This window comes from Lactuca sativa, chromosome 6 (assembly GCF_002870075.4).
Source record: "Lactuca sativa cultivar Salinas chromosome 6, Lsat_Salinas_v11, whole genome shotgun sequence".
In the NCBI taxonomy this organism is placed as follows: Eukaryota; Viridiplantae; Streptophyta; class Magnoliopsida; order Asterales; family Asteraceae; genus Lactuca; species Lactuca sativa.
The window spans coordinates 190907562-190979650 of NC_056628.2; the positions used below are offsets into that span (position 1 = coordinate 190907562).

At 37.5% G+C, this 72089-nt stretch overlaps 1 protein-coding gene and 1 non-coding gene across 2 annotated transcripts; one reads left to right on the top strand and one right to left on the bottom strand.

Moving 5' to 3' along the window:
- Window positions 1–23224: 23224 nt before the first annotated feature.
- On the top strand, window positions 23225–27376 carry LOC111879618 (endo-1,4-beta-xylanase 1). Its single transcript, XM_023876078.3, has 7 exons — window positions 23225–23643; window positions 23940–24295; window positions 24374–24524; window positions 24603–24949; window positions 25141–25318; window positions 25409–25945; window positions 26043–27376. Exons 1-7 carry the CDS (start codon window positions 23578–23580, stop codon window positions 27159–27161), a joined length of 2754 nt encoding a protein of 917 aa, XP_023731846.1. The 5' UTR covers window positions 23225–23577; the 3' UTR covers window positions 27162–27376.
- A 7770-nt stretch (window positions 27377–35146) lies between these two features.
- LOC128126973 (small nucleolar RNA R71) lies at window positions 35147–35253 on the bottom strand. Its single transcript, XR_008224940.1, has one exon. It is a non-coding gene; the product is annotated as a small nucleolar RNA R71 (small nucleolar RNA).
- Window positions 35254–72089: the final 36836 nt, after the last annotated feature.

Below are 72089 nucleotides of genomic sequence, written 5' to 3' on the forward strand. Positions count from 1 at the left end.
TTTTCCCTACAACAAAAGCAATATCAGGCCTGGTACTTGTCATTGCATACATCAAACTACCAATAGCCTTAGAATATTCCAATTGTGAAATAGGAGTTCCTGTGTTGTCTATTAATTCCACACTTGGATCTATATAAGTGCTCACAGGAGAACAATCAGTAAAATTAAACCGCTTGAGAAGTTTCTCAATATAATGACTTTAAGTCATTACCAAGCCTTTGTTCATCCTTTTAATTCTTATTCCAAGAATTACATCAGCCTCTCCCAAATCTTTCATGGAAAACTTTGATGATAATAATTTCTTTGTTTCATCCACTTGATTTTGGTCGATACTGAAAATCAGCATGTCATCTACATATAAGCAAATGATCACTCCATCACTAGTAATATCATCAAATCTACTATAAGCACATTTGTCACATTGGCTAATCTTGAAGCTAGAGGAAAAAATAACCTCATCAAACTTTTGATGTCATTGTTTACGTGCTTGTTTCAGCCCATACAAAGATTTGACAAGTTTACAAATCATATGCTATGTCACACCCCCAAACCAGAACGGCGGAAATGTCTGGGGGTGGGTGACTTCATGTATAGTATTATAACAACTGAATAATAATGATCAAAGTCATACAACCATCATATTGATAACTTATAAGTTTAAATTGTATTCAAATCATTGTTTGCTTGATGCCAAAACTACATATGACAAAAATATATGACGTGATGTTGTAGCGCTCCATCCTCAAAAACCGTTTTGATTACTTGTTTACTGATTTCCTAAGAATACAAGCAGTTTTGAAAAAGTATCAACAATTAAGTTGGTGAGTTCACAAGAGTTTTGTATGGGAAAAATCTGCCATTTTTCCTTGTAAGATGATAGAGTGTGATTCCAGAAAATCCAATATTTTCTTGTAAAATGAATTGTTGGTCTTAATCCCAAGACCAAAATGATAAGTAGTGTTGTACTGGAAAATAGTATAATGTAGTTTTATCATTTTATAAAACTGATTGAAGGTAAGTTAGCCCCGTAAACCAAATGTATTGTTAATACCCCATGTGAGTTATTATAACCGTGCTAGCGACTAGTTGGTCTCCTACGACGTTCTTCAGGCGTCAGAATGTTAGACATTTGTCACCCCAGACCTGCCGGTTTAGTTGTAGCTAACATATTAGGTGCGGGATTGTCAGTCCCGTATAGATCTATACACAAGTGTCACACTCTCTTACCGAGATTCTGGTTATATTTAAGGAACTTTAGTATGTACTTAAGTAAGTACGACGAAGGCATGTCTCACAAAATTGTATTAACAGGTTTACGTATAGTGTAATGAAAACCCTTTTGTAAATGGAAAATTTTCCTTTCTATAGGAGTTTCGTAGTGTAAAATAATTATTCATTTAAAAAATTATTTCTTTGTCCCGAAAGGGTAAACTAGTGAAAGTGCCACATAAACTATATTTATTATAATTTATAAAAAATGCTTCGTTGATATGAAAAACCTTTGTATGTAATGTTATCATTCTTCCTTGATAAAAGTAATATGGAATTAGATAATTATATATGTATTTTTATATAATTATGCACCTTGATTAAAATGTTACAAACGTGATAAAGTTTCATAAACTATACTTACATAGTTTATTATAGAAATTTAAATTTGTACCGTCATATATATATATATATATATATATATATATATATATATATATATATATATATATATATATATATATAACATACATTGTTTGTACTCGTTTTTCATAGCTCTATGTTTTTATCAAAATTTTGCATGTAATAGTTCACAAGTTTGGTAGTAAAGCTATTTCATATATTTAGTGCTTTTCGTAAAAAGTAAGAAAACGTATTTAAACATTTGTGTTTTTTTCACACACCCAAATCGGAACGACGGAAATGTCTGGGGGTGGGTGACTTCATGTACAATATCATAACATTTGAATAATAATGATCAAAGCCATACAACCATCATATTGATAATTTATAAGTTTACATTGTATTTATATCATTATTTACTTCACACAAAAATACATATGACATAAATATATGATGTGATGTTCTAGCGCTCCATCCTTAAAAACCTTTTTGATTACCTGTTTACTGATTTCCTGAGAATACAAGCAGTTTTGAAAATGTGTCAACAATTAAGTTGGTGAGTTCATAAGAGTTATATATGAGAAAAATCTGTCGTTTTTCCTTGTATAATAATAGAGTGTAATTCCAGAAAATCCAACATTTTCTTGTAAAATGAACTATAAGTCTTAATCCCAAGAACCAAAATGATAAGTAGTGTTGTACTGGAAAATAATATAATGTAGTTTTATCATTTTATAAAACCGATTGAAGGTAAGTTAGCCCCGTAAACCAAATGTATTGTTAATACCCCATGTGAGTTATTATAACCATGCTAGCGACTAGATGGCATGTTACGACATTTGTCACCCCATACTTGTCGGTCTAACTGTAGCTAACAGTTTAGGTGCAAGACTGTCAGTCCCATATAGATCTATACACAAGTGTCACGCTCTCTTCCCAAGATTCTGGTTATAATACAAGACCTTTGTAGGTACTCTAGAAGTACGTGAAGATAGTGTCTCACAACCTTGTATCAACAGGTTTACGGATAGTGTAATGAAAATCCTTTTTGTATGTGGAAGTAATATCTTTCCATAGTAGTGACAGAGTGTAAAATAATTATGCCTTCAAAATAATTATTTTTGTGTTGTATCCCGAATTGGCAAAATAATGTAAATGATCCATAAACTATACCTATTATAGTTTATAATGTATGTTCGTTGAAATGAAAACTGATATGTGCATACTTAGTCATATATTTTGTCTAATATCTTAATACTTTTAGGCTATTTTGTCTAAATTATTGAACAAAATGTACTTAATTATGTTAAAATTATATTTTTCAGCCTAAAAGATATGCTCAAGTTAAAAAGGAAGCGAGACTAGTAATCGGAAGCTCGGGAATTAAAGTTTAAAGAAATTAAGCTAAAAAGGTGAAGAACTCGACGAGTTGATGAGAAGATTCGCGAACCATCAGGTGCCTTACCGTACAAGCTGTACAAGGGTTTTAAGTGATGGAGTCTTCGAGTCGGTCAAAAGGACTCGACAAGTTGCCCCTGTTTTCAGAAAACTATTTAAAGGACATTATTGCTCGAAACAAAAAGTTTTGGCTGGATTCTTTTGGCAACTTATTGGTGAATAGAAGGATTCTTGGAGCTCTGAATTTTGAAGATCAACCCTAGAGATCAATTGGGAAGAGATCAAAAGGCAACACACATTGTCTTTTCTTAATCTTTTGCATACACTATGTTTTTATCATTATATTTTGTTTTTGAGATGTTAATTACTGCTATAGATATGAGCTAAAAACTCATTACTTCTGTTTGGACTAGATAAACTTAGGAATATGGTTTGATTTTATGGTTTGGATTAATTTGATTTGGTGAATTGTTTTGTTAAGCTTGTTAAAGACCCTTATATGTTGACAATAATTATTTTCTGTTAATTATAAAGTCTATTAAGTTGCATGAACATCTTCTTAACTACTTGTTTCATATGATTTTTGTGAAAACAATATTATATGCCTAGTATTAGTGAATATGAACCTAGGATTAACAAGAAAATAGGTAAATTAATCTATGAGCTTCTGTGGTGAACAACCATACAAGATGTTGATTGAATTGATAAATTTAATTAGCTAATATTACAAGTCTTACTTAACCCGAATTAAATGCTAGGAAACTTGTTAGTTTAATCAATTGGCCACAATTTGAATTAATTAGTTTGATAAGGATTAGTAATAGTGAACATGAATCTAATCACATTATAAATCGGTAGCCAATGATAAATTAATCCATTACACTTGCCATAAAATCAACCATAGGAATAAGCGAGTCGAATCTGAACATAATTCTCTTTTATTATTAAATCTAGTTACCTTTTATTTCCTTTAGTTGTTAATTGTTTTAGTTGAAGTGTTAGTTAATTGCTTAAGTTTCTAGTCTTGCAAAACTAGAGAAAACCCTTCTTTTTATTACTTGTTTTTATTTAGATAATTCTAGTAGTTAGTTTAATTGTTACCGTTTCTTGTGTTCGATACCCTACTTGCTTGAACTATATTGCTAATCGATAGGTACACTGCCTTTCATGTGTTTAATTTGTGTTTAAAATAGTAGGATTAAAACTAGTGCATTTCACACACATCAAAAACCCTTGTATTTTTAGTAAACTTTGCATGTAAAAGCTCGTAAGCTTGGTAGTAATGTCATTTCATGTATTTAGCATTTTTACATAAAATGTAAGACAACATAAGTAACGATTTGTATATTAACACAAGCTCTCTTGTGTTTAACTTGTATTCTCCCCCTAAAAACATGAAAATCTCGAAAAATGTAGGGGTATGAACTCACCTTGAGTGTGCTCGTGTTTGGATACAAAGGTGACAATGATGATCTTCAAGCTTAGAATACTCGAAAATAGTTGTATCCTATGAGTTTTTAACACATAATAATGTGCGTGAACAAGATGAATTATCATGAATGTTTTATAGAAACACTAGATTAAATAAGGAAACTTACAATAATTCTTAAGAATTAACTTGAAGAATAGTTTCTTGGAAATGTGTTGATCTTGTTTATGGAAAGGAACTGTATGAAGTTGAACTCGGTTTCTTAAGAGCAAATGTAATAAGTTTGAAGATGGAAATAAGACTTGGGAAGGAGTTTTCGGTCACACACACACACACACACACACATATATATATATATATATATACACACACACACACACACATATGAATTGGGGGGGGGTGAATTGACATTTGTCTTGAAGTGTGTAATTTATCACATTGGAAAAAGATCCACCAGTCATGATCAAGCACCACCGAATTCACAAGGAGATTTCGGCCTAGCACCACCAAAATCACAAAGTGATTTCAGTCATGGCACCACCGAGATCACCAAGTGATTTTGGTCATGGTGTCAACCGAGGTCACCAAGTGATTTCGGTCCAGGTGTCAATCGAAATCCAATGCTTTGGGTTTTTAATCAGCTTACCTTCTGTAACGACCGAAAAATTCCAACCAATTTAAATTTTTCAAAAACAACCCGATTTCATTAAATTATTACAAAAAAGTTTTCAATACAATTTATTTAGAGTATTCCCAGAATCACATCACAACATAAACATGAGGAGCGGTACGATCACGCCTTCGCCTTGCCACGGTCTCCCGAAGAACCTGAAAAACATTAAACCACAACTGTAAGCCCGAAAGCTTAGTGAGATATCCCCAAAATACCAACCACACATACGCTCTTCCAGGCTACGACCTTCCGGAACAAATCATAATGCCTTCCGGCCCATATCATACATAGCATACATAACATAACAGAACACAGAACAGCCATGCACTTCGGGTCTACTGTGAGACTGGTCCGCCGCACTGGCCAACAGTCCACCTGGTCCACCCTCCGAATCTAGCCATATACATCGAGTCTGCAGTGTGATTGGTCCGCCCGCACCGGGCCTTCAATCCACCTAGTCCACTCTCTGAGTCTATAGTATGACTGGTCCGCCCGCACCGGGCCTTCAGTCGGCCTGGTCCACTCTCCGAGCCTCGGCATGTCTGGTCCGCCCTCTTGGGGCCTACAGCCTATCCTGACCGCTCAACCCAACTCCAGTCCAAACAACCATGTGCACAAAGCAGGACTCGCCTCAACCCAACTCCAGTCCAAACAACCATGTGCACATAAACATACAATCATATAAGCATTCATAGTCAACAAGCCGATCAAACAGATCACATAACATATCATCATCCTAACCAGGATACCAACCTAACTGGTCACTAGCATAGCATCACCCTACATATCAGGGAACCGACCTTAACCAGGTCTCTAACATGTACCTGATGGGTTTTAGCCATAAGAACTTTCCTATGTGCGCATGCAAAACCCTAATGCTTGGATCTAGGCTTTCTAATTAAACATGCTTTGAATCCAAGACTTCTAATGACTATTTAGGAATAAGAACAATGTTAAAACAGATCTAGAATCATACCTTTGAATTCCTTGTTGATCTTGTTGTCTTGGAGCTTCTAGAGTCACAATTGTCACTCCTCTAATGGCTTACAAACACCAAATAGCAAGGAGGATGATTTGGGAGAGAGAGGAGAGGGGAGGAAATCGGCCAGGGTTCTCTTACTTTAGATGAAGTGCCGATTTCCCTTTGCCATAGGGTCTATTTATACTTGTAGACTCCTTAAGGGTTACAACCTAAACCCTAATTAGATAATCTTCTCTTAAGGCTATCCAAATCCATTCCTTAGATAAGCAATGGACGATTTAAGCTATCCTTTAGCTTCTAGAATCCGTCCAATCCATATCTATATGGATTTACAGTCTAAAATTTAACAATCAAACAATTGACAGTTTATACCCTCTTATTTAATTAATCTCTTTAAGTCACCAAATTAATTCCAATTAATTCTATGACTTATATTAATCAAATAACAATATATTATTCTTTATATTATTCTCATAATATACTAATAATATTTACTCTCTCTTAATAAATCATCCTATCAAGTTGCTATGGTGAAGGCAACCCAAAAGGACCATGCACAACCGGGTCAATTACTTGCCTAATATAGTTGCAGCCTTAGACACTATTCCAACAGTACCATCCTAGCTACGAGGATGCAAACATATCAAAGCAATAACATAAAAACAAATACCCAGATCTCAATCCGATAAAGGGCCGGCCTTGGTGCCTTAGACCCTGTCGATATAGTGAGGATAACTCACCTCGCACTACCGAAACTCTGAACTGAGGAAGCAGATTCTCTAATCACCGACTCACCAAAAATCCCGAACTAGCCAACATAGCACAAATAAACATTAGGCCAAGCACAATACTCTTCTAAGGGTAAATTGACCATTTTACCCCTAACTCAATCCAACCCAACACTAGGTAAGCTCCCAAGCCCACCAATGGCCCAAAGTCTAGAAGTCCAAAACAAAACCCATTATTGGCCCAATTTACTAAATTGGACCCACCTCACCAAATGGGCCTAAACTCATGATCCATAACAACCAATGGGCCCAAAAGAATCTATCCATAATGTCCAGTCATGGCCCAAAATCCAGCAACTCAAATAACAGCCCAAACCCTAAGGCCCAAAATGAAAACCCAACAGAGGGAGTACGTTGGGCGTACACGCTGATTCACAACAGGGGATCGGGGCACTGACTCGCTACGCGGGGCGTAACTTTGCTACTCAATAAGTCCTTATAACTTCTTAATGGCTTAAGCTCTTAAGCCCAAACTTCAGATCCCTAGGCCAAACATGCCTAAGATTCATAAAGTCTCAAACTTTATCACTTGGGACGTCCAAAAGCTCTTAATCTAAGGTCTTAATCCATTAAGACCTATACATCTCACACATAGAACAACTACAACCCTTGGGACCTCATTTTTCTTACTCAAGACCTCTCCAAAGGTCTGAAAGGACAGATAATCTCGGCTAACACAAAGCATGAATCAAGATGAGAACTTTGGGACAAGAAAGATGCTAAAACTTCACAATACTTAGATCCATGCAAAATAAATGGCAAGCAAGAAGCTTTATACCTCAAATAAGCTCCAAAGGATGATATCTCTTCAGATCTACAAGCTCCAAACGTTCCTTTCCTTCTTTGACAACTTCTCCTTTCTTATTCTAGCTTTTCTTTTGCCAAAATGAGCTTCCAAGGCCAAACACACCCAACAATGGAGGGAATACAGGTTTCTAGGGTTTCTGAGGTTAAGGGTGAGCTTAAGGAGGCTAAGGTATGCACCAACATGTTCCTTATATAGTGGCTGACCCTAAATTTAGGGTTTTAGAACTCTGAGAGTACGCTGGGCATACTCAACATTGCACCCACGTCCATGCACGCCTTACGCTGGTCGTAATTCCAGCTTACGCTGGGCGTACTCGGCGAGTTCCCAATTTCATACTTGCCCCTCATTTTCCACTTTTCCTACAAGATGACCAAAATATCATTTCTCTTGAATCCCGGGGACTCACAATTAGGTACTCTTAGGAATGGGGCGTTACACCTTCATTGAATTGTTTGACTTTTTTTGACCCAAAACTACCAATTGTCATAGTTCTAACGTAAGTTTTCTTGTCTTTTACTTGTATCCCCCCAAACATGGAAAAGTCTCGAAAATGTTGGGGTATGAACTCACCTTGAGTGTACTTGTGGTTGTATAGCGAGGTGATGGTGAAGATCTTTAAGCCTAGAATACTTGAAGGTGGTTGAAAAATTCTTTGAAGGTGGTATTATCCTATGAGTTTTAACACATAATAATGTGTGTAAATGAGATGAATCTAGCATAAAAGTGTGTAGAAATACTAGATTAATAAGAAATACTTACCAAAAATTCTAGGAACCAACTTGGAAAAATAAATCCTTGGAAGGTTGAACTTGATCTTGAGAAAAAATGTGGAGAAGATGAAGGAAACGTTGAAATGCGAAACAGGGGTGGAAGAGCTCTTGGCTGAAGTTAAATAGGGGGAAAAGGCGGGTGGGTGGGATGAAGTGACCTTTGCATTGATTTGTGTAATATATCACACTGGAAAAAATGCACCAATCACGTCACAAGACCACCAAAATCACATGGTGCTTTCAGACCAAGCACCACTGAGATCCCATGGGGATTTCGGTCCAAGCTCCATCCGAAAACACAATTTGTCCACCGAAATCACTAGGTGCCACCAAGATCCCATGGTGATTTCGTTCCAAGAACCACCAAAATCCCATGGTGAGTTCGGTCAAAGACCCAACTGAAATCTTGGTGATTTAGGTCCTAGGCTGAAAAACTTTAAAAGTAAAATGTAAACCCAAAATTTATGTCTAAATCAGTTGACCTTCGTTGACTTGTTTGACTTTTGCTTACTCGTTGACTTTGATTGACCAAGAACTGCCAATTGGCACATGCTCTTTACTGGGCATAATGAAACCTTATGGTTCTTTCATGTAAACTTCCTCGTCAACTTCACCATTCAAAAAGTTTGTTTTCACATCCATTTGATGAATGACCAGGTTGTGGATGCTTGCCATGACAATCAATAATCTAATAGTAGTAATACATGCAACCCGAGCCTACGTATCAAAATTGTCAACACTGGGTTTTTGTCTAAAACCTTGAATGACTAACCGAGATTTGAACCGGTCAATAGTAACATTAAGATTCATTTTCTTTCTAAAAATCCATTTGCAACCAAGTGGTTTAGAACCTTAAGGCAAATCAGTTAACACCCATGTGTTATTTTCAAGAATTGATGACATTTCATCATCAATTGTTCCCTTCCAAATATTGAAGGGTTTTGAGCATTCTAGCACTCCTATGGTGTACATGCAACCCTAAATACCTTGGATCTATGTTTTCTCTATTATACATGCAAACTTCAACTTTCCAAGGTATTACCCTAACTAGCATACAATCATTGATACTTGGGTAATATAAATAAGTTAAAAGACATACATTTTCATGTAACTTGATTCCATGGAGCTTAAGATCCTAGTGCATCAAGTGTGACACCTCAAATGATTCACAAAACATCACCAACATCTTGGAATAACTTGAGAGAAAAGGTTCATATGCTTAAATCGGCTAGCCCTCATGTGTACACACACTAGTGCCAATTTCTTGAGCCATGGGGTCCTTATATATGGTGGCTATTAGGGTTACACCATGTAACTTATGTCTTTCCATATTCTTCATGCTCCATGGGTTAAAACCTCCATGGAGTATCCATGGGTTACTCCATGGGTTTAGCCCAACTTGAAGAACTATGGATCATAAGCCCACATATATAAGAATGAATGATTTACACAATCAATCCCCATATATTTAATTAGTCTCCTTTTGATCACATAATTAATTCCAAATTAAGTCTATATCAATACTAATTAAATAATACGATTTCATATTAATATATTAAAACTTATAATATACTAACAAATCATAATTATCCTTTTCTCACAAAAGTCTATCCAAATTGTTCCGATGCCATGCAACCCAAATGGACCATGCCAATCAGGTCAAGTACATACCAATTATAGTTATGGACTTAGACACTAATCGAAAAGTCTCCCACTTGGATAAGTCTAAACTTATTATTGCGTATGACTTCAAAACCCGACTAGCAATCGTAGCTCTTAAAAGTTGTTGTCGAACTCTGAACAAATCAATGACGCGTCCATTAGATAAGGGATCATATATTCCTCCATTCTAGATATCATATGGACTGATACATGAATTATAATCATTCTCTTTGTCCATTTGTTGTTTCCCGATTTCCGATTTATAACGACCGACTAATTGAACAAATCAAATTAGTTTAGGCTTGGCCAAGCACTTCGGGGTGTCATCACTAAATCATCGAGGGCCCACATATATCACTTTTATCCCTTTAAGGGTAAAAGGAATGGATAAAATTCGACTCCTATGCTTGTTACACTACTTGTTGAATCATACACAAAGGCACATTTTATAACATTGAGTTACCAATGCGTTTTCATACAATCAATGCATAACCAACTCATAGGCAACAAGTCATATCTCTAGGTTTGAAGAATATAAGATATTATCGTCTCATGATCACTCATGATAAAATCCATGAAGTGATTCAAATGAGCGTGGGTTTAATCCAATACTCAGAACTTATGAGCACTCATGAATGCATCATGAACTCTTGCTATGTCCACTACATTGGACATTTACAAACTAGCTTCATGACAGTCTTGATTCATATCTACTTCCAACATATGACCGACTGTGGATGGTTTGAATAACTTAGTCATTCAGGAAGAATGGCCTAGTTATTCTGGAAGTCAAAACATGCAAAGTGAAACACAAGAATAATTGAATCCCATATGGTCTCAAAACTTATGAATATAAATAAAACACCTTTTATTTATCACCATATTGATTACCTATCATTCATTGCATACTATTTCAAACTATCAACTTTATACTTGAATTAAAACAATAGTTGTCCCATGCTCGGAGCATGTACACTATGTTTTCTAAACACTAGTCATGCCATACACCAAGTATGCACACTATGTTTGTCTAAACATTAGTTATGCCATACACCAAGTATGCACACTAAGTTCGTCTATGATCTTTACTCTGTGAAATAGATCGATTGAACATAATTCCAATGATTCTCATTTCACAATCCCAAATCCTTACTACAAATGCAAGAATTCCAAATTCTTACCATTTACCTAAATTTGTTAGATTCTAAACTTATATGCACTAATCCTCTGTAATGATTATGCACAAAGTCACAAAGACTTGTCAACATACATTACAGAGTATTCCAATGGAGATCAACTCCATGGAAACGAAGTCTCAGATTCAAACTATATCTCTTTGAACATCCTTCTTGCACTAAGTTTCCTAATCTTATACAGATTTAATGAATAACTTCCACCTATGAGAATATTTCCATATTCCCACTTTGACTATTACTTCTGAACAAGAGTTGCCTCTTTTCAAAATATGTCAATATGGTCCTACCAAAATTAACAATATACTTCCAACTGTCCTTGAGCAACCAATCTTTGGTAAAGCTTAGATTGTCCTCGATAATTGCTTAATCATTTTTAGTTATATCTAATTCTAGACTTTTCCCCTTTTAATGCCCTGAGCATTTGGAAAATTTAGAAAGGATGAATACTATAACACATGCAATCGATCCTATATCCGAAGCATATGGGACACGATTCATGATGTCTCACATAAAGACATGATACTAGACCAGTCTTTCTGCTATAATATTTCTATTTCTATTTGCCAAGTTCTCATAATTCAGATTATGAAAAGGGATGCCGTAATCATAATCGAATTTTAGAACGCAAATAATGGACCCATATATAGAATTTCCTTATGTTGAGCCATTCCAAGATAAAATTCATATATATATATATATATATATATATATATATATATATATATATATATATATATATATATATATATATATCCTTGACTAAAGATGATTAAGTCAATCTAAACTTTTAGAATTGAAATGAAGTATAATTTCGTCTCCCTTAATTGTAGCAAAACAACTTTTCCCAATTGAAACTTTTGTTTTTTATAATTAATATTGCTAACTTGTAACACTTATCATAATTATCATGCTCCCACTAACATGATGATTATCAGCAAAACACTTATGCTCCCACTAGCTTTGACATGTACTTAGAAATCAGCTGAACTTCTAGAAATCAATACTTTATTGACTTTCTTACCAAAGTTCAAAATTTTGATACGAGATGCTTTGATAAAACTTTATCAAGATCATACACCTTTCCTTAGATAGCACACATGTGTGTCTAAACAATTTCAGAACTATGAAAAGGGATGTCGTAATCATAGTCTCAATTGTTTAGACCTTTTCCATTCATCACAAGTCCATGTTAGTGTGCTGGTTAACCACACATGCTCCACTAAAGACTTTGAGGGTGCAAATATCACAATTGCTATCTACTTAAAACCACCTAGTGAAAAACGTTTCCTCACCATCATTTTCATGAATCAGAGAGAAACCTTATGACACTTAGATTTTATGGTGTATGTGTTCCTATCCATGTGAATTTGTCAAAACCATAATCACAAGAAAAGGTTAGTGACAAATCCAAACTCATATGGATTGAACTTGTGCAGTCTTAACTTCTTGTCACCTACATCACAAGGGCCTGGCATTACTTCCAAGTTGTTATGAAACCAATTGAGAACTATCATAACTCATATGCAAAGCCAAATTTAACTGGAATGGGCACAGAAATAGGAAAAATATCAACACGATAGGTTATAAACCTCAAGTCGTGAGCTAGTGAGAAACTACAGGTTTTTATTCTTGATTAGATCTTGAAATTCTTTCAGGATCTTTTAGACTCCCACTGTTCTCTTAACATATAATACTCTCTTGTCAAATATTCAAGAGATAGTGCGGAATCTTATCAAGACAAACACTTCACACAATTGGCCTAAGTTGATCTCTGTTTTATCCAAAACATCACAACTTACCAATTTCAAATGTACAAGAGTAGGACACATATTACTCTTACATTTGACTAGTGTTAATAAACCTTCTTCAAGATGTGTCACTTCAAATTACAATCTTGGAGTATAACTCTAAGACTTGTTTTGGAACGAAGTATGACTCACTTTCTTGATTTAACCATTTCAACAATTCATGACTCCTTTTCTTAACCATAAGAATGCACTAAGATGTCCTTAGAGGATGAATTGTGATATGGTCTCCTAAATCATTAAGATGATCACAAAACATGATACTAAATTACTCTCCCATCTTTTTAGATTTGAGAAACTTTTATCTTTCTGCATAATTTGATTCTTCTCATTCGTTCTGCCATACATCGAAACTTTTCCAATGTTTCAGAATTATACTTAAACTTGTAAGTATAACCATATTTACTAAACTTTAGTAAATCATGACAAATAGTCTTATCGATCTTTTATGGTGGACTTGACCAGTGCACAAGAATGTGTACTCGATCCCTTAGTTCTTCACTTGACTTACATATACATATGAACGAGGCATTAGTCTTAATTTTCCAAAGCTGAAAGTTCTCATTCATCATACTATACAACTTGCATGATTCCAAGTGTCGGTCAAATTGAAAACTTGGGTGATGAGAATATTTCCTTATTTGGTAAATTTAGACACTACCATAAATGAAAGAATCAATTTCATATTTCCATCATTGCTAGAAACATATAAACATCAATTTTCCATAAATGCCATTGCAAGGAGATAAAATAAAATAAAACAAAATTTTATTTATTTATAAAAATGTGGAAAAACCTTTTCATTACAATGCAACTTTAAATGAAAAACTATGCTATTACATATTCTTCTAGCAATCTATCATAACTCCTAAGTAGTAGCTCAAGAATCCGATCTTCGAACCATGCGATTGAAATCCATCTTCGCGATCAGATTCAACATACTCTTTCTTTAAGTTTCCTTCCCTTTGCTTGATACTTCCATACATCAAAATGTATTAAGAATCTCCAACCGGGAACTTAGTTGAGTTAGATAGTGGACTTACCTGAAGCAGAGTCAAGCTTTTTGACTAGACCTTCTCTTAGATCTTTCAGGTAGTTAGGGCAGCTTTGCAACCAATGCCCTATCCTTTTGGCAATAGAACCTTATGGACCCTTTAGGAATGGTATACAGGACCATCTCAGACTTAGCCTTTCTCTTAACCATTTTGGTCAACCGAGTTGACTATGGCCGATCCCTTTTCATTGGGAAGAGAAAGCTTTTTCTGGATATTCAATGTTACCATTGTCAATGTCCATGGTAGTTTGGGAAGTTGATATTCTAATCAAATTTGCTTTACAAGTGCTCCAAATCATTGCTGATTCAGCAGCACCAAACAAATATATAAGATCATTAAGGGTCATGTCATAGTTTGTTACATAGTAGTCCATAAAGAACTCACTATGTGACTTAGGAAGTGATTAGTTAACATCCAACTTCCTTAAGACTTTGACACCCAACTCTCCTGGCTTGTCAATATGTGACTTCATCTCCAAGGTGTGAGCACACATAGACCTTGCTTGTCAATAGGGATTGAGTGACCTTGCACTTGTGGGTTAGGGAGAATAATTGGAGGAGTTGGAGGAAGTGAAATATGATTTTCGGGACATCATCTTCATTAGGAAAGCTTGTTCCAAGAGATTTGGGAAGATCATAGTTGTCTGAACCAAACATCTTTTGGGAGATATTCAAGATATTTGATTTAAAGTCCTTAATATAACACCTGATATGTAATATTAAGGCTAGGACCCAACATAATATTTTATAACTTGGAAGAGAGATGCCTTAATCCAAGGTATACAATATTTGAAGGTAAGCGAATGACGATTCACCAATTTCCACCATGAAAAACAAATAATTTATTAGGTTTTAATTGGATTTGAAACTCCTAGATCTTTTGAGATTCATTGAACTTTTCAATGGCATGTTTCAATCTCGATTGTGCCCTCTCAAATTTTGTGACTGGGATGCCGAGGATTACAAAACAAGGTGTGAATAACCATGCAAATATACTTGGTACCCTTAATATTTACCCCTCAATCGATGTGCCGGTTAACCACACGCGCTCCACTAACCGACTTAAGCAAAGTGCAAAGTGTAATTTCATGGGTTAGCACCAAATTCACATTTTCCTAAAGTAACTAAGATTGAGAATTTATAAAAGGTTTAGTTACTTTATATTTATCATTAATACTTTTAATGAAGGGAGAATTCTAGTCATTGTCCTACCCATTCGGCTAACGAACCTCCGCCAATCAAGGAAACAGTGGGTGAGAGTGGACACTCATTAAACTGCCATTTTATAGGCAGTAACCTTATACCCCCTTATAGACCGGCTTCGTGAATGAGGCCTACTAACGGCAAGACTGACTTGCTCTTATAGACCGGAGTGGTCTTCATCTTTCCAATGAACCAAGCAATCCATTTGTCTTCTAATCTTCATGCATCTTCCAAATTTGGCATCCTCAAGCTCCAACCCAATCCAAGTAATAAAAAAATCACTATTATCCTAAAAAAATATCAACATCTTCAATCTCATGAAGCAACACTTCCAACCGAAAATAGTATCCAAATTAGCAACGAACACTATACACCTCATACTTTTATTCTTATTCTTCAGATAGCCCAAAAAGAGTAAACCATTGTAAGCTTCTATGTCATCATTCTTCCATTTGCCAAAAATCTCAACAAACCAAGGTTTGAAAAGAACAATCCAAATTTCAATATCAACAAAATATCTTCAATGTATCCGATCTTCATCCCACACGAATCCTTATTCTTCAAAATCTTCAAAGCAATCCAATCTTCATGCAACCATTTATGAATGAATAAATTCTTCAAATTAGCCATCCAAAAGTCACTATCTTCATCCACCATCCAAATAATCATCAAGAAAAAATCAAGCCTTGATTTTTTATAGAAAAAATCATAAAACCATCCAACTAAAGTACTTGGGTTTGAACCAAGATTCACGAACTTTTTACATAAAAAGTTAGAAAAATCAAACTATAAGATCCGGATTTGAACCGGTAAACCACAACTTTTTACAGATAAATTTGGAAAACCAAACTATAAGTTCCGGATTTGAACCGGAAAAACACAACTTTTTTTAGTAAAAAAGGGTAAAACCATCCAACTAAATTACTTGCGATTGAACCAAGATTTAATAACTTTTTTATGGAAAAAGTTGAAAACCAAACAACTAAAGGTAAAACCACATAACTAAACTACTCGGAATTGAACCGAGATTCCGGAATTGAACCGGGGGGGGGGGGGGGGGAGACATCTTTTTTTGGAAAAAAAAGGTAAAACCACATAACTAAACTACTCGGAATTGAACCGAGATTTATTTTCTTTTTATAGAAAAAGTAAGAAAACCAAACAACTAGAATTTTCGGATTTGAACCGGACAAAAAGTGACATTTTGTAAAACAAAAAATGCCAAAATTATTGTAGTACAGTGTATTGCCGGGTGAATACCCCACCACTTACTGATCGAACCAGTAATGGCACCCACAAAAATAGAGGATCCTAAATGAATAGGATTAAAGCGACTATCTTCGGGAATTGAACCCTTAAACACACGAAAGCCAATTTTTTTTATGGAAAAAAATAAAAAACCAACCGTCAATTCCTTTTATGTACACTTATAGTTGCCTAGAAGGAAACCAACAATTAATGGGGATTAAACCCATTTGCAAATTCATGAAAACCACTTCATAAGAAAAATATCTTATGAAACTCGGGATAATTGCAAATCACTTTTGACAGTAAAAGTGAAAAAAACCTTAGACCCGTCGATTCCTTTACAATGAAAGTAAGAAAAGCATCTATTCACAAAATTAGCACTCCTCCACCACCAAAAAATCCATAATTGCCCCTCAAAAAATAAGTGCAATTACTCCTTCAGCCACACAGCCCCTAATCGACACTTCTTTCTTCCCTCAATGATATTCATATCCCAAGAACTAAAACATATAGATCTGAATAAATAAAAAATTTCCAGCGTGTTGACCAAATTGCCCCTGTCTCCAAGAATTAAAATCACGAATTAAAGGGGAGTTGAGTTACTTAAGAACCAATTGAGCTTATTCACATCAGACATGCCTCCAATTTGAATAAACCAGAACCGAACACCTCCAATTTTTGATTTATACCCAAAACTAGGTGTAAAACCCGTGTATTACACGTGTTGATTAAACAAAAGATTAAATACTAAAATTTAAACGTTAAGTATCTTTTTAAATAAAATTTAAAATAAGGAACGAAGAAATTATTAATTACATTCAATACTTTACATATATAAATATATAAGTATTATGTGGCTTTTTAATTTAAAATTTGAAAAAACCTACAAATTGACATGTAGATATTATTTATTTTAAAATATAATAAAATGACAAGTGTCAAAAACCATGAGATATTGACACGTGTCAAAAAAAACCTTCATTTATTAAGGAGATACCCTTGCCTCCTAACGTCCCCAGACCAATAAGAAAACCCTTCAAGACCCATGCCGCCTTTCATCTTGATCTTGTATCGACTGATAAACATCAAAAGAATCCAAACCTCCTCACCAATCGAATTAAAAAAAAAAACCAAATCTTTTATTTCCATTTTCATCTGATCAATAAGTATATCCTTCATCCGCACGCCTATTAAGACCCCGCCACTTAACTTTTTTCCCAATTAAGTTTTTATTACTCCAACAATACGCCCCCAAAGAACCACCTTTGATAGTTGTTAAGATGATATTGAGATATATAAAGAAACCCTCAATTTTGGTCTTAGGTATCCCAGAGACTCGTATTTTTGATCTAATAGCAAATATTTAGATTCAGATTATGCATAGTGTATTTAGAAAATTCATCAAAATTGAATGATTCGGTCCAAGCTTCAAATTAGCAGTAATTCACAGTGTATTTAGAAAATCCATTTTTATAAATCTTGAAATTTGATTTATAATTTTATAGTTTATACATTCATTTCTTGTTGGATAAAATTTCAAGATGGGCTTTATCTAACATTCTACAAGCACGCTAATCGATCTTCAAACTGACTATCCTCATGCTAATATTCAACAGTCCGATTATGCAACTTTTCATGTTGATTGTCTATGTTTCCTGCTCATGCTATCATCCTTTACATGAAAATATTTTGCTAACTATGTCACTATGTTGGAGGGTTAATTTCTAATTATAATAAACTGTAAAAGTATTAAAAGTATGGGAGCTTAAAAGTTTTTTATTTTTGGATAAGATCCGCATTAATTCATGAGGTCAGATTGAGGTGTCCATCTATTTTCTTGTGGGTCGAATTCCTATATGGTCAGACAACAAGGTTATATCTAGGCAACACACATACCAGGTCTTCTACTGGGGTTCAACAAGGAGACCCCTTGAGACCACTTCTCTTTGCCATTGTGTTGCACCCGTTCTTGCATAAGATTAGAGACAATTGCAAGCTTCTTCTCCATGCCTGGTACTTGGATGATGGCACACTTATCGAAGATTCGGAGGAGGTGGCCAAAGCATTGGAAATCATTACGGTGACTGGCCCAAAATTGGGCCTTCAGCTGAATATCAAGAAAATCGAGCTCATTTGGCCCCTGTGTGATGGTAGGAAGTTACGGGAGGGGCTATTTCCGGCGGACATTGGGAGGCCGCCTTTGGGGGTGAAACTTCTTGGGGGAGCTGTTAGTAAAGATGCTAGTTTCATTCGCAGCCTAGCCATAAAGAGAGCCGAAAACGCTGTGAATTTGATGCGCCTTCTTTCACAATTGTCTGACCCCCAGAGTGAGCTCCTTCTTCTTCGGTCTTGTATGGGTATTGCTAAGCTTTTCTTTGGGTTGAGGACGTGCCAACCCATTCACATGGAGGAGGTGGCAATATTTTTTGACAATGGATTGTGCGGGGCGATTGAGGACATTGTGGTTTGTGGGGGCCCTTTCTTTGGTGACATACAATGGCGAATTGTTTCCTTACCCATTAGGTTTGGGGGTTTGGGTTTATACTCGGCAGTAGAGGCTACCTCCTATCTTTTGTTGCCTCAAGGGCCCAATCTTGGGTATTGCAAGACCATATCTTACAGGATAGCGGTATACATGGTATGGATTCTGATTATGATTGTGCCTTGGCATCCCTTCGCAACAAGCTTCCAGATTTTGACCTTAACAATTTTACTACTAAAGACACCGCCCTCCCTAAATCCCAGAATACACTGGCGAGTGCTCTTTTTCGTAAAATTGTCCAAGATATGGAAATGCATTTCGACATGATGACTCGGCAGAAAGCGGTTTTCCAGTGCTTACGTGCACCACATGCTCAAGATTTTCTTCTGGCTATCCCTATAGATGGGCTTGGCTAACACATGTCTCCCGTGGAGTATCGTACTATTCTCAAATACCGACTCATGATTCCCATTTTCCCAGTTGACGAGATATGTCCTGTGTGTCACAAGGCATGTTTGGACTATTTTGGAGAGCATGCAGTTCACTGTAAAGAACTCCCGAAGTTCAAATACAGGCACAATATGGTTAGGGATGTTTTGTTTGACATATTTAAGCGTGCTGGGGTTTCCGCTAAGAAAGAGGCACCAATTAATTTCTTGACTGACCCGACATAAGGAAGGTCAACCCTCAGACCGGCGGACATTTTGATTTTTGGATGGGTCGGAGGGAAACACGCATGTGTGGATCTTACAGGGGTATCCCCTCTCGTGGGCCTGAGGGATGGGGGTTTCACAGCGGGACATGCTGCTTTAAAAGCAGCCACAAACAAAGTCACAAAACATGAGAGATCGTGCATGGAAAATCAACACGTGTTCATACCATTTGTATTTGATACATTTGGTTTCCTCGCACGGGATGTGGTAGAGCTTCTTAAAAGAGTACAACGAATCATGCATAGTAATGTTATATCCCCTAGATCTTCGGATGTAGTCTTTAAAAGAATTAGCTTTACCATTCAAAAAGGCTTAGCGGCGCAGCTTGTTGTCCGTTTGCCATCTCACTTATTGTACGATGACAATTGAACTTTTAGTTTAATCTTAAGGATATATATATATATATATATATATATATATATATATATATATATATATATATATATATATATACTAGTCGTTTACCCACGCAAAGCGACGAGTGCGGATCAGCAAAATGACATAAAAAATTTGTTAAACAAAATGACGAACATATAGAGATTTCTTATACCTGGGCTAGGATTAAACGTAAGACATTTTTAGGCTTATTCGATTTTAATAGAAAGAAAAACAAAGGAGGAGGTAGCGAGCATGAGAGAGAACCAAGGTTTTGCGGTCAATGGCAATGCATTCATGATAGATGAATGTTAGATCAATGCGCCTCTTCCAGTTTATATGAAATGTTTTATAACGTGTACATCGTATTAGACCGATTCAAATGGATATGAAGAACACTTGGTCAAACTTTGACCCATTCAAAATCTTATCTTCATCTTATTTGACTTTTTCATTATTATTAACAGATTCAGTATTTAGCGATTCAATTGGATATGAGGAACACTTGGTCAAAGTTTGACCCATTCAAAATCTTATCATCATCATCATCATCATCTTATTTGACTTTTTCATAAATGTTGACCGGATAAGATTTAGTATCTACCGATTCAATTGGATATGACAAAACCCTTGGTCAAACGTTGACCCATTCAAAATCTTATCATCATCATCTTATTTGACTTTTTCATAAATGTTGACCGAATAAGATTTAGTATTTAGTATTTACCGATTCAATTGGATATGAGGAATACTTGGTCAAACTTTGACCCATTCAAAATCTTATCATCATCATCTTATTTGACTTTTTCATATTTAACCCATTCAATTTGAAGATAAGCTTAGAAGACCTATTCAAAATCTGTCTTTGACCGGATAAGATTTATTATTCTCCGATGCATAAAATTATTGTATATGATGCTTAAAAGCTTGTACCTCTTAAAATTCAGCAAAATCTTGTAAATGTTTTTTAAGGTATATATATATATATATATATATATATATATATATATATATATATATATATATATATATATATATATATATTAATGGGAGATGATATTTCCACATCTCAATTTTATCCATCCACTTAAAATTAAAGTGTTATGACTTTTTTGCCCTTATTGTTAATTTAATATGAAACAGAGAAATAGGCTATACTTCTATGTTATTGTCCAAACTCCAAACACCTTCGCGACCACCGTCTACAACCCCTTCCCCCCCTCTTCTGATTGAGGCTCTCCGTCGCCATCTGCACGACCCTCCTTCTCTTTCAACCGGTCATCGTCTACATCCCACCACTTGCTATTTATACAATCTCTTCATCCCAACCAGCATGCCATAATTCACATCCAGCCACTATCAAACTTTGATACACCATAAAGTCGCCTCACCATCACAATCATCTCACGCCACACACCATTCCCACACAACCTCCACGACTTTCTTGATCAGGCCCAGTTCAACACAACCTTCATCACACACATTAAAAATCATCACGGTTCCACTTCAGGCCATTACCATCATCTCCACCCCTGTTCCCTCTTCATTGGCTTCACCCTACACCAGCACCATCAAACTTGCAACAAGAAACCAGCAAACAAATTAACCCCTCCATGTTTTGATTATCACCATATATGTATGTTCATTTCATTGAAATAAATATGAATAGAATCACATCTTATATATAATAGTTAATATAGTGATTCTATAATATGTATGTATTCATCCATTTCACCCTTAGCTTGGTGATTCAAAGCTATCAGATAACAAGCCAACAGTAGAATCGTAGGTGATTTCATTAGTATTATTCCAAGTCTTAAAGTATACGAATTTACAGATTTGAAAAGGCTACAAGAAAGGATCTGGGTATGGATGATTTCAGATTCTTTTCATTCACAAATAGAGATCATGATATAAACCTGCACACACAAATGGAATATCGATTGGGGGTGGGTCTCAGTTTTATCGAGATGTATCTAGGGATTGATTCAAAAGGGGGACGGATTCAGAAGGAGGATTGATACAGAAGGGACCGGAGACTTGGAAGAAGTAATGGTAGCCGGCAAAAGACAAAGAAACAGCATCGTTCGGCGAACGATGAAGGAAAGAAACCGACGTTAGGGATCATTCTCTCTCTCACACACATATTTTTGTAAATTAAAAAGAAGGGCAAAATGGTCAATACACCTCTAATTTCATGTGGACGGATAAAACATTTAAGTGGAAATATAAGCTCCCTATATTAATTACCTTATAAAACATTTTTGGTCAAATGCTGAATTTTAAGTCGTACAAACATACAATGCATTTGTACAATCAATTTATACATTACAAAAGAGTAGAATACATATGGTCAACAGTTGAAAATGTCAAATCTCTTATCCCCTATTCTTAGGCTATTTTGACCCAGTTCATTCCTTATCTCCGTATTTCCCCAAATCTCGCAATTTCTGTTCACAAATCTTGGATATATATCACTGACGTTTCCATTTCTAGGGTTTAATTCATCTTTCAACATTCAACCACCATTATCACACCCATCGCTTGGCGCGGGTAAACGACTAATATATATATATATATATATATATATATATATATATATATATATATATATATATATATATCTTTGTTTACTCAAAAAAAAAAAAATAGATAAGATCGTATCTTACCATTACCATTACCGTTGGGAAGCCATTCAATTCGGCGTAAAATATTTGGGTTTTGGTTATATGGAGCATAAAATGTTTATGTTATGTTATGTATTTCTTAAACGAACTTGTGTTATGTGAGACATACAATTTGAGGATTTCTTAAGCGTGTTTCTTTTGCCATTTGATGAAACATGTGTAGCATGTTTTCGTTTAGTTAAAAACATTTCTAAGATAATTCATAAATTCGAACATCCATTTTTTTTTTCTTTCTAAAGTATAAACCATTATATATTTAATTTGTATTATATATATGATAGGATATATGAAAAAAAAAAACATTTATGCTAAAACATCCTAAATTTAATCTTTAAAAAATTAGTCTAAGAAAATTCAAAGAAAAAGAAGGAAAGCCATAGTTCACCGAATCCTTCAAATTCAACTCGTTAACGCGCTATCAGCCATGGTTTGGCTTTCAGACCAAGTCCTGAATCTGATCAAAGAACCTTATTTGAAATCAAATCTTCTATTTCAATTCAAGCATGCACTAATCTTAGCTAGGGTTCAACCCTATAACCCAATCTGCAAGACAAAGAAACCCCCATCAACTATTCTATTCACAAATCCCCCCTTTTTTTTCTTTCTGGAAACTTTTGTAAATCGCTTAAAGAAATTAGAACTCCATTGGTTGTTGGGTATTTTCGTAACGTTCACTTTTACCTGCTCATATAAATGGGAAAGAAGTCGGGAGGTTGGCTCACACTCTTGAAAGATCACACAAAGCTCCACAGATCGCAGGTAAACCTCTCTTTGATTTTAAATTTCACATTAGGCCGTTTCAGTTTCTTAATAAATGCGCTTAATTTTTATAAGAGATTGAAACAATAAAACTATGAAAAACCCATCAGCCATCAGTTTCGCCCACCAGGTGTTTGTGTTAATTCCTCATCGACATCACCTACTTTCATTGCTGGTTGATGAGGTTTTTCTTGGCTTTTCTCCCCCACCCCTTTCTCATAATCCATCTGTTATGGGTATGTCCTCATTTTCGAAGTGATTTGATTCCACAAAGCCTAACATTGCTTAATTCACAGAAATCGAAGGACTGGAACATGGCTAGCAGCAGTGTCACGTCAACCAACATCATTCAAAATCATGATTTCTCTAATGGCTTGCATTCATGGTACACAAACTCTTGTGATGGCGTTGTGGTTGAAAAACAATCCACTCGTTATGCAGTAATTGCAAACAGAAAAGAAACTTGGCAAGGATTAGAACAAGATATTACAACCAGAATTTCACCAGGTTTAACTTACACACTAATCGCACATGTTGGAGTTTCCGCTGAACATCCACATCTCCATCTCCATCTCCATGGCCATGCTGATGTCATCGCCACCCTTAAACTTGAATATCATGGATCAGAAACAAAGTATATGCAAATCACAAGGTAAATACTTAATAACTTAATCTAGTATCTGATTTACAATTTTAGGGGTCGCTAGAAAAATCACTTTTTTTTTTTTAGGACTTCTGTTTCAAAAGAGAGGTGGGAGAAGTTAGAGGGGACATTTGTGCTGCCCGAGAAGCCTGACCGAGTTGTGTTATATTTAGAAGGGCCTGCCCCGGGAGTCAACATTCTCATAAAATCCTTGGTGGTCACTTGTGCTACTTCTCATGTAAATTCACCCTTCTTTTAAATCACATTGACAATTATTATCGTATATATTTTCAACAAATATAAGTAACTTTTACAGGGTATAGTTGAAGGATGTAATGTTGTTGAAGATGAAAACATCATATTGAACCCTAACTTTGAAGACGGTGTTAATAATTGGTCTGGAAGAGGGTGTACGATTGCTCGACATGACTCCATGGGCAAAATCGTACCAAAATTTGGAAAGTTTTTCGCATCAACAACACAACGCACACAAAATTGGAATGGAATTCAACAAGATATTAGTGGAAGAGTTAAACGAAAACTTGCTTATAGTGTTATTGCTACAGTTAGAATCTTTGGAAATAATGTTACAAGTGCCGACGTTCGAGCTACTTTATGGGTCCAAACCCCCGATTCCCGTGAACAATACATCGGCATCGCCACGTTCGTTTTCTCTCTTTTATTTTTATATACAGTTCACCTGTTAAAGTCTCAGCAGCTGCAGTGTCAGAGTTTTAAGTAATTCCAATGTAGATTGGGCTACTGTACTTTTATGTCATGTCAGCCACCTAGCAGACTGTTGTGGGGCCAGGACAACTTTTGCAGAAACTAATAATGTTTTTTTTTTTTAAAAGTGCGCAAGCAACAGACAAGGAATGGATGCAGTTGGAAGGAAAGTTTCTTTTAAATGGTTCCGCGTCGAAGGTAGTGGTATATCTTGAAGGCCCGCCACCTGGCGTTGATATTCTCCTAAACGGTATGGTGGTTAAACATGCTGAAAAAATCCCCCCTTCACCTCCACCATATATCGAGGTTGGTTGATTAAATATTAATAATATCATAATATGTACTTTGTTTTTACCCATAGTAGCAATGTACTTATGTTGTTATTTGGTTTTTCAGAATGTAGATTATGGAGTTAATATTATTACAAACAGCGATCTTCGTGAAGGAACAAACGGTTGGTTTCCTCTGGGGAACTGTGCGTTAGGTGTGACAACCGGGTCCCCTCATGTACTCCCTCCAACAGCTCGAGACACCCTGGGCCCACATGAGCCGTTAAGTGGACATGGTATTCATGCAACCAATCGGACCCAGACCTGGATGGGTCCCGCCCAAATGATTACGGACAAAATTAAGCTTTTTGTCACGTACCAAGTATCGGCTTGGGTTCGATTGGGTCATGGGTCGAGTGGGTCCCATAATGTAAATGTGGCTCTTGGTGTGGATAACCAGTGGGTCAATGGTGGTCAAGTTGAAGTCAACGATGACAGGTGGCATGAAATAAGCGGTTCTTTTCGAATCGAAAAGGAATTTGGAAAAATTATGGTTTATGTTCAAGGGCCCGCTCCCGGAATCAGTTTTATGCTTGCTGGATTCCAAATCTTTCCCGTTGACCGCAAAGCAAGATTCAAACAATTAAAGCAACAAACCGATAAGGTAATCTGTTTACTTTACAGTACAAGTACAACCTGTTCTGTTCTGTCATGTCATGTCATGTTTCTGTTCAGATAACAGAAATACATTTTGTTTACAGATTCGTAAACAAGACGTCACGCTAAAGTTCTCAAACTTGGATGAAAGCAATATGCAAGGAAAAATGGTAATAATCAAACAAATACAAAATAGTTTTCCAATCGGATCATGCATTAGTAGATCAAACATTGACAACGAAGATTTCGTTTCGTTTTTTCTAAAACATTTCAATTGGGCCGTGTTTGGAAACGAACTTAAATGGTATTGGACCGAATCACAACAAGGCAATTTCAACTACCGAGACGCGGACGATCTTCTCGAATTTTGTAACCGTAACAACATTCCCGTTCGCGGGCACTGTATCTTTTGGGAGGTAGAAGACACGGTCCAAAATTGGGTAAAAAATCTAAGTAAAAGCGACTTAGCAATAGCTGTAAATAATCGTTTAACTGGACTTTTAAACCGATACAAAGGTAAATTTAAACATTATGATGTAAACAACGAGATGCTTCACGGGTCTTTTTACCGTGACCGATTAGGGAACGAAATTAGACCGAATATGTTCAAAATTGCAAATAAACTCGACCCGTCATCCGTTTTATTCGTGAATGATTACCATGTTGAAGACGGGTGCGACACGAGATCATCACCCGAGAAATACATTGACCAAATCTTTGACCTTCAAGAACATGGTGCACCAGTTGGTGGAATCGGGGTTCAAGGGCACATTGATTCTCCGGTGGGTTCGATTGTGGGCTCGAATCTTGACAAATTGGGGCTAACCGGACTCCCTATTTGGTTCACGGAGCTCGATGTTTCGTCTGTAAATGAGCACGTGAGGGCAGATGATTTGGAGGTGATGATGTGGGAAGCTTTTGGGAACCCGGGTGTTGAGGGGATTGTGTTTTGGGGGTTTTGGGAGTTGTTTATGAGTAGAGAGAATTCGCATTTGGTTAATGCGGAAGGGGAGGTTAATGAAGCTGGGAAGAGGTTTATCGAGGTTAAAAAGGAATGGCTTTCGCATGCTCATGGGTTTATTGATGAGGAAAATGAATTTCGGTTTCGGGGATTTGAAGGGACTTATGAGGTGGAGATTGTTGGGATTTGTGAAAAGATTGTGAAGACGTTTGTGGTTGAGAAGAGTGGTTCGGAGGTTGTGGTGGTGTCGATTGGATTGTAATAAGTTGTGTCAATTGAATGAAATAGAAAGAAAAAGAAATATCTGTATCTGAAATTTCGAGATTTGTGAAAAATCATAAACTAAGCAATGTCTACTTGGTTATAGGTGTTGGGGGAATTGGAAGATCTCAAATTTGTGTTCATAAATGCTGTGCAATGTGGACTATATGTTATACATTCGTTTCATACTAATAAAAATGAAGAGTACTACTGAGATATTCACGTCTAAGTGAAATACTGATAGATAGAACAAAATCAAGCATATTGGTCTTTCACACACATAAAGTAGAATAAATAGAAAAATGCAGTTTGTGAACTTTCAAGTTTAAAAATAGAAGGGTAAACTAAGATGTTCCACTTAACCTAGAAAAGGTCAAGAAATCTCATTATTAACTTGATATTCAACTTTAAAAATAGAAATACACACCAATCAACATAAAATGCCTCTGATTTGTTGCATGTTCCACCCATCAAATTAGAAACACATTTTAAATTCAAACAAAAAATCACAAATATTTGGAAGACCCTTCACATACCCATTTAAGATCAAGGAAAACATACATTTTCAAGTCTTGCTACCACTTCAAGAGTAAGTTAAGTATGGCAGCCTGCAAATAAGATGATAATGGCAATTGCTTTCTACAACTATAACTCCAATGAAATAAATTAGTTGTAGCTGAATATTAGAGATTAGAAAAATATTGGTGTTGTTTCTTTTTTATATAATGGACTTAATGGTGGGGACAAAATTTGATCTATCAAGCTACATATAACTGTTTATTTTGTATGTAATGCGGAAAAGAACTACTTAATATATAAAGTCAAGGAAAGGATACCTTTTATAGTTATAATTTGCTATGGTGTGGGGCCCACTAGTTTAAATGACTTATTCTTTAGACTCTCATGGACACTTGGAACCACTAGGTACAAAAGTCTTAACAGATTCCTTTTTCTCCTCTTCAGCTTCTTCTGATGCTTGTTTTCCGCTTACTGAAGTTAATGATGACATGAGAAGTTGCAAAACAAACAATTGTATCAAGACCTTAGATAAAACTTCACGCATATACATAATTTCCATTAGATAAACCAGCAAATAGAGTAACCAAATGAATATCAAGGAGAAAACTTTAACAATCTCATAGAGATAAACCGGTGAAAACTCGTGTTAACTTCTGTAGTGCTCATACTCGCCTATTATCCTCTCTTGGACATTTCTACAAACATTGCTTGCGCACTTTCCTTGAGCATGTTACAGGATTATAGAATCCAATTTTTAGGGTCATTCCCATCACATCCTTCTTAAGAAACCTCAACACAAACATTTTACAAGAAGAAAAAAAATGATACAGAAAACACATAGAAGGGTAAAGGAAGAATACATAAACCATTTGAGGAGAAAGCTTGAGCAACCCTTAGAAAGACACCAAAGCCAATTCATTTCGATTGTAGTTTCCATTACAAAATCCTTCACTAAAAGGGTTTAACGAAGGATTTACATTAAATATACACTTATTAGCATAGTTGTCAACTCGTGATTTGAAAATGTAATTTTTGACTTATGACTCGAATAAGAGTCAAAATGTTAACGCGCGCACACACATATATATGAATCACAAGTATTGTGTGAATATGTAGTCAAATTCTAACCATTCGATTAAAAAGAATGAAATGATGTGATCTTGAATTACATGTTACTAATATGGACTAGGATGTATTATATAATTACAATTATTAATTATTAGGGCAATTATGATATTTAATAAAGAGAGAGAGAGAAACGATAATTATTTATATTTTAGGCAACAAAGTAAAATTAATTAATAAAAATCAAATCAAATCTTATATTTTATGTAACATAATTAAATCATTTTTTTTATAATACGTCTTCATTTAGCACATGAACACATATTTTGATTATTTTATTCTTGAAGAATATGATTTTATTTAATAATTTTTTTAGTTTTTCGGTCTTAAAGAATATAATTTTTTTGAGAAGCCACATTCTATAATATGAAAATAAGAACCATTTTTATAACATAATACAATAATATATACAATATTTTAAAGAATATACACAAACTTTTGTACTACATTCTTTAGGAATCTTTTATCATTTCCGAATAATATACAAAAAATTATAATATATAATACATTGAAGAATATTTCTTTGTTTTTTGATGGTTTTCTCATGCCCATGTCTTTGTTTTTTAATGATTTTTTCATGCTTCTATTTTGAAGACTTGTATCATTTTTGAAAAGTTAGTTATCATTTCTTTTAGCCTTTAATTATTTAAAGTATATGATGGTTTCAGTCCTCTATTTGTCAACATCGACAAAAGCAGTTGAACACATGCTATATTGAAGTTCCAATATTCTTTGAGAACATAAATAAGTAAAGTGAATAAATTCTTATAGAATTGGTATATATATATATATATATATATATATATATATATATATATATATATATATATATATATATATATATATATATATATATATATATATATATATATACACACACATACACACACACACACGAAGCTGGTTCAACTACATGAAAATGATGAACATATAACATTCTTTAAAAATATGCAGCTTGAACTATAAAATTCTAAAAAAATGATAATACATTCTCTATTCTCATATTGTAATTCTTAAAGAATCGTCGGTAATTTTTTAAAAATGAGTGGAAATACATTCTATGAGAATGACAATTTATGAGAATGTCTTCCAAGATATTGAATTCTAGTCCTTTGTTTTGGATTCTTGAACTTGAGTTATATCTTTTTGTGAGCACCAAAACCCTATTTCTCCTCGACCAACACTATCTTCAAACATTTTGAAAGAACAACCACAATTTAAACCGATTTAAAAATAGCTACAAAAATTAAGAAAATAACCATATAAACAAGTTCTAATTCTCATAATAATTAATTTATATATGTTGACAAATTCAAAACATTTTACCTTTAAAATTTTAAAAATATACCTTTCCTATATGGGCATTTGTTCTAAGGAAGTAAACAAGTTTTTGATGGGTCATAATTCTTTTATGAATTGAATAACAAAACTCTTTTATGACTTAAAACAAAAGTGACCATTATTTTGAATATGATAAGAAAAATCAAGCATATTGATTTCTTTCAAATTTGAGACCCATAATTAAAAATCGTCAACTGTTGAATTCCCATTCCATGCAATAAAGAAAAAAATCAAGACCACTCATGAACCAAAGTTCACTTCGTATTCATTGAATACGTAATTTTGAATATATAATTTTTTTTAACAAGAATTTAAGAGAATCATTAATTTTTGATGTGCAGGTCCATTTTAAGTAGTGAATTCAAACTTACTAATAGCCACCAGTTTTGTTCAAGATTCCGTCCCTTCTGTATGCAAAGTTCACTCTATTAGCAAGTATAAGTAAGATAATCATACTACTAAACAACAAAAAGAAATATTATAAACGAGCAAGTCTATGTTTTATACGATGTAAAAGGTTCGTTAGTATAAAAATTCCACGTATTTTCCACATAACTTAGTCACGAATTACTTACAGAATTTGATATTACAAAAAATAACATAAAGTTCAAGATTATGTAACGACTACTGTTCGTGTTTTAAAATTATAAAAATATCGTAAACTGAAAAGAGAAAAAATTTAAATGTGTAAATATAAATATTAAAACCTCGAATTATCAAAAACTTTTGGCCCATTCTTTAGTTAAGTTAAGGGCTAAGCCCCAAATCGTTGAATTGGACTTATTTTAATTTCTAAAACAGTAGAAGTTGTGTTATATATATATATATATATATATATATATATATATATATATATATATATATATATATATATAGAGAGAGAGAGAGAGAGAGAGAGAGAGAGAGAGAGAGAGATAGGTTCAATTGAGAAAATAAAAAAGGTTGAGAATGAGAGAATCATTCTCAGCCACTCATTTTATTCAAGCATAAAAAGACACGGTGACAAACTTGTAAATATGAGAACAACCTTTAATATCAAATACGTATCTGTAGTTCAAACCCATTCATCGTTCATCATCCAAATTTCTTCTCCAACTTTCAACAATCATCCAGATTTCTTCGATTAAACCATCATCAATCCATTTTTTTGATCGGGTAAAGCCGTAAAAGGGATACGAAGCAGATGATGGTGAGAGGAAAACGAGAAGCGAATCGATGAACGAACACAGCGGGCTTTGCAGCAACCCTTCGTTCACCTCCCGTTGTCGGCAGCAAAGGAGACCAAGGTGAAGATTCTCCGGTGCTCGTCTTCGTCTGATTAAGGGGGAGAAGCACGGAGGTTCGTCGCCCGACTCGCAAAACGAGATGGTCTCCGTGGTTTTGACTAGACCAAAGGAGGAGGTGTTTGGTTTTGCTAGGAGATTGCGATCGGAAAGAAGCCCGAAGCGAGGGTTTGGTTTTGCTAGGAGATTGGGTCGGACGTCCGCTGCCTCTCATTTGCTTCCTGCCGGCGAGAAATGAAGAAAGAGGGAGGCGAGGGAAGATGGCATCGGTGTTAGTGGGTCAACGAGCCAAGGCATAAAGGGAAACTGAGGTTCCAATCGACGAAAATAGTCTAGAAGATGGTGGCTTTTGGCTGTGGTAATCGACGAGAAGTACTGAAGGATCTCGATGGGGCAGTTGCTGCTTCAATTGGTACAGTCCTCTTCTCGTTTCTTTTATTTTGATTGTAAATCAGTTAGGTGGGTGTTTGGGTGATCGATGTTCAACGGGTGAGTAGATGGGGGAAAAGGATTTGATCAGGTTTGGTGTGTTCATCATGAACAGATGGAGAAAGGGGTTTGACTGGAAATCAACGATAACGAAGGGAGTTTGGTTTGTTTCATTTGACAGGAAAGAAAACAGATGACAATGATTTCATGGATGTTTGTTTGCTATTGTTTAATCTTGTTTGGATAGAAATGTATGGTGTGTTTGGTTGGATCATTTGACAGGAAAGTCTGTATGTTATTCATATGTGAATAACATATAAAAATTATATATATATTTGTGAAAATACATTATAATATTCATATGTGAATATACTGTGTAATATTCATAAGTGAATATATCATCTAATATTCACAAATGAATATACTATGTAATATTCACATGTGATATACCATGTAATACTCTGTAATATTCAGATATGAAAATATTATCTAATATTCATAAATGAATATACCATCTAATATTCACAAGTGAATATACTATGTAATATTCATAAGTGAATGCATCGTTTAATATTTAAATATGAATATACTATGTTTATTATATGCTATATTCATATATGAATGATACTTAAATTGTAAAAAAAAAAATTAATCATAGTTTTTATTCATAACTGAATAACAAATGTACTGTAGTAAAAATCTAATTCATTTTTATTCACTTATGAATAACGATAGCTGAAAATATAATTTTTTTTTTATTTTATCTTAAAACTATATCAATATGGATGTCTATTTGTAGAGAATAAAAAATCATGAATTTTGGTATATTTAAAATCATTTTTCGATAAAAATAGCTTCTTAAAAATAAAAAAAAACGAAAAAACTATGTTTTTGTATATATTAAGGTTATGATTAGCATAGTTTAAGGAAACATGTTTTGTTGGAAAACACATGACTATTCCTTTCCCATTTCTGTTGGTACGACGGAGGCTTTTGCGGCAAAAATAAATGAGTGACTGAGAATGATTCCCCCATTCTCAATGATATTGCCATATTTATACCTATTTTTAGGCAATATTTAAGTACATTTTTATTAATAAATTAATAATATGTTTAGAATAATGATACTTATGACTTTAAATTGTTATTTTCAGTCAATTAAAAGGATTTTCGAAGAGAGGGACCAAAAGTGACAAAATGTGGAACATGGGAGGCTTGAATGACAAGAAAAGAATAAATTCACGATAAATACTTAACCCACGACGTGGCGATGAAGCCCACGACGTGGCATGGGGTTTCTAGAAGATAGACATCGCGACGCAGATGATTTCCTTGTACGATACGGATTACTTGAAGCCCACGACGTTGCACAGCTGGCCACGACGTGGCGCGAGTTTTTTAAGATTATATAAGTTCTCCTGATTATTACGAAAGGAACAAGCTTTTGGCAGAAGGAAAGAGTTCCAGGAGTCGATTCAGAGCGAAAGAAGGGTTCTGGAAGAAGGTTTTCAACACAAAAAAGAATAGAGGTTTATATTTTAGTTAAATAAGAACACGTCTTTCATTATTTTTAGCTGTGTTGGTTTAGGTGCTATGATGAGCAGCTGAATCTAGCTACTCTTGTTTAGCTAGATGAAGCTTTAAACTTATGCATAGTTCAATGTTTATGGATTAATTTTTAGTTGGTAAAAATTGCTTGTGTTTGATTTGTATAACCTAGCATGCTACTGTTTGTTTGTCTAATTGCTTAACTGCATGTTCTGTGTAGCTTAGTGACCATTAAACTGCATGAACTTGTTTACCTAATGATTTAGTGAACATTGAATTGTTAGAGCTAGGATTGACCAATCTTAGTTAGTAATTAGAATAAATAAAGCTTAGCTGTGTTAGAGAACGTGTATTGTGATCATAATTGCGTTTATACAACAAATCTTACATAACATATTTACATTCATAATTAGTTCTGTGTTTAATTATGTGTGAACATACATGGTTTGACATGAATTAGTTAATTATTGGTAAGTTAGAATTAAATTACTAATACAACTAAAAAACCAACTTAATAAACCGTAATCATTAGCTAGCCATAAGGGAGAAGTGGATTCAAACTAAACAAGAGTGTGTTTTTATTTATTGAATTTGATTTAAGTTCATCTGATCTTGTAAAACCAGATAAACCCCCTTTTAAACTTGTTAATAAATTAGGTTAATTTAATAGTAAGTAAATTAATTAGTAACATCATTCCCTGTGATCGACACCCGACTTACCCAAGCTATACTGTAATCTGACTAGGTACACTGCCTATAAGTGCATAGTTAGTTAAGTTTGTTAGGTTATAAATATTAAAATTAGTGAGTACTTTTGTGCACATCAAGTTTTTGGCGCCGTTGTCGGGGAATGGCTTAGTTTTTAGCTTATTTATTTGCATTAAATTGATCGATCCTTCTTGTGGAGTAGAAACCCACAAAAAGTTAATTTTTCAGCAAAATAATTTTTTCTGTTATTCACAGAGTCCACGACGTGGCACTCCTCTGGCCACGATGTGGACAGTTAAAAACTAGATTTTTTTAGTTTAAAGTTAATTTTTCTTATTTTAGTTCAGTTTTACGTTTTTAGTTTAGCAAGTTGCAGGAGTTCATGACCAGAAGCTCAAACACACACTTGGTGCCACCACTGGAAGATCCCGAGTCTACACTTCACAAGAAAAAGACACCCTTACAAGAATTGAAGTCAACTTTTTCTAGGAAGTCGGGAAAGAAGACAGGAGAGTCAAGTTCATCAGCGAGGCACAAGAGCAATCTTGAGCATTTGGATCATACACCCATCCAAACCGAGTTCGAAAGCGATACCGAGCCGGAATTTGAAGAACACACGAGCAAACCCGAGAACGAGCCAAGGAACGACATGGCAACAATTGAAGAAATGTCCATGGGAGCTTACAAGAAGCGGATCCGAGAAGATGTGGGTCCCGGTTTAGTCCAACCCGCAATACCTGCCACTGCCACATTCGAGCTGAAGGGACACATATTGACGGCACTAAAGGACATCCCATTTTTCGGGAAAGATCATGAGGATACTTTTAAGCATCTAGATGAAGTCAACGACATTGCGGATTACTTCAATGTCCCGAATGTCAACAGAAACACAGTCTTGCTTAGGATGCTTCCCATCACTTTCAAAGGAGCTGCTAAGGAGTGGTTAAAGGCACTCCCACCAGGTACAATCACCACTTGGGCTCAAATGCGTGAGCAATTCCTGGACCAGTTTTGACCGCCATCCAAGATAGCTAAACTCAAGAAGGCAATAGCCAACTTTGAGCAACAGCCGGGGGAGTCACTATACGAAGCATGGGAGCGGTACAAGGGCTTGCTCAGAAATTGCCCTCAACATGACCTAAATGTACAGCAAGAAATGTCAATCTTTTATGATGGGGTCAACGTGATGACAAGACAACTCCTTGATTCTCAAGGACCGTTGACAAAGAAAAATCCAAGGGAGGTCAAGGAGCTAATTGAAGAATTCGTGAAGCACTCTCGTGAATACCACAACCCGAGGCAAGATGGAATCAAAGGCGGTGGAGGGGCCTAAACTGAAGAAATAGCAGCCGTCATGGCCATGCTGAATAATATGGATCGCAGGATAACACAAATGGACCAGTCGATACATGCCATAAGAGTGGGTTGCGAGAGATGCAGTGGGCCACACTTGACCAAGGACTGCAATGTAGATGAGTTTGGGAACAAAAAAGCTCAAGTGTGCTACTCTAGTGGGGATAAGTTTGATGAGGACTGGAGGAAACCGAAGAAGGAGTGGCTGCCATATTAAGAGTACAAGAAGCAAAAAGAAGAAAAGTATAGGCAGACAGGTTGAGGCCTCTATCAAAAGGAGTAGCTACCAGCCGAGAAGAAACCCGACCTAGAGACCATTTTGATGAAGTTTATGGAAGCTTCGGAAAAGAGACACGATGCCACTAATTTTGCCATTATGGAACAACAAACTCTGATAAAGAATCAGCAAGCCTCCATCCATAACCTTGAAGTACAATTTGGTCAACTAGCCACTTTAGTTCATGAAAAATTGTCCCCGAAGAATCCCGAAGTAAAGAACCAATCTCACGTAATGGCCATTGATACTGAAGAAGATGCAATCTCTGAGTTCCTAGAGGCATTGGAAGAAGAACCGCAGCAGCCCAAGAAATCAGGGATCGAAAGTGGAGAAATTGCTGAACCAGGCTCGCCACGACGTGGCACTCCTCTGGCCACGACGTGGCGCATGTCTGATCAAAACCCCTTTGAGCCCGTTCCAACTTATCAGCCACCTTTTCCATTTCCCACCCGAGCTGCACTTAGTCTACTGGAGAAGGAGAATTTAGAGTATGTAAAGCTTGTGAAGGGAATCCCAATTAATACCCCCTTTGTCGAGTCCTTATCCAAAGCTCCCGAGAACCAGAAATTACTGCAAGACTTAACAGACACTCGAAGGCAATTAAGGAAGGAGTCTATAGTGATTCTAAGCGAACAAACTTCAAAAGCTGTGTTGGGAGAAACAACAGAAAAGATAGGGGATCCTGGACGCCTCACTCTTCCATGTGAGTTTGGGAATAAAATGAAAGTTAATGCTTTAGCTGATTCTGGGGCTAGCATTAATCTGATGCCTTTTTCATTTTATCAAAAATTTGAGATTCAGAAGATGAATGCTACAAAAATGAAGATTCACATGGCGAATCGTTCGGTGACACAACCTCGTGGCATCGTGGAGGATATTCTGGTGAAATTTGGAAAATTTGTTTTTCCAATAGACTTTGTAGTCTTGGACATGAAAGAAGATCCAGATGTTCCAATAATCCTTGGTCGTCCATTGCTTAACACTGCTGGAGCCCTTGTTGATATCCGCGAGTCTAAGCTCACTTTGAGGGTTGGAGATGAACAAGAAGTCTTTGGGATAAAAGATGACTTTCAAGAAGATAAAGAAGAGGTGTTCACAATTAACGAAGAGAATGAACTAGAAGAACTGGAAAAGCTTACGGAAGAAGAGATAAAGACAGTTCATCGAGTCAAAAGGACAAAACCGAGGGCATCTGTTCCATATTTGATTGAAGTCATAGCTTACAAGAGTCTGCCTTCTTGGGTGAGCGAAGAGGATGAGGAGATGACAAGTGATGAAGAGGAGGTCACTTCAAGAGTAACAAAGCCGGTAGTGAAAGAAGAGGAAGCTGCTATGGAGTGCAAGGAACAAACTAAGGGCACAAAACAAAAGCTTGAAGAGGAGGGAAAATCTAAAAAGGAGAATTCAAAGAAGGCATATAAAAGGCGAGTTCAAGCTTACAAGCGGCGGTTCAAGGAACAAAAGATCTTAATGGTGGACTCTTCAGAAGATTCAACGTAGAAGGCACAGAGTCCAGCTCAAGACTCCAAGAAAAAGAAGCGTTTCTCGGGAGGCAACCCGAGTTTGGTTTGCATTTTCTTTTCTTTTTTCTTTAGGAAAGACATCAACTCATCATCTAAATAACTGATAATTAGTAAAGAATTAGCTGTAGGGAACTTTAATTAATAATGGGATGCAAAGTAATTAGTTAACATGTGAGACTTTATTAAAATTTTGGATTTGGGCAGTTTCCACGACGTGGGCATAGCAAGCCACGTCGTGGTTCAAATTGCAAACACGGGACCAAGATGACAGATTTAAGGTCCACGACGTGGGCATAGCTAGCCACGTCATGGCCTTTAAAAAATCTGGGGGGACCATTTCCTTAAAACCCTTTGACCGATCATTCTCATCCCACTTGAAGACTGCCGCACGAACGGGAACAGCATAACCCCACAGCCAATTTCTTAATCTACTTCCAAATTCCTTGCAAGATCTTGCCAATTACTCTACTTGGTATGTGTTTTTCTCATTATTATGTAGTTAGTTCTTCCAATTTCAAGTTTTTATGGCTAGGGTTTGTATGATTCATGAAATTGGTTGAATCTAGTGGTTGATTTTAGATTGCATGTCCTTTTAATGTCCATAGGAACAAACCCCAAGCACTAATTTTGGTAGAAATGGCATACAAATGGACCGATCCTAGAACTGTGACTGACTGCGGTCCACGACGTGGCATAGCCTTGCCACGTCGTGACTTCTGGCAGAACAGCATAAATTGTTTTAATGTTTTGGATGTTTGCTGTTTTGGTTTGATTTTGTATGCAGAAATGGGACCACGACGAGCTGTTTCACAGGAGGAAAACCCGATAGATGTAGCAAGTATACATCCCTTATACCAGTTTCCTCAAAACATTCCCCGACCGTTGTTAACTACTTACGAGAATCGGCTTGGATGGCTGTACAATAGGGAGTTTGCAATAGCCCCAATTACCGATTGGGGATGGCTTGGTGGAGTGGGAATGGTTGCTGAGTTGACATGCTATTGGTCGAAAACATATGAAGGGGACCAATTTTCTTTCACTTGTCACGAGTGGAGGAATTTGTTTGCCATCCAAGAACCCGTATACCGGGAATTATCGGTGGAGTTTTTCTCTACCGTATGCTTCGAGGAACGCACTATTGATTTTACCTACAACCGGGAACTTGTGTTTCGTTTGGGTGGTGTGTATCGAGAGTGTAGTCTTCGGGAATTCGCTTGGCGTATGGGGCTTTATATCGAAGTGGAGACTCAATCTCCATTTTTCATACCATTCTTGCTTGGCTGCGTACGGGATTTTAATCCCGGTGTTTTGGATGTTCAGTTCTGGAGGAGCATTTCTAGCCATGAGTACAATACTCGTGACTCGAGTGAGTCACAAATTCGGAATCCGGTTTTCCGATTTTTACACCGCCTTATCACCTTTTCAATTAATCACAAGCATCATCGTGATAAAGTCCCCATTCAGAATCTGTTTTATTTATGGACTCTTATTACCCCGGGAGTTTGTTGTGATTTACCTTATATGTTGGCGAGATTCATGGGAAAGAAAGCGGCCATTTCTAGGCCCGGGAGCCCGATTACAGGGGGGCATTTGGTTACTCGCCTGGCTAAGTCATATCATATTTTGACCTATGATTTTGTGAGGAATCTTACTTGATTCCCGGACACAGACTTGACCATTCAAGTCTGGGGTGTTATGCGGGTGGTGGTGAATATCGGGGATCGTTTTGTTATACCGCCGATAGATGACGAGCAAGAGGAGGCGCAGCCAGGACAACAACCACCAGACAGACCGCGGCGTCGGAATGTGCGGGCTAGAGGTGAAGTCGAGAGAGAGCGTGCTGCTTCGCAGTATGTGCAGGGAGTGCCCACCGAACCTTTTCAGAGTCGGGTGGGAACGTATTTGGATAATCTACGGGGGCATGCCATTTACCATACCCAGCTTACTGAGGGTATTTATTCGCATCTGGGTGTGACCCGACCACCTTCTATGCCACCTCAGTATCCTTATTTTCCGACGTGGGAGGAGCTATGGCGTCCGCAGAATGACGGGGCAGGGCCAAGTGGAGCACAAGATCAAGATGATGATTGATTTTATTTCTTTTCATTTTATTTTGTTTTTAAGTAGTTTTTTTTATGTTTGAATTTGGTGTGTAATGTAAAACATTATTAAACTATGATGTTACTTTTTTATTTCTTTTGGGTTGTTCCATTTTTCAGATTAGCATTGGAATTCTAAGGAGCATAGAAGGTTAATTTTCGAGTCGTGTTTGTCAAGGAAGCTTAGAGTTGTGAGTTGGAACCCACAATTCAAGATAAGTGTGGGGTACATTAGTAGGAGAGAGGTTACAGTTGGGAAATATATTTGCATAGAAGCGTCTTAAACCATTTAGCCATTGGTCAAGTTGCTAGAGTACATGAAAGAAATAAGGCAATTTTTTGCTGATGACCAGTTTCCACGACGTGAAATTCTTACGCCACGTCGTGGCGCAATTGCAATTTGAAGAAATTAAGCAGTTTGATGTTCGCGCTTTGATCACATATCACAACGTGGCCAGTTACCTGCCACGACGTGTCCCAGTTTATCATTGCCCACATTTTTACTTACAAACACCCACTTTGAAGAATTGAAGTTCCGAGTCATGTTTACATATTCACCTAGTTCTACATCGATTTTCTATTTTTGGAGGTCCAGATTTCGGAGGCACGTTTTCCACACTTTTGGAGATGCTCACGCCACTATTCCAGGGGAGTCTGTTCCTTTTTCTCCCTTTTCTTTAATTTTCATTTGTTTTTATGAATACAATGAGGGCATTGTATGAAATAAGTGTGGGGTAGGGGTAGAAAAAGTAAATTGCTGGAAAATCATAGAATTTGATAGTAAAAATTGAAAAATTAAATTGAAATTTTTAATAATTGAATCTTGTAATACTAATTTCAACTATAGTTGCTAGTATTATGTGGGATGATCCGATGAAAGTTCAAATGTTTAGTTAAGCCAATACATGTTATAGTGCATTTGTGGCCTCGCTTATTTTAGTGAAATAATGGAACAAAAACATAACCCCGCTTGGTTTGAGGGATGCAATATGTTTAGCAGCCTAAACCTGAAATGTATCCAGGAAAATTATTTTCATTAACCGATAAAGGTTGAGGTTGAGCGCCTCTGCTTAAGCATGTAGGTTTTGAGTGAAAAAAAGAGAGGTACATGTTAAAAAAAAAGAGAGAATTACGAGTAAAGTGTGAAGAATTTTGGAGCAAATAAAGTGAAGATCAAAAGATGAAAATTCCAAGAAATTCAAAAGTTGAAGATACCAGAAATCAAATAAGGTGGTGAATTCAAAGAAATCAAAGATCAAATGTCAAGGAAGTGAAGAATTCCAAAAGAGCTCCATAGTGGTATCAATGATTGTAATTCTAATTATGTATGCTTAGGTTGCTCAACTAAAAATACCTTGAGGATAAGGAGGTTTTCTGCGGATGGATTCGGAGGGTTGCATAAAATGAGCATTGTTCGGAAAAAGTGGGCGCGTGTTTATGAAGATTGTGAGTATTTAAAGTATGGGGAGGTACTTTAGGAAAATTTTAGACACAAATGCATGCGTTGAGGTCTTGGCGTAATGGCTGAACTAGAGTCGGATTGTTCTGTGTGGTGTTAGTAATTAAGAATTAAGTTTAAATTTGCTTGGGGGCAAGCAAAGCCTAAGTGTGGGGTATTTTGATATTGCCATATTTATACCTATTTTTAGGCAATATTTAAGTACATTTTTATTAATAAATTAATAATATGTTTAGAATAATGATACTTATGACTTTAAATTGTTATTTCAGTCAATTAAAAGGATTTTCGAAGAGAGGGACCAAAAGTGACAAAATGTGGAACATGGGAGGCTTGAAAGACAAGAAAAGAATAAATTCACGATAAATACTTAACCCACGACGTGGCGATGAAGCCCACAACGTGGCATGGGGTTTCCAGAAGATAGACATCGCGACGCGGAGGATTTCCTTGTACGATACGGATTACTTGAAGCCCACGACGTGGCACAGCTGGCCACGACGTGGCGCGGGTATTTTAAGATTATATAAGTTCTCCTGATTATTACGAAAGGAACAAGCTTTTAGCAGAAGGAAAGAGTTCTAGGAGTCGATTCAGAGCGAAAGAAGGGTTCTGGAAGAAGGTTTTCAACACCAAAAAGAATAGAGGTTTATATTTTAGTTAAATAAGAACACGTCTTTCATTATTTTTAGCTGTGTTGGTTTAGTTGCTATGATGAGTAGCTGAATCTAGCTACTCTTGTTTAGCTAGATGAAGCTTTAAACTTATGCATAGTTCAATGTTTATGGATTAATTTTTAGTTGGTAAAAATTGCTTGTGTTTGATTTGTATAACCTAGCATGCTACTGTTTGTTTGTCTAATTGCTTGACTGCATGTTCTGTGTAGCTTAGTGACCATTAAACTGCATGAACTTGTTTACCTAATGATTTAGTGAACATTGAATTGTTAGAGCTAGGATTGACCAATCTTAGTTAGTAATTAGAATAAATAAAGCTTAGCTGTGTTAGAGAACGTGTATTGTGATCATAATTGCGTTTATACAACAAATCTTACATAACATATTTACATTCATAATTAGTTTTGTGTTTAATTATGTGTGAACATACATGGTTTGACATGAATTAGTTAATTATTGGTAAGTTAGAATTAAATTACTAATACAACTAAAAAACCAACTTAATAATCCGTAATCATTAGCTAGCCATAAGGGAGAAGTGGATTCAAACTAAACAAGAGTGTGTTTTTATTTATTGAATTTGATTTAAGTTCATCTGATCTTGTAAAACCAGATAAAACCCCTTTTAAACTTGTTAATAAATTAGGTTAATTTAATAGTAAGTAAATAAATTAGTAACACCGTTCTCTGTGATCGACACCCGACTTACCCAAGCTATACTGTAATCTGACTAGGTACACTACCTATAAGTGCATAGTTAGTTAAGTTTGTTAGGTTATAAATATTAAAATTAGTGAGTACTTTTGTTCACATCACTCAACCTTTTTTTTCTCAATTGAACCCTCCTCTCTCTCTCTCTCTCTATATATATATATATATATATATATATATATATATATATATATATATATATATGGAAAATCAAACTAATTATATTCTGTGTTTCCTTTCTCCATACCCAATGCTACATATATTAATACACTAAATATATTATATATGTATATATGTATATTTAGCAACTTTTAATTTGTTTGGCAAATATAAACTACATGGGTATGCTGACAAGAGACACTATCATGAATATGAAAAGGCAAAACAAAATCATTCTTTTGAAATTTTGATTTAATCATATCACAAAAACAAGAATCTAACATATAAAATGTTGTCCCTTTTCATAATATTTAGAAAAAGTTTATCCCAACATCAGCGCATAGATTCATTCTCTTACACACAAAATGTTTGACAACAAAACAAGTTAAACACTTCAGAAAAATATCAAACCAAACTTCGATGAACTTGTACAAATAAAACTTTTGAAAATATAAATCAAGTGAACACAATATTTAATGTGGTTCGATCAAGGTGACCTACATCCACGAGAGAGAGAGAGAGAGAGAGAGAGAGAGAGAGAGAGTTTTATTAACTTCCAAGAATAATTACAATCACACACAAATGTTACACCTCACTTGAGCTCTCAAAACAAAAGAATATATCTTGCTTACTATCTGCTCCAAAGGAGTGCTCTCAACATCACAATGATTACTCTCTTGAGATTTCTACACATTTCAATCATGGGAATATATGCCTATTTATACTTGATGGATCAGACCTAAAACCCTAATAGGTCAAGCCCATTGGCACATAGGCCCATGAAAGGTGTCAAACAATCACAATCTGCCATGCAACATCTTCTGGAACATTCATCCTAGTATGAGCATCAGCAACACACATGATGGAGCATCATGATCCCTAGTGGCATATCAAGATGCAAGAGTGACACATCAAGATCACCATGTTATATCAACCTTCATGGTGACACATTAAGAAATATCCCTTGAGCATCTTCAACTTCTGATCAGCTTACTTGAACAATCTTGAGCATCATAGCGGACTTCATATCATACAACTCATCAAGGAACATAAGTGGTGCATCTACCTTCAAAATGGCGCTTCTTCCTCGAAAATATCATATCTAGACAATGAGTGGTGCTTCCACATTATGGATGGCGTTTCTGGAGGGTTTTAGTATACTACAACATCCTATGGTGCACATACAACCCTAAATACATTGGATCTATGTTTTCACAAATTATACATGCAAATGGTTTCCAAGACATTAATCCTATAACTAGCATGAAATTGACATAAACCATATAAGATACTAGTTAGGGTAACATACCTTTTATGTAGCTTCAAGTCTTGATGTATTTGGCCTTAAGAGCTTAGCCCCAATAGTATGGAAATCTCAAATGAAGTCATAGCACATCATGGACAAAGGATGAAACTTGAGAGAGAATTCATACACACCAAAACCGTCCATATCTTCTAAGAATACATTAGTGGTGATTTTGGCTATGAAGTAACATATTTATATGTGGAATTCCAAAATTCATGGGTTAACCCAAACCCATACCCATGGGTTTATGATCCATGGTTCATGTGGCCCAACTCTTTATGTATCCATACATAAACTTGGTCCAACATGGATCATAAGCCCAACACATATAAATATAACTAATTACCATAATTAGTCCCCATAGATTTAATTAGTCTCTTTTGATCACTAAATTAATTCCAAATTAATTCTTGATCAATACTAATTAAAACATATGGTTTCATATTAATATATTAGAACTTATAATATATTAATAAATCATACATAACCTTCTCTCAAAAGTCTATCCTAACAAATTGTCCTGATGATATGCAACCCAAATGGACCATGCTACTCTCGAGTCAAGTACATACCAATAATAGTTATGGGCTTAGGCATCTAATCCAACAGTCTCCCACTTGGACAAGTCTAAAACTATTATTGCAAGTATGACTCCAAAAACCGACTAGCAATCGTAGCTCTTAAAAGCCGATGTCGAACTCTGACCTAGTCAATGACTTGTCCATTAGATAAGGGATCATATATTCATCCATTCTAGATATCATATGGACCGAGACATGGATTATAATCATTCTCTCTATCTATCTATTGTTTCCCGATTTCCAATTTATGACGACTGACTAATTGAACAAATCAAATCAGTCCAAGCCCGACCGAGCACTTACGTTTGTCATCACTAAATCACCGAGAGGCCCACATATATCGCTTTTATCCCTCCAAGGGTAAAAGGAATGGATAAACTTCGACTCATATGCTTGTACTAACTACTTGTTGAATCATACACAAAGGTATGTTTTATAACATCAAGTTACTGATGCGTTTTCGTGCAATCAATGTACAACCAACTCATAGTCAAGAAGTCATATCTCTAGGTTTGAAGAATATAAGATATTATCATCTCATTATCACTCGTGATAAAATCCATGAAGTGATTCAAATGAGCGTGGGTTTAATCCAATACTTGAATCTCATTCTAGGAGCACTCATGAATGTTGCAGCTGTTGGATTAGGTGTCTAAGTTCATAACTATTTATGGAATGTACTTGACCCGGTTTGGCGTGGTCCATTTGGGTTGCATGGCATCATGCACTTGGGCAGACTAAAATGAGAGAAAGGACACTTTTGGTTTATTAATATATTATAAGTTCTAATATATTAATAATATTATTTAATTAGTATTGATGAAGAATTAATTTGGAATTAATTAAGTGATCAAAAGGAGACTAATTAAATATATGGGTTGATTGTGTAAATCATCCATTCTTGTATACTAGGCTAATGGTCCATGGTTGATCAAATTAGGCTACAACCCATAAGATGCTCCATGGAGGCTCCATGGTGTTTTTGAACCCATGGATCCAAGAAATGAAAAGTCATGTTAATTAGGGTTTACATGGTGTAACCCTAATTATGACACACTATATAAGCATCATGTTTTAGACCAAAATCGGCACTAAGTAAGAAAAGTGAGGGCTAGCGGATTTCTAGAGTGTTTGCATTTCTCTCTAAGTTATTCTAAGTGCTTTGGTTTTGTGTGAGACATTTGAGGCATCACACTTGAGGTGCTAGGCTCACAAGGTTCTCAAGGAATCCAAACACCTAAATGTATGCATTTCTTACTAACGTTTATGGTTAAAAGTTCTCCATGTGTGCTAGATAGGTTATGAACCTTGGAAAAACAAATTTGCATGTTTCATAGATAAAACATAGATCCAAGGTTAGGGTTGCATGTACACCATAGGAGTGTTAGAATGCTCAAAACCCTTCAGTGGTATCAGAGCCTAGGGTTTTTTTTCTTGATACTTGATGCTACATGTTTCTCCAAAAGTTGAAATTCTACATTTTTTGCATCTGACTGCTTACCACGACGTGGCAGTATTTACCACGACATGGTGATGCCCCTGTATGCAAAATTTCAGGGTTTTTCTTGGTATTGGATGAGGATCATTACCTTAAACTGTTTTTTGAACCTTAAAACCTGTTTTGATGTGGTAATGATTATGCTAAATCCAATTTCAAAGGTTATTATCAAAATTTCAAGCTTTGGATGGTTTATTTATGATTCTTGAAATTGTTGATATGAATGTTCATGAACTTCTGAGTTTAGAAAATCATAGGAATTATTTTTAACTTGCTTGTTAGTTTAATTCTCGATCACTATGTGTTTTAATGGAATCCATAATTTGTCCTCAATTTATGGATTACCAAAAGTCATTCTTTTAAAGTCCATTATGAAACACATAGGTTACATAAAATGAAAAGTCTTTCATTTTAATAAACCATTAACTCATAAGTTATGAAAGATGAAAAGTTTTGAAAGTTACAAAACTTGCCCTCAAGTTTTGGAACATGTAAAGTCACTTTAAAAACTTTAGATCCAACCCCTAGAATTTTAAAAGTTAAAATTCAACCCTTATACTTTATAATATTATAAGTTTAATAATAATTATATATGTATAAAAAAATTTGTTTTACCGTTAGTAGGCCTCATTCACGAATCCGGTCTATAAGGAGGGTATAAGGTTGTTGCCTATAAAATGGCAGCTTAAGGGGTGTCCACTCTCACCCACCACTTCCTTGATCGGTGGAGGGTCGTTAGCCGAATGGGTAAGACAAGGACTTTTAATCTTCATTAAAATTATGATGAATATATAGTAACTAAATGTTTTTATAAATTCCCAATCTTATTTACTTTAGGAAAATGTGAATAAGGTGCTAACCCATGAAATTACACTTTGCACTTCGATTAAGTCGTTAGTGGAGCATGTGTGGTTAACCAGCACACTAACCTGGACTTAACAAGGTAGGCAAAAGGTAACTTAATGTTTATCAGAGTATCGGTGGAGCGTGTGTGGCTAACCGGCACATCAATTGAGGGGTAAATATTAAGGGTACCAAGTAATTTGCATGGTTACTTTACACCTTGTTTTGTGATCCTTGGCACCCCAGTCACAAAACCTGAAGGGCACACTCAAGATTGAAACATGCCATTGAAAAGTTTAATGAATCTAGGAGTTTCAAAACCAATTAAAACCTAATAATTTATTTCGTTTTTCATAGTGGAAATCGGTGAATCGTCATTCACCTACCTTCAAATATTTTATAGCTTGGATTACGACATCCCTCATCTAAGTTATAAAATATGGTGTTGGGTCCTAGCCTTAATATTACATTTGGGTGTTTTATTAAGGACTATCTTTATATCTAATCTAAAATTGTCTTTATTCTTTTCAGATGTCTTCCAACAATGCTGCTTCTGGCTCAAACCCTACCAGCTCCTTCTCTCTCATGAACCTTTGTGGGAAAATCATCTTTGATGGATCCAACTTTATGGATTGGATCAGGAACATTAGGATGGTCACTTGGTATGAGGACAAAGAATATGTCCTCGACAAGGAGCTTAAGGAACTTGAGCCGTCTGCTACTCCTGAGGAGATTACTGAATATTAGGCACATGAAAGATATGCTACCAAAGTGGCATGCATCATGTTGGCGACTATGACAGCCGAGCTCCAAAAGTCCTATGAGGACTACTATCCTTTTGAGATGCTGTAACGCCTGTGTTTCGGGCTTGCCATTTGTAGCAATGTAATAGTCTAGGTTAACCTCTGTAACCCGTTTTGAAATAATAAGATTGTATTATTTGAGTATTGTGTGTTTTGTGCTTAATTGCTTAATTATGTGGTTTGATTAATTAAGAATAAAAATAAGCGTCAAAATTTAAGTGTAAAATAAACTTAATATATTTGGTTAATGTTGTAGTAGTTGAAACGAGGTTTCCGAATATATATAGAACGCCCAAATCTGACTTCGTATGAGGAAGTTATGATTTATCGAAGTTCCGGCTTAGCGATATACAGCCTGTTTTACTCGATTTGAGATCGAGCGGTTGTTAGCCGAAGCAATCTAAATGAGAATCGAAGATCTCATTGTTGGTATTGAAACGATAAAAAGTTAGGCGAGAACGGACGTCAAACGAAGAAGTTATGAATTTATAACGAAAGTTTCTGTCCCGGCCTATTAAAAATAATTAATAAAAATAAAGTCAAAATTAGCCGACGGAGTCTAAACGAAAGTCGTAGAGCATGGTCTCACCTTCGCGTGGATATAAAGAACGTCGAAAACGGAGTTCGTATGATGAAGTTATGAATTTCCGAAGTTTATTAATCATTTTGTATTTATTTTTAATTCAAAATTCGGAAGCATTATCCGAAGGAGTCACCGATCTGATCCGAGGTACGCCCCGCGTACTCGAGTACGCCCCGCGTACTCCGAGGGATGTCGACACTCGCACTCGAGCACTTCGGATACGTAAGCAATGACGTTTTGGGCAGTACGCCCCGCGTAACGCAGTACGCCCCGCGTACTCCGAGGCTCCAGCCTCCTATAAATAGGATGCGAGGGTTCCGGGTATTTTTGCCAATTCCCTCTCGTTTTCGTGTCGAAGCTCTGTGCAAAAACCCCCGAAGCTACCCCGAAGTCCCGGTATCATACTCTAGCCCCGAGGCAAGTCCCGAGATCCCGAAGATCCCGAAAAGTGCGGTTCCCGAGTCGAAGCTCTGCCCGCGAGAAGTTCGATTTTCGAGAAGATCTTCCAGATCTGCTGTGGATTACTACTTCTATAAGCCGTAGTGCTGTCCGATCATCTTCTGATCAAGTGAGTGTGTAGTTATTTCTTCTAATACAATAATACGAAGTATTTTATATAAAAATACGTGCTATGTGTATATATTTGGTTGTGTTATGTGTGAATGAGTATTCACTCTCTTCTATCTTATAGATCTGCTTATTTCTTTATGAGATATGTGTTATGTGTGTGTGTGCCTCATCTGTTATGTGATATATGTGTTGATTAAAGCATGCTATACATGTTTTCTTTAAACTATGTATACAAATGTATATTTTTATCTACTAATATGTTGGGTAGAACATGGGTAGACAGTTGGTGTGTAATAAACAGATGATAGGCCTCGTTGTTGTTTGATTGAGTCATCTAGCGGAGTTTAGATGACGACCACTGGCTATTCTAGACAGTCTTGTGGAAACATTAGCAGGTTCGCCACCTGTAGGTGTTAATGAACTTGGGTGTTCATTCGCTGTACTCCATCCCCCTCATGGTTGCCTTATTTGACTTATATTGCTGAGGTACCCCCGAAGCATGTGTTGTCACCCCGATGAAATATTCTTAGACTAGGTCCCTTATGTTAGTTGTTTTAGGGACATTAAAGTGAGAATAACGGGAATGGGTAATTGGGTTATTGTTGGTTGGTGAAAATTAAATATGATATTTATTGTGGGTTGAAAACCCTATATGCTCACCAGGCTCCCAAGCCTGACCCCCTCAGTTTTAAATTGTATTACAGGTAGTGGCGGAAGGGCATGAGATGGATGAACCATCAAGTTGTTTTGTTTACAAGTCTGCATATGTTTATATTTGTTATATGACTTGTAATGTATTCGTTTATGCTTATTGGTCTGAATCGGAACATGACACCCCGAGTTTTGATTATAATGAAAATACATTTCTTTTATGAAATGCTTCGGTAAACAATGTTTTATCATGTTTTGTTTTTGGGAACAAATTCCGCAACTCTTTCAAATCAAAAGGATTTACTCTGAAAATATTTAAAAGCATAAATGAAAATCGGTCTTTTCTGGCCGAGATTTTGGGGATGTCACAGATGCACCAGGATTTGATGGACCGATACCATCAGAGTGCTCGTCAAGAGTGATATGAAATCATCTCCTCCATGATAACAACCCAGATGAAGGATGGTAAACCCATCACGGGCCACATGCAGAAAATACAAAGGTATGTGGACCGTTGCTGAAACTGAATGTGAACTTCCCCAAGGAGTTGGCAATAGACATCATTTTTCACTCCTTACCTTCATGTTATGATCAACTCCGTATGACATACCACATGGACAAGGAGGAAGTTACACTCAGCAAACTTCAAGGACTTTTGAAGACCGCAGAAAGTGGTCTTAAAGGTAAGTCGGTTGTTACTACTCCTACTCCTACTGCGACCCCTGTCTTGGCAATCGGGCAAGGCAAAGGAAAGAAGAGGAAGAGATCTTTGAAGGGCACCAAGGGGAATACCCTTGATGGCTCCTCTTCAAGTGGAACCAAGAAAGGTTTCGTCACTCCTTCTGCTAACCGTAAAGAGGCGGAATGCTTCTATTGCCATGAAAAGTCGCACTGGAAGCGAAACTACCCAAAGTACAAGCAAGATGTAAAGGATGGGAAAGTAAAACCCAACCATGCAGGTACATACACTATATTGTCTAATAATTCACCCCATTCTAATTCTTGGGTCCTTGATACAAGATGTGGTATTCATATATGTACTGATTTGCAGGGACTAAGAAGAAGTGAGAATGTGGAGCATGGGAAGATAAACTTGATCATGGGGAATAGGAAAGCTTCACTTGTCACCAAGATTGGAGTTTATTCTTTGTTGCTAAGTAGTGGATTAGTATTAGATTTGAATAAGTGTTGTTACTCGTCTGAAATGGCAAGAAATATTATTTCCTTTCATGGTTTGTACAAACAAGGTTTTACCTTTTCATTTGATAATGATAGTGGTGGTATTAATGCTTTCCTTAATAATGTTTTTTTTATTTTAAAGCATTACCTTGTGATGGTGTATATGAAACTGTGTCAGTTGTTTATAATCTAGGAAATAATGTATTGTGTATCGATTCTTCCACTAGCTTGGATAAAGCATATTTATGGCATTCTCATCTTGGACATGCAAGCAAGAAACACATAGGCCAACTACAAAAGGATGGAGTCTTGGAGTCGTTTGACCTAAAGTCAAATGATAGTTGTGAATCTTGTTTGATTGGGAAAATGACAAAGTCACCCTTCACTGGTACTTGTGTTAGGGGTGAGGGTTTGTTGGACCTCATACACACTGATGTGTGTGGACCCTTAAGAACCGCCACAAGAGATGCTAATTGCTTCTATGTGACTTTTACTGATGACTTGAGTAGATATGGATATGTCTATTTAATCAAACATAAGTCAGAGACCTTTGAAAGATTTAAAGAGTTCAAGTAGGAAGTGGAGAATCAGTTGGGCAGGAACATTAAGATGCTTCGATCCGATCGAGGTGGTGAGTATCTTAGTAAAGAGTTCCTTGACTATCTTAAGGAATGTGGGATTATCTCACAATTGACACCTCCAAAGACACCACAACTTAATGGTGTGTCTAAGAGGCGCAATCGAACCTTGTTGGATATGGTTCATTCCATGATGAGTCGAGCTTCGCTACCAATCTCATTTTAGGGGTATGCCTTAGAGACTGCCACCCATATTCTTAATCTGGTCTCTACAAAGAAGGTTGCCAAAACACCTCATGAGACGTGGATCGGAAAAGTTCCCAATCTGGACCACATCAAGATTTGGGGTTGCGAGGCTTTTGTGAGGCGCGAGTCTCACGAGAAGCTCGAACCTTGAAGTGAGATGTGTATTTTCATCGGCTACCCACAGACATCCTTTGTTTACCTCTTCTACAGACCTAGTGATAATGTGGTGTAGCATAGAGAAGAGTCTTTCGCGAGAGAGAATTCATGAGCCAAGGAAACAGTGGGAGGAAAATTGACCTTGAAGAAATTCAAGAGTCAAGTGGTGAAGGAACCTCAAACCCTAGCAATCAACCTGAGGAGGAAACTCTTGTTGATCCGACATAAGAGTCTGTACCTCTGAGGCGTTCCACGAGAGTTAGGAATGCACTTGAGCATTACTATGGTTTCCATATTACTGTTGAGGGTGATACACTTATTAGTTATAGCACACTGGTGATTCTGGATGAACCTAACAGCTACACGGAAGCCATGGCAGGCCCTGAGGCTGCTAAATGGAAAGAGGCTATGGACAGTGAGATACAATCTATGTATGACAATCAAGTTTGCAACTTGGTTAACAAGGTACCAGGTCGCAAGACAGTCGGGTGCAAATGGATCTTCAAGAAGAAGACAGACATGGATGGTAATGTACACACTTATAAGGCGTGACTGGTTGCAAAGGGATTTTCTCAAACTCCTGGAGTTGATTATGATGAAACCTTTTCACCAGTAGCGAAGATTAAGTCTATCAGGGTTATGTTAGCCATTACTGCATTTCATGTTTATGAAATATGGAAAATGGATGTCAAAACCGCTTTTCTTAATGGAAAGTTGGCTGAGGATGTTTACATGAGTCAGCCAGAGGGTTTTGTCAGTACAGAGTACCCTAATAGAGTGTGTAAGCTTGAGAAATCTATCTATGGATTATAACAAGCACCTCGCAGATGGAATATTTGATTCGATGAGAAGGTCAAAGAGTTTGGCTTTTCGAGGAGTGAAGATGAATCTTGTGTTTATGTCAAGGCTAGTGAGAGTATAGTTAGCTTTTTGGTATTGTATGTGGATGGCATACTACTCATTGGAAATGACATCCAAAGTCTGCAGGAAGTGAAGTCCTAGCTTGGGAAGTGTTTTGCTATGAAAGACCTAGGAAAAGCTGCCTATATTCTAGGGATAAGGATTCTGAGAGACCGGAGTAAAAGACTAATTGTACTTAGTCAGAGTACCTACTTGGATAAGGTGCTGAAGATGTTCAGCATGCAGGACTCCAAGAAAAGAGAGTTACCCATCCAGAGTAACGCCAGACTGAGTAAAACTCAGAGCCCGAGTACTGAGGCTGAGATAGCAGAAATGAGTCGAGTACCTTATGCTTCTGCAGTAGGCTCGATCATGTATGCTATGACTTGCACTCATCCTGATGTGGCCTTTGCATTGAGCATGGTCAGCAGATATCAGGGGAACCCTGGCAAGGCTCACTGGACTGTGGTAAAGAACATTCTCAAGTACCTACGGAGGACTAAGGACTGGATTCTTACCCTCAGTAGGAGTGATGACTTGAGAGTATTGGGGTATAGTGATGCTAGTTTTCAGACCGATAGGGATAATTTCCGCTCTCAGTCAGGCTGGGTCTTTACCTTAAACGGAGGCTATATGGCTAAAGAACTTCATTGGAGACCTTGTAGTTACACCAACTATAAAGGAGCATATATAGATTTTCTGTGATAGTGAAAGTGTAGTTGCCTTAGCCAAGGAACCAAGGGATCACGGGAGATCTAGACACATCGACAGAAAATACCATTTCATCAGACATCGAATAGAAGAAGGACTCATGGCAAAGAGGGTATCATCGGATAAGAACCTGGCAGATCCCCTCACGAAGGGACCGGGCAGGGTTAAGCATCTCCAGCATGCAAGGCGCATAGGGCTGAAGGATGATTTTAGTTTTAGTCGTTAGATTGCTTTGAAATGTGTAAAGTGTAATTGACATTTGATGATGAATAAAAGTTGTATTTATTTATGAGTAAAGTGTTGCTATCCTTTGTAAATCGTTTACTATCATTTCAATTTGCTTGTTTTGACTTCCATAATAATTATGTTATGTTATTTCATATTATTCAAATTCTCCACAGTCGGTTATATGTTGGAAGTAGATATGAATTAAGACTGTCATGGGTTGGCTTGTAGAGGTCTAACATGTTGGACATAGCAATATGGTGCTACAACACTCATGAGTGCTCTTGAATTCTAAGTATTGGATTCAACCCACGCTCACTAGTATCACTTCATGGAATTTATCTTGAGTGATCATGAGACGGTAATATCATATAAGTCTTCAAACATAGAGATATGACTTGTTTCCTATGAGTTGGTTATACATTGATCGTACGAAAATGCATCGGTAACTCGATGTTATAAAACGTGCATTTGTGTATGATTCAACAAGTAGTAGTAGAACAAACATATGAGTCGAAGTTTAACTATTCCTTCTTGGATTAGAAGCGATATCTGGGCCCCTCGATGCTTTTGTTTTGACACATGTACCGGGCCCGGTCAGAACTAAGTTGATGTGTTCAATTAAGTTCTATGTTAAACAAATCGGAAATCTGGAAACAAACTGCTGGACAATAAGTAAGATATTGTTCCATGTATTTGTCTGGCTGATATCTAGAAAAGAGGATTATATGATATCTTATCTTAAATAACATATCATCATCATCTCAATTCCGTGAGACCTTCAAAGAGCTACGATTGCTGATCGGTTCCTAAAGTCATTCTTGCAGCTATAGTTATTAGACTTATCCAAGTGGGAGACTGTTGGATTAGGTGTCTAAGTTCATAACTATTTCTGGAATGTACTTGACCCGGTTTGGCATGGTCCATTGGGGTTGCATGGCATCATGCACTTGGGTAGACTAAAATAAGAGAAATGGCACTTTTGGTTTATTAATATAAGTTCTAATATATTAATAATATTATTTAATTAGTACTGATCAAGAATTAATTTGGAATTAATTAAGTGATCGAAATGAGACTAATTAAAATATGGGTTGGTTGTGTAAATCATCCATTCTTGTATAGTGGGCTAATGATCCATGGTTTATCAAGTTGGGCTAAAACCCATAAGATGCTCCATGGTGTTTTTGAACCCATGGATCCAAGAAATGAAAAGTCATGTCAATTAGGGTTTACATGGTGTAACCCTAATTATGACACACTATATAAGCATCATGTTGTAGACCAAAATCGGCACTAAGTAAGAAAAGTGAGGGCTAGCGGATTTCTAGAGTGTTTGCATTTCTCTCTAAGTTATTCCAAGTGCTTTGGTGTTGTGTGAGACATTTGAGGCATCACACTTGAGGTGCTAGGCTCACAAGGTTCTCAAGGAATCCAAGCAACTAAAGGTATATATTTCTTACTAAATTTTATGGTCAAAAGTTCCCCATGTATGCTAGATAGGTTATGAACCTTGAAATTTTTTTTTGCATGTATCTTAGATAAAACATAGATCCAAGGTTTCTAGGGTTGCATGTACACCATAAGAGTATTAGAATGCTTATAACCCTTCAACAACAACTTTTTCTATGTCTAAACACTTTAGACATCTACAAGCCCAATTCATGATAGTCTTGATTCATACCTACTTCCAAAGTATGATTGATTGTGGAGAGTTTTAAATAACCTAGTTATTTGGGAAGTCAAAACATGCAAAGTGAAACACAAGAATAATACTAATCCTATATGGCCTCCAGCACTTTTGAGAGTAAATAAAACACTTTTTATTTAAACACCATATTGATGACTCATTATTCATTGTATAATGTTTTGAATAATCAACTTTATACTTGAATCTGAAACAATAGTCATGCCATGCTCCAAGCATGCATACTATGTTTGTCCAAACAATAGTTATGTGATACTCCAAGTATGCACACTATGTTTGTCTATGATCCTTACTTTGTGAAATAGACCAATTGCACATGATTCTAATGATACTCATTTCACAAACCCAAATCCTTACCGCAAATGTAAGAATACAATATTCTTTGCCATTTGCTGAAATCAGTTAGATTCTAAACTTATATGCATTGATCCTCTTGTAATGACTATGCACAAAAGTCACAAAGACTTGGCAACAAACATTTACAAAGTATTCCAATGGAGAACAATTCAATGGAAACGGAGTCTCAAATTCAAAGTACATTCCTTTGAACATCCTTCTTGCATTAATTTTTCTAATCTTACACAAATTTAATGAATAACTTCCACCTATGGAAATATTTCCACATTCCCATTTTGACTATCACTTCTGAACAAGAGTTGCCTCCTTTCAGAATATGTCAATATGGTCCTTCTAAAATTAACATTATACTTCCAATTGTCCATGAGGAAACAATCTTTGGTAAACCTCATATTGTCCTCGAAAATTACTTAATCATTTTAGTCATATCCAGTTCTAGTCCTTTTTCCCTCTTAATGTCCTAGGCATTTGGAAAATTTAGAACGTATGAATATTATAGCACATGTAATCGATCCTATACCCGAAGCATATGAGACACGATTCATGATGTCTCACATAAAGACATGATCCTAGACCAGCCTTTTGCTACAATATCTTTTATTTGTCATGTTTTCATAATTCAACTATGAAGAGGGATGTCGTAATCATAATCGAATTTTGAGAACACAATATATATAGAATTTACTTATGTTGAACCATTCCAACATAAACTTTATATATATATATATATATATATATATATATATATATATATATATATATATCCTTGACTAAAGATGATTAAAATCTCAATCGAAGCTTTTAGAATTGATTTGAAGTATAATTTCCTCTCCCTTAATTATAGTAATTTTTTTTCCAATTGAAACTTTTGTTTTCTATAATTAACATTGCTAACTTGCCACACTTATCATAATTGATTATGCTCCCACTAGCATAATAATTACTTGCATAACACTTATAATCCCACTAGCTTTAACATGTACCCGGAAATCAGCTGGACTTCTAGAAATCAATACTTTATTGACTTTCTTACCAAAGTTCAGATTTCTGATACGATATGCTTTGATAAGACCTTATCAAAATCATACACCTTTCCTTTCCTTAGATAGCTCACATGTGTGTCTAAACAATTTTTAGAACTATGAAAAGGGATGGTGTAATCATAGTCTCAATTGTTTAGACCTTTTCCATTTCTCACAAGCCCATGTTAGTGTGCCGGTTAACCACACACTCTCCACTAACGAGTTTGAGAATGCAAATATCACAATTGCTATCTACTTAAATCTATTTAGCAAAATCTTTTCCTCACCATCATTTTCATGAATCGGAGAGAAACCTTATGACACTTAGATTTTATGGTGTATGTGTTCCTATCCATGTGAATTTATCAGAAACATAACCACAAGAGGAGGTTAGTGACAAATTCAAATTCATATGGACTGAACTTGTTCAATCTTAACTTCTTGCCACCTAGCACCACAAGGGCCTACCATTGCTTCCAAGTAGTTATGCAAACAATTGAGAACTCATAGAACTCACATGCATAGTCAATTTTAACTGGAATGGGCACAAAAACAAGAATATGTCAACACGATGGGCTATAAACCTCATGTCGTGTGCTAGTGGTAAACAACATGTTTTATTCTCGATTAGTTCTTGAAACTTTTCAAGATCTTTAAGACTCCCACTGACCTCTTGACATATAAGATTCTCTTGTCAAGAACCATTCCTTGACAAAGCAAATATTCAAGAGTTAGTGCGAATTCTCATCAAGTCAAACACTTCACACAATTGGTCTTAGTTGGTATTTGTTTTATCCAAAACATCACAACTTACCAATTTCAAATGTACAAGAGTAAAAAAAACATTTTACTCTACATTTTACAAGTGTTATAAACCTTCTTAATATTATGTCACTCAAGTTACAATCTTGGTGTATAACTCTAAGAATCAATTTTGGAACGAAGTATGATTCGTCATTTGATTTAGCCACTTTAACAATCCACGATTCCTCTTCTTAGCCAAAAAAATACACTAAGTTTTCCTTAGAAAATCAATTGTGATATGATTTCATAATCACTAAGATAATCATAAATCAAGATACTCAAGTACTCTCCCATTTTTTCAAATCAGAGAAACTTTTATCTTTCTGCCTTATTTGATTTTTCTCATCCGTTTTGCCATACATTGAAACTTTTCCAGTTTCAAAATTACACTTAAACTTGTAAGTATAACCATATTTACTAAAATTTAGTAAATCATGACGAACAACCTCATCGATCTTTGTGGTGGACCTAACCAGCTTACAACCAAGTGTACCCGATCCTATAGTCCTTCACATGACTCACTTGAACATGTGAAGAAGGAATTAGTCTTAATTTCCCAAGATAAACATTCTTATTCATCACACAAGTTGCATGATTCCGAGTTTCTATCCAACTAAAAGTTGGGTGATGAGACTCTTTCCTTATTTGGTAAATTATGACACTACCATAAACAAAAGAATCAAATCCATTTTCCAATATTGCTATCAATGGAATCATATAAACAAAAAAATTTCACAAATGCCATTGTAAGGATATTTAAAAATAGAATTAAAACCTTTTTCTTTTATTTTAAAACTTGTAGAAAAACTTATCCTTACAATGCAAATGCATATGATTAGCTTTCTTTTCAGTGGTAAACACTTTAATACATTCATCTATTGAGTTGTCCATACTAAGGACTTTCTTCAACTTAGTATCCCATTGGTTCATTGTATTGAACTCTCTGGTCAATCACATCTTAAGCTCATTGATCTTCTATATGTTGGAACCGACAATCAACACGCCATCAACATTTAATACAAGGGTGATGTACGATGAGCTTAAATTCTTCAAGTAACAACCGCGATCAACCTCACATCTTCTAAACCCAATCCTCTTCACGAAGTTATCAAACTTTAAGTAACACTGCTTAGAATTTTGCTTCATGCCATACTTGTTTTCTTTTTCTTTAACACTGAAGTTTTCTTACCAGCTGTAAGAGCACTTTCTGGATGTGCCTCCAAGATGTCTCCTTCTACGTTATCATCAAGGAGATCAGATGTATTCACATATAGGTGCTCTAGATGGATGTTTTCAGAGGCCACTGCATTCAACATAGAAGTGGTTGTAGTCATCTTCGCAATTGGAGAATCATCCTCTCATTTCTATTTGATTCCCTTGACCATCAATATTCCCTTGCAAGTTTTAATACTATCTATCTCATCCTTAACCTGAAACATCTTACTGTTTTGCAGTCTACTCAACTTGTCATCCACAGCCTTTTCCTACTATATGGATTTCATCCTCAAGGCCTCTAGTTGTGACCCATTCTCACACATAAAAGTGTCGTTGGTTGATGGTGAATACCTCACTAGAGTACTTTGCTTAGTGTTCCTTTGGAAAATATGTGGTTTGATATTTGAAACACCTACAACTCCACCCATAAAACCATTATCACCAGAACTTCCATTATTTCCAGGTTTATCAGAGCTCCCACTGCTTCCTGAACATCTGCTTATCCTTTAACATGAGATAGGTTTTACATGATTCTAGGATCCTCCCACTGAAGAATATGAAGTTGGACTATTAAGACCAAAATGAACTAAACCCGACCTCCCAAACTTCGGCAGATTACTTATCTTTGCAAAACCGACTTTCTTCTGTTTGCCAAATGAACATGGCTTAAAAGCATCTATCACAAATCTTCGAATCTAGAATCCTTCCACTGGATACATGCTTCCTCATTCCCTCCCCACTCATATGAACAAATATTTTGTGGCATAGAGTGGATGTTCCAACTCCTTCAACAGTGTTTGCTTCCTCTTCAGAAACCTCGACCATATATAATGTACCATGTTTCTGACCCTTATAAATGATCAAGTTTCCTTTCTTCACTTTCCACTTGTGATCACTAAATGTAACATGCTGACCTTAATTATAAAGTTTTCCACCTGATATCAACATCCTCTTAGATCTGGAATGATCTTTACATTATTTAAAGTCCAATCTGTACCCAGAGTCGTTTGAGAACCACATCTCCGACACCCATGATATCCAGACACTTCTTATCTGCCAATCTGACCTTCCCTTGGTAATGCTTGAAGTTCCGCATCACATCTCTGGAATGACTAGCATGAAATGATGCACCATAATCCAAGATCCAGGATTCTATTGAATTTTTAACTGAAAAAATGAGCGCGTCACCTTCAAAATCTTCTGCCATATTCATTTCCTTTTGGCCTTTATCTTCCATGAGCATTGGGCACTGACGTTTGACAAGACCACTCTCATTGCAGTTCCAATAGGTCATGTCCCTCCTATCACTTTGTGTTATCTCTTGTTACTTTGGCATATCCTGTCACTTGGTGGCATATCAAGTCACTTCGTGGCATATCAAGTCACTTAGTGACATATCAAGTCACTTCATGGCATATCAAACCACTTCATGGCATATCCGGATTCCAAAGTAGCACATCCACGCATATGATGGCACATATTGATAATAAACGGCACATCCATGCACCAGGATGCTCCATTCCACTTCTAGGTGCTCCATCTTAGACACGAATTCATACCCCAATAACCTCCCACTTAAACACTTGAACAACTTCATTTTCCATCCCACTTTAGACAAATATCAAACCAAACTTCGCTGAAATTGCGGAAATAAAACTTTTGAAAATGTAAATTAAATGAATAGAATATTTAACGTGGTTCGATCAAGATGACGTACATCCACGGGAAAACAAGAGATAGAGATAGAGGATTTTATTAACTTCCAAGAATAATTACAATCACACACAAATGTTACACCTCACTTGAGCTCTCAAAACAAAAGAATCTCTCTTGCTTACTATCTGCTCTAAAGGAGTTCTCTGAACCTCACAATGATTACTCTCTTTGAAATTTCTATAAATTTCAGTGATGGAAATATGTGCCTATTTATACTTGAGGGATTAGACCTAAAACCCTAATGGGTCAAGTCCATTAGCCCATAGACTAATGAAAGGTGTTAAGAAATCACAATCCGCCATGCAACATCTTCTAGAAGATTCATCCTAGTATGAGCATCAACAACACACATGATGGAGCACCATGATTCATAGTGGCATAGCAAGATGCGAGAGTGGCACATCAAGATCACCATGGCATATCAACCATCATGGTGAGACATCAAGCAATAACCCTTGATCATCTTCAACTTCTAAGCTTCATTGAATAATATTGAGCATCATAGGGGACTTCATATCATACAACTCATCAAAGAACATAAGTGGTGCATCTACCTTCAAAATGATGTTTCTTCCTCCAAAATGGCATATCTAGACAATGAGTGGCGCTTCCAAATTATGGATGACGCTTCTTTATCCATAACGGTGCCTCCACCTCATGAATGACATATCTTGTCACTTGGTGGCATATCATGTCATTTTGTGGCATCTGCTGTCACTTTAGTATATCCTGTCACTTGGTGGTATATGAAATCACTTGGTGTTATATCAACTCACTTTGTGGCATATCCAGTCACTTCATGGTATATCTTGTCAATTAGTAGCATATCAATTCATTTCATTGCATATCAAGCCACTTAATGGCACATCCCGATTCCAAAGTGGCACATCCAAGCGCAGGATGTGGAATCTTGATAATAGATTGTGCATCCATGCACCAGGATGCTCCGTTCCACTTCTAGGTGCTCCATATTGGACAATACTTCATACCCCAACAATTTCCACTTGAAGGCTTGAACAACTTCATTTGCCATTCAAAATCTTCATCATTCTTCTCAATCTCTCTCTCTCTCTCTCTATGGCAACCCTCATCCTCAAAATCTTAGAAAGTCAGCTGAAGCCATGCCTAGCTTCAACGTTTCAGTGGTAAACACCTTAGTACATTATCTGTTAATTTCTCCATACTAAGGACTTTGTTAAGCTTAGTATCCCCTTGGTTCATTGTCTTGAACACTCTGGTCAGCCGCATCTTAAGCTCATTGATCTTCTGTGTGTTGGAACCAAAAACCAACACGACATAAACATTTAATATGAGGGTGATGTACGATGAGCTTAAATTCTTCAAGTAACAACTGTGATCAACCTCACATCTTTTAAACCCAATCCTCTTCATGAAGTTATCAAACTTTAATTACCACTGCTTAGATGTTTGCTTCATGCCATACATGTTTTCTTTCTTCTTGAACACCGCCTTTTTCTTACTAGCTGTAAGAGTACTTTCTGGATGTGCCTTCAAGATGTCTCCTTATAGGTTATCATCAAGGAGATCAGTTGTATTCACATCTAAGTGCTCTAGATGGATATTTTTAGAGGCCACTGCATTCAACATAGAAGTGGTTGTAGTCATCTTCGCAACTGAAGAATCGTCGTCTCATTTCTATTGGATTCCTTTGACCATCAATCTTCCCTTGCAAGTTTTAATGCTATCTATCTCATCCTTAACCTGAAACATCTTACTGTTTTGCAGTCCACTCAACTTGTCATCCATAGCCTTTTGATACTGTATGGAGTTCATCTTTATGGCTTCTAGTTTTGACCCATTATCACACATAAATGTGTCATTGGTTGAGGGAGAATACCTCAATAGAGTACTTTGCTTAGTGGTCCTCTGGATAATATGTTGTTTGATCTTTGAAATACCTACAACTCACCCCTTACCATTTTCACCAGAACTTCCACTATTTCTAGGTTTATCAGAGCTCTTAGTACTTCTTGAACATCTGCCTATCCTTTAATCATAGATAGCTTTTGCATGATTCTTGGATCCTCCCACTGAAGTATTTGAAGGTGGACTTTAAACACTAGAATGAACTAAATTCGACTTCCCAAACTTAGGCGGATTACTTATCTTCGCAAAATTGACTTTCTTCAGTGTGCCAAAAGAACATGGCTTAGAAGTATCTATCAAAATCTTCAAGTGTAGCATCATCCCACTAGATACATGCTTCCTCATTCCCTCCTCACACATATGAACAAATATTTTGTGGTATAGAGTGGATGTTCCAACTCATTCAACAATGTTTTCTTCCTCTTCAGAAACCTCCACCATATATAGTGTACCATATTTCTGACCCTTAGTAGTGATCAAGTTTCCCTTCTTCACTTTCCAATTGTGATCACAAAATGTAACATGATGACCTTCATTATCAAGTTGTCTAACTGATGTCAACATCCTCTTTTGATTTGGAATGAACTTGACATTCTTCAAATTCCAATCAGTACCCAAAGTCATTTGAGATCCACATCTACAACACCCACAATATCCAGACACTAGTTATCTACCAATCTGACCTTCTCTTGGTAATGCTTCAAGTTTTGCATCACATATCTGGAATGACTAGCATGAAATGATGCACCAGAATCCAAGATCCAGGATTCTATTAAGTTTTCAACTGAAAAAATGAGCATGTCACCTTCAAAATCTTCTACCGTATTCATTTCCTTTTGGCCTGTATCTTCCATGAGCACTGGGCACTGAATTTTGACATGAACACTCTCTTGACAATTCCAACAAGTCATGTCCCTCCTATGGTTCTGTCCATATCTCCTTCTTGAATTTGATCTTCCACTACCCACACCCTTTGTTGGTCTCCCTTCCTCTATCTTCAATACTCATAAGACTGTTAGAAGCTTCTCTAGCACTCCGTTTGCATACATCCTCACCAAGGATTAAATTGTGAATGCCTTTGAATGTTAGCTTAACACCTCCAACTGAGTTGCTAACTGTTGTCACTGGACCATACCAATTATCATGCAAATATGATAACAGTAGCAATGACATGACTTCATCTTCAAATTTAATCTCAACCGACATCATCCTTGATAAGATTGAATTAAATTCATTAACATGATTTGTCACTAAGCCAACCTCCTTCATCTTCTGATTTATCAATTGTCGAATCAAATGAAAATTGTTTGCTGATCAAGGTTTTCATACATGTTAGATAGAGCCTTAATCAACTCATGAGTATTTTTCACGCTGACAATGTTGTTACATTTTTCTGCCAAGGAAAATCTCACAACGCTAAGTGCCTTCCTGTCTAACAATTCTCAATCCTCCTGCTTTATTTCTTTAGGTTTACTTTTGGACAATGGTTCATGTAAGTTATTCTGGTAGAGGTAATCTTTAATTTGCATTTTCCAGAAATTGAAATCATGACCATTGAAATTTTCAATCTTAACTCTCCCATCTTCAGCCATATCTCTGATACTAGTTTGTTGGGTAAAAACAAAACAAGTTAAACACTTCAGACAAATATCAAACCAAACTTTGGTGAACTTGCAGAAATAAAACTTCTGAAAATGTAAATCAAGTGAACACAATATTAAATGTGGTTTGGTCAAGGTGACCTACATCCACGGGGGGGGGGGGGGGGGAGAGAGAGAGAGAGAGAGAGAGAGAGAGAGAGAGAGAGGATGAAGTGGGCTAGAGATTGATTTAGAACATGAATCAATCAATAAAAGCTGAAAATGAACACACAATCTAAATAAGATTTGTTTGGCTCTATAGACATTTGAAGAGTACAAGAGTATTTGAGTAAAAATGCAAAAATGATATTGTGTTTGATACCTCTCTACTCTATGTACTTACCCTATTTATAGGGTACAACAGACTCACAAAAAATAATAAGGACTAAACATTCACGTGTTGAAACTAAGATGCCTTATAAATAGATAGAATGTCGAAACCGGACTACTTCGACACTTACAAACACAAACTGCTTTCGACTTCTCATTATAGACATTTGACCAGAAAAATCTCCCCCTTAGTTAGAGTAGTCAAAAAGTAAAAAATCAACTTCACTATCTGTAGAAGCTCCCTTCTTACTTCCATGCACCATAAAACAATCTTCCTTATCCCGACCTTGTAATACCGTCATTCTTCTTGTAGTTGTTGATGCGAATCAAAATTTTGGTGAAATGGGAATTTTTATATCTTTTGAGATCAGTGATTTGAAACAAAAACATTGTTAAATTCCCCCGTTTGTTCTTTCCCTTGAATACCACACCATAAGGTTGATGGATAATTTTACTGTCTTCAATTTCGTTGATGTTCAACTTGGCTTTTGCAAGAGTTTGAGGCACTTTTGCATTCTTCTTGATAGACAAGGCAAGATAATTATCTCTACTGCCCATATATTCATAGTAGCGCTCCAGAGATGCCTTGATATGACCATATCCGATGATGACATCATTTTGATTTGCCTCTGGGATCTTCGACACATCCACACTGATCAAAATCTTGGTTATCAAAATAAGATCATTCAGGTTCATAAGGGGAAAGTCAGTAATTGTGAAATCGAATTCCACATTGTTCGCTTTAACAACCGAATAAAAAAAGTTTTGAAGAACACCCCGAACAAGGTATCCCTTTCAATTTTCATCACCTTTACAATCTTGACCATAGACCATACATCATCTTCATTCTTTCATAAGATAGCATGAAAACGAATCTTCAGGTTTTTGAATTCATTTTGTTCTTTGAAGTTATCTGCTACTTTGAACTGTGGAGATGTGAACAACATGTGATTGATTGGAAACTCGTGTTGATTGTGCAACACCCGTTTATTTATTAAATAAATAAATAAAGAAATGAAGGACTCGTAGCCCTAAAATAAATAATTATGCATAAAAGGATGGTCTCGAAGAGCTAATCGTCACCATTTTAGAAGTCGAGGGTTAAAAGAGTAAGTTCCGGACCCAATTCGTAAGTATTAATGAGGGTGGGGACTAAATATTAACTTTTGGGTCTTCATTTGAAAGGATTTTAGAGGCTTAGGGGTTGTACTATAAATTAGGGGTTTTATTTCTTAAGGAATCATGGAAGGGAGGGATAAAATGTAAGTTTTGGATTTCATTTGAAAGAGAATTGAAGGGCAGGGTTTAAAAGGTAAATATGGGATTTATTTTGTAATGATTTCTGGATGGAGGGGCTAAACTTGGAATTATGAAAATAAGTTATGGGGATCGGGGTATATAAACCCGTCACCCCCGGTAACCCTAACCCTAATGTGTTTTCTCTAGCCGCCACCATGGAGCATAGCCACCACATCTACTTTCCTCCTCGCCACCGCTGAAGCCAGTCGCCGGAGTCCATCTCTTCTACATCGGAAAGTGAGTACGGTGGTTGGATGGTCTGTTGCTGTTACGAACCACCGGATCTCAGCCGTCGTTTATGTTGCTGCTGGAGACGGAGGACGACGATGGAGCATCGTTCAGTCGGAAGCAGCGGGAGACAAGTCGTAGCCACCTATGCCGCCTCCTCCTCCTCCTCATCTGTGAAGCCAAGGAAGCGGGACCATCGGTGGAGCCGCAAGATCAGTCAACAATGAGGTTGGGAGCCGCTAATCGCCATTGTTATGTTGCTGTTGCCGCCGCCGGAGGAGCTTGAGCGTAGCTGTCATCGTCATGGAACCCCCCTCTGCTCGGTTTGTTGCTGCTGAACCGCTACCTCTATCCTGCCGGCATGAAACCATCGCTACCGCCGCCATATGCCATTATCGGGTGGTTGGTTTCTCGTTTCAAGTAAAGGACGTGATGGTGTGCGTGTTTTCATTTATGGGTATGATTTGTTTGTCCGGAAATCACAAGACCAGCGTAACACCCGGATTCCCAGGTATGATATTTTGTTCTTTTATTTATGGGTTTTGTGGGGGGAACTCGGCGAGTTGGCGTCTAGACTTGCCGAGTATGGTCGTGGATTTGTACGCGTGTTCACAGCTGGACTCAGCGAGTTCATGAATGGACTCGACGAGTTCATGAGTGGACTCGGCGTGTCCACGCTGTTTAATGAAACCCTAATTTCCAGGGTTTGAGACCTATTTAAAGGGACTTATGGCCGTCATTTGCGGCCACCAACCCCAGAGAGAAACCCTAAAGAGATCTAGAGCGTTTGTGAGGAAGGAGAGGCCAATCTTGATATTTGGTGGGTGTTTTTGCAAGAAGGAAGTGTTTAAGGCAAGAGGAGGCTAAAGGAGGTGCGATTTTTGGTGGTTTTGAGCTCATAGAGATTGCATTGAGGTATTATTCTCGGACCTTCTTCAGTTTTGGTGTTGATTCTTAGTGTTAGGGTTTTCCTAACCTTTTTAGAGATTGATTAAGTGGTGTATTTGGTCCCTCCTCGAGTTTGTGTTCTGGATCTGGACCCAAAGAGGTCCAGAGGCCTTAACCCTTGGAGCTTTATGAGTCATTTTGGAAGTCATGAGCTTGGAATGTCATTTTTAGGGCTAAATCACCATTTTGGACCATTTCTATGTTATATGTGTGTCAAGGTCCAAACTTTACGTGATTATCATGCTTGGGGAGGCCAGATCTATGATTGTATAGAACAGATCTGACCTCAGAAGTTGTTTTGAGTTTGTGCATGGCATGAACTCGCCGAGTCCCAAGAACAGACTCGACGAGTAGTATGAAGGTTTCCCGTTAATCACTCAGTGAGTGGACTTGCCGAGTTGGGGGAATGACTCGGTGAGTCAGGGAGAGTCAGGGGTGTGAGTTCAAGTTGGAACTCGCCGAGTTGTTCTTGAGACTCGGCGAGTTGAGTCGGGGTGGCCCCGCGATTCATGCCAGGTGGAACTCGTCGAGTCAAGGGAATTACTCGACGTGCCAAGAGAGAATCTAAGAGAGTCAGTGGACACGTGTAGACTCGCCGAGTCGTCCTTGTGCACTCGCCGAGTTGGGTCAAGTTGACCGTTGACCTTGTTGACTTTTAGGGTTGAGTACAGTTGTATTTATGAGAGTATTACTTTATGTGATTAGGCGGAGGCTAGATCATACTTCTTCCGAGTCAGATATTTTCTGAGACATCGAGGTGAGTCTTCTCACTATATGTTACCTAGAGTGGTACCATGTGATGACCAGAGCGTCTTATGTGTTATGTATGAGATTATGTGCTATGTGATATTTGTATGTTGTACGATGATATAGATCGGACCGGAGGGTCCAAGGAGCTATGACTGGACCTAAGGGTCCAACGAGCTACGGGACTGGAGGGTCCCGCTGAGACACATTGACAGGAGGGTCGTATTATAGCCTTGAGTGGCGTATATGTTGTATGTGGTATTTTGGGGAACTCACTAAGCATTTATGCTTACAGTTGTTGTGTTATGTGTTTCAGGTACTAGTGATGAGCGCGGGAAGGCGCCAACATGATTCGTACACACACGCATTGGAGTTTTTGTAGAGATTTTGGGGAAAAGTTTTGTGATAATAACATTTGATACAATGTGTTTGACATTATTTATGAATGAATGAATGTTTTAAAAATGAAAAATTATTTTGAAAATTCACGTTGTTACAAGTTGGTATCAGAGCCTTGGTTTGAGGGATTCAGATGCATCTTCGGGCGTATTTGAACTCAAACTGAGGATTTGAGGAATTTTTTTTGATAATGAAGTAAAACTTTTGAAAAGAGTAAAAAGAGTTTTGAGACAAACAGAGCAGAGCCGTGTGTACGATCAGCCAGCGCCCGAACGGTGAATCCCCAAAAGTACCCTTACATTATGTGTTATGCGATATGTTATGTTATGCATGCTACAGTAGGCTAGGTATACATATTAGGACTAGAGTGGCCTAATTTGTGATGCCTTAGCCTGGGAGATTTTTGCTGCTGAGATGCTTTGAGAGTAGAGTACTTGTAATCCAAGATCCAAGGAGGAGTACTTGGAGTGAATACTGATGCGGTGTGGTCAGTAGTATTGGGCCCGTGCTACTGGAGACACCGGATCAGTGGGCATTCCAAGTAAGAATCTTTTGGACAACGGGGGACAAGTAGGGTTGCGTCATCGGGTATGTGTATGCTCGATCGAGTATCTGATAATTTTTGTTGTGTTTCAGAAGCATCATGGTTGGGACTCGACACACACCTGAGAGCAGTGGTGCCAGCGACGAGGAGATTCGTCGATTGATTCATGAGGAGGTTGCTGCTGCCATTCGGGCTGAGATTCTTGAGATGTTTGGAGACATCAAGACCACGTTGATTGAGACTTTTGATGAGCGGTACACAGCATTGACTGAGGCTGCTATAGCTGGAGCTACTGCTGCTGTTGCTGCCGCCAGACCTCAAGGAGGTGACACGTTGTTGTTCCGGGAGTTCAGCAACACGAAGCCACCAGAGTTCGACGGGATGTAGGACCCGATTGCCGCTATGAGATGGATCTCTGACATCGAGGGATGTTTCTATACGTGCTATTGTCCAGAGCACTTGAGGGTTCGGTTCGCCTTGAACCAGCTCCGCCTGGGAGCGAAGGATTGGTGGAAGTTCGTGACGGCGAACTTCACATTGGCTAAGATTTTCGAGGTGACCTGGGAGAGGTTCACCGCTATGTTCAGAGAGGAGTATGTTCCCCCGGTGGAGAGGGAACGGTTGATTCAGGAGTTCTTGACCCTCAAGAAGGGTACTAATTCTGTGGCAGTCATCACCAGGAAGTTTCATGAGAGGGCGATGTTTTGCCCTGAGCAGGTGTCGTTTGAGCAGGCTCGTATGAGCCGTTATCTGAGTGTGCTGAGGAGAGATATTCAGGAGTTCGTGGTGAACTCGACTTACCGAACATTTGCTGAGCTCCCGGAAAATGCCCGGAAGAGGGAGATCGAGTTGGAGACTCAGGCCAGGGAGGAGGCCAAGTCTCAGAGGATGGATCGGCGACCGGCTCAGTCTCAGCCGGCAGCCAAGCGGGCTAGACCTGTTGATTCGAGATCTGGTGGCGCGAAGGGCCGCACTTGTGGGAAGTGCGGTAAGAGTCACGAGGGGATGCGCATGAATGGGGTGTGCTACAAGTGTGGGAAGGAGGGGCATATCGCGAGGGATTGCCCCAAGGGATTTTCGGTGCGCTTTCATTGCAACCAGACCGGCCATCGGAAGGCCGAGTGCCCGCAGCTTCTTCAGGGATTAGCGCAGGGATCTGCGCCTGTTGCTAGGGTTATCGAGGTTCTTCCGGTGAAGGTCAAGGCCCCGAAGGCTCATGGGAGGGCATTTCAGTTGACCGCAGAGGAGGTACGCGCGACGCCCGATGTTGTGGCTGGTATGTATTCTCTTTTCATCTTTTATTTGAGTTGAGTTTTTATGCTTATATGATGATATGCGTAGGTACTTTTCTTGTGAGTTATGTGCCTGCGTTGGTATTATTTGACTTGGGTGCGAGTCGGTCGTTTGTTTCCATAGCATTTAGTCAGCATATTAATGTCCGTCGAGAGGTGTTGGATCGACCTCTACGAGTTTCCATAGCTGATGAGCGAGCAGTGTATCCTTCGGATGTGATTCGAGGATGTGTCCTTGAGATCTTTGGTGTGGAGTTCCCGATAGATCTGGTTCCGATCGCGATGGGGGACGTGTGTGTTATAGTGGGTATGGATTGGTTGAGTCGATATGGAGTTGTGATAGACTGCGAGCGTCAGTTGGTGACGATTCGAGACCCTAGTGGGGGAGTTCTTACAGTGCACAGTGAGGGTACACGTGCGGGGTCAGCATTTTGTTCGGCCGCCAGAGCGAGACAGAGTCTACATCAGGGCTGTAGAGGATTTGTGGCATATCTGATGGATGCGAGGGTTGTTTCAGAGAGACCGAAGTCGGTGGATGAGGTTCCGATAGTGCGCGAGTTTCCGGATGTGTTTCCAGAGGAATTGCCGGGTGTGCCTCCGGAGAGGCAGGTAGAGTTCGGTATTGAGTTGGTTCCAGGAGCTGCGCCTATCACTAAGGGGCTGTATTGCCTTGCGCCTCCGGAGATGCAGGAGTTATCCTCGCAGCTTCAGGTGCTGCTGGGGAAGGGGTTTATCAGGCCGAGCAGTTCGCCATGGGGGGCGCCTATCCTTTTTGTCAAGAAGAAGGATGGCTCGCTCCGGATGTGCATTGATTAGCATGAACTGAATAAGCTAACGGTCAAGAACCGTTACCCATTGCCAAGGATCGATGATTTGTTTGATCAGTTGCAGGGAGCATATTGGTTCTCCAAGATCGATTTGAGGTGGGGGTTTCATCAGGTGAGGGTGTGGGAGGAGGACGTCCAGAAGACAACATTCCGGACTCGTTATGGGCATTACGAGTTCGTGGTGATGCCTTTCGGACTCACCAACGCACTGGCGGCGTTCATGGATCTCATGAACAGGGTGTGCAGACCGATGTTGGATCGCTCAGTGATCGTGTTCATCGACGACATTTTGGTGTATTCAAGATCCAGAGAGCAGCCTGAGGAGCATTTGAGGGAGATCCTCGGAGTTCTGAGATCGGAGAGGCTTTATGCCAAGTTCTCCAAATGTGAGTTCTGGCTACGAGAGGTTCAGTTTCCGGGACACCTCGTTAACCAGAATGGGATATTGGTCGATCCGGCCAAGATTAAGGCGGTCATGAGATGGGAGGTGCCGAGGTCACCCACCGAGATCAGGAGTTTTTTGGGTTCGGCCGGCTATTATCGGAGATTTATTAAGGATTTGTCCAAGATCGCCGTGCCACTCACCAAGTTGACCTGGAAGGTGTTGCGTTTTCTTGGGGTCCGGAACAGCGGACCTCGTTCGAGACACTTCGCCAGAAATTATGCGAGGCCCCAGTGTTGGCCCTTCCGGAAGGGATGGAAGATTTTGTGGTATATTGTGATGCATCGATATCCGGATTGGGAGCGGTGCTTATGAAGAGGGGGCATGTGATTGCATATGCATCGAGGCAGCTTAAGCCTCATGAGTCGAGATACCCCATCTGTGATTTGGAGTTGGGAGCGGTAGTGTTCGCTCTCAAGATCTAGCGACATTATATGTATGGGGTTCGGTGTATGATATACACGGACCACAAGAGCTTGAAGTATTTGATGGATCAGCCCAACCTGAATATGTGCCAGAGGAGGTGCTTGGACGTGGTCAAGGATTATGATTGTGAGATCCTGTACCACCCGGGCAAGGCTAATGTGGTAGCCGATGCATTGGGCCATAGGGCGGAGGGCGCCCCAATTCGAGATGTTTGTTTGAGATTGTCAGTGACGACCCCGGCGTTGGATGCTATTTGTGGGGCCCAGGCTGAGGCTGTGAAGCCAGAGAGCTAGAAGAGGGAGCAAGTTGTCGGGCTGGTATTGGAATTTGTTACCGATAGCCGGGGGCTTATGACATTTCAGGGCCGGATTTGGGTACCATCTGTGGGCGGAACGCGTACCATTTTGTTGGAAGAGGCTCATCGATCGAAATTCTCGATCCATCCCGGGGCCACTAAGATGTTTTTGGACCTGAAGAAGGATTATTGGTGGCCCTGTATGAAGAGAGATGTCACATGGTTTGTAGAGAGGTGCTTAACCTGTCGCAAGGTGAAGGCCGAGCACCAGCGTCCACATGGTAAGTTGCAGCCATTAGAGATTCCCGAATGGAAATGGGAGCAGATTACCATGGATTTCATCACCAAATTGCCAAGAACCGCGAGGGGGTGTCGATGCAATTTGGGTGATTGTGGACAGATTGACGAAGAGTGCTCACTTCCTGGCCATCAGTGAGAGCTCTTCCGCGGAGAAGTTGGCAGAGATGTACGTGAGAGAGGTGGTATCGCGGCATGGAGTGCCGATCTCGATTGTCTCAGATTGAGATGTGCGTTTCACTTCCAGATTCTGGAAGAAGTTTCATGAGGAATTGGGTACGAAACTGCATTTTAGTACTGCATACTACCCACAAACTGACGGGCAGAGTGAGCGGACGATTCAGACGCTCGAGGACATGCTCCGGGCATGTGTGTTGGATTTCGGCGGCAGTTGGGACATGTATTTGCCCTTGGCGGAGTTTTCTTATAACAACAGCCATCATTCGAGCATTGGCATACTGCCCT

Excerpts from the sequence above, each read along its gene's own strand:
- LOC111879618 (XM_023876078.3), top strand. The coding sequence starts at position 23,578 with ATGGGAAAGAAGTCGGGAGGTTGGCTCACACTCTTGAAAGATCACACA. Across the intron at positions 23,644-23,939 it reads CAAAGCTCCACAGATCGCAG|AAATCGAAGGACTGGAACAT; the intron begins GTAAACCTCTCT and ends CTTAATTCACAG. Across the intron at positions 25,946-26,042 it reads TAAAGCAACAAACCGATAAG|ATTCGTAAACAAGACGTCAC; the intron begins GTAATCTGTTTA and ends TTTTGTTTACAG.